Source organism: Cupressus sempervirens, chromosome 4 (assembly GCF_028749045.1).
Source record: "Cupressus sempervirens isolate cs-2001-9-10 chromosome 4, ASM2874904v1, whole genome shotgun sequence".
In the NCBI taxonomy this organism is placed as follows: Eukaryota; Viridiplantae; Streptophyta; class Pinopsida; order Cupressales; family Cupressaceae; genus Cupressus; species Cupressus sempervirens.
Window position 1 is genome coordinate 574,367,682 of NC_143121.1, and position 72,089 is coordinate 574,439,770.

Genomic DNA, 72,089 nt, shown 5'->3' on the forward strand with positions numbered 1-72,089 from the left:
GTCCAAATGAATTTCATATTTTCTGTCCACCTCAATGAAATGCTTTATTTTGATATATAAGCTAGGGTGTGTCTTTTTTCTGCCCCTCTTCATTCCTACATTGTAGATATTACTTGTTCATTGAAAGTGATTTAAGATATTGCTTTGAAAAAATAAGGAGAGAGGGTTAAGAAAGAAACATGATCTTCATCCAGAACTCATCATATCATTAACAAAAAATAAAATAATTATAAAATACTGAATGTACACAACTAAATCTAAAACTAATCTCATAATGATACTTGATGAAGTGAAGAATTCACAGAACTTAATGATTCCTTAGTGCCCCTAGAAGACTGAAGTATAAATGTCTTCTTTTTGCATCATCGATGTTAGTTTACACTAGCTTGTGCTCTCCCTCAGATGTCCCTGATTTGAACAAAATTCAACCTTTTTAAGAGAAACAAATGTATGGATAAAGAGAACAGACCATACTATACTTTTCTATTTTAAAGATAGGTTCTAGATTATACCATTGTGATAAATTTGGTGAGAGGAAGAATAGAAAGGATGGGAGAAGTGTCTCCATCTCCAATGCATTGATTGTGATTTTGACTATTGTGCAAGGATAGCATAAATTTCAATGATATTAATCTGCATTTGAAAATGGCCTGCAAATTGACCGATAGAAAAGCATGAAATATCATAAGATATTAAATTGAAAAGGTGAAATTGGAATTTGGAAACAATAACTGAAATATTCATGTCTAAATTATAATTTAACCAAAGTATTTTAAAAGTAAAATTCAAAATTCAAAACAATAGATATCATATATAAACCTAGCTAGAGATGTAGCCAATGAAGTTTGACTTTTGCACATTGTAATTTGCAACAAGGATTATAAATTGTGAAATTATAAATGTTACCTTCTATCTCCATTAAGTGTTGCATGCCATATAGACTATACAATCCTCTACTTCCTTCCTATAATAGTATTCAACATATCACCACACTCAAAAGAAACAATCAAAATAGTTCATGAATCGGTGCATACTTTAGAATGATATAATATCATCTATTTCCACTATTTAAATTATTCTTCATGTCTCTCAATTTACAAAAAAAGTTATCAAATGCAATCAAACATGATTGCCAATAAATAGAAACAATAGAATACCTTGGAGAGGAATAATTTGAGACAATCCCATAGAAAGCCATTCTTTCAAATACTTCATAGACTACAACTAAATTTCATAAATAAATAAGTTTGACTATGATATCCTTCTGCATTGCCTAAAACCAAGAGATTCACACAATTACTTGTCATGCAATCATAGGTTAATGTTGAGTTTCACTTGGTTTCGAGGATAGTTTAATATTCTCTACTAATCAGGGCCAACCACATGAAGGTGGAAGCTCATTTGGCCCCACACCCCCCCTAACATCTACATTCCCCATTAACATCTAAAATTTATTCATTCTATTGATAAAATGTAACATTCATGAATTATCACCTAATCAAAATCATTAAAACATTAGTTTCACTAGAACATTCACATTAACATTGAAACATAAGATTCATTGGACCATTCACATGAACATTCAATGGAACATAAATAAAAAATCTATATATAAACATCAGTCATTATCAAATAAATTCACATGAATCATTTCTTTTTGTCTTTTTTTATTTGTTTGTTCTATTAATCTCATATTGGTTTTGACATATGAGTGACAATATACTTAAGTCATTTACTTAGCTCATGCTAAACAAGTAATACATGTCAATCATAAGTTATCAGATAGTATATGCCAAGCGAGAGATATTTAGTATGTGTTGAGTAACTAGTAAGTGTTGAGTCACTCAAGTGCCAAGCAGATAGTATGTGCCAAGTTATTCAAATGCCGAGTGATCAATGGATGCCAAGTCATTCAAAGGCCAAGTTACAGTATTGAAGTTGTAGTTGATGTTGATCATTAGGGACTTCAAGTGTCGACTTATACAGTTTTGACATAGTTGTTTGTAATGGCACAAATTTCTATGTAAACCATTTTTGGGACAACTTAAGGATTGTTTTGTGATCATAGATGATAAGGATGAATATTAATTATGAATCCCTTTGCATTACATGTAGCCAATCAAAAAAAGGGAAGGATTAAGTGACAATATGGGTGAATCACAATCATTGATTCATACCTAACCCTAACTCACCTAGGTCTTCTTAGGGAGGACAAACCCTAAAAAATTTATGAATGTTGTAAGGAGAAAAGAGAGAAGTTTGCATGCACAAACAGAGCATTCATGGTGACTAAGGAGTTGTGATTTGAGATACATAGAAGAATCAGTTAGAGGAGAATAGAGGAAAGGAATTAGAAGACTGCAGAGATACATTTGAGCATAAAGGATCAAGTACACATTAGGAAAGAGGTGATCTATCATCAAGAAATAGAGTGCTAACCAAAAGATTTTTGCCAAGACATTCTAATAGGTGAATTAGTTAAATCTCTTAACAAAGTAGTCTTGACAGGCTGTTGTAAATTCTTTAATAGGGTGCTTACTTCATTATAAGTTAAAGTCCTTTTATCACACACACTTCTAATAGGGTGTTGAAATCATTTAATAGGATAAGATATAACAATCTTGTAAACCTTTAATAGAGAAGACCTTCACTAGGTAGATCATGTTTCATCATTAAAACATTTTAACCTTTATTAGATACACTTTATTATTGCAGTAGTGGAGATTTTTGGGTTTCATCCCCACCCCAATTTTACCTTCTCCTTGAAGAGTTTCTAGGTAACCAAATATCTTTGTCATACATGTGTTGAATGTTTTACTTTCATACTATGGATATATATGCTTAATTTGGTATTTCAGTTTATATGCATAGATTCTTGACATGTATGTGTGGTGAATGATTTTGAGGTTGAAAGTTTTGAGTGATAATTCACCCTTTCCACTCCCCACCCACCCCCCCTCCCTCTTAGAGTTTACTTCCCTATTATATTTCCAACAACTGGTATTAGAGCTTAGTTGTCTGAAAGTAAAGCTTTGTAGCTTTGAGGAAAGATATTGGAGATGGAAGTCTACAAGCTGGCAAAGACTATTGAGAACCAGAAGATTGAAATACAACTTGCCCTACATCAACTGAATGAAGCAAGAAATGAGTTAAAGCTATCACTAAAGAGAAGAAAGGAAATATCCATAGAAGAAAATGACACACAATACCAAGAGATTGACTCTACTAAATTGTTTGTAGATAGAAACATAAATGAATTTGATGCAGTAGTTGTAGATTTGATAGAAAAGAATGGAACCTTAACTGAAGAGGTTAGAAATCTCATGAGAGAACAATAAGTCCAATTAGTATTGCTATGTGAGGTGACTGAGAAGAAAAAGAAAGCTAAAGAGGAAAAAGTCATGATTGAAGATGACAAAAGGATTTTGACAAATAGACTAGAAGAGAAAACATTAGAGGTAAATAAGATTGCTACCATGCAATTGGAAACATTGAGTCAAATGATGATTGCAAATCATGAACTGAATGCAAATTATATCGAGATCACAACATTGAAGTTGCAAAATGAAAAACTAAGAAATGATCTGAGAAGAGAAAAAGAGTTTGCTGAAAGTTTCAACAAACCTGGTGAAGCCATCAAGTATTTTCAAAAATTGATGGGATCTCCTAGATCCAATAGTCATAATTTTGGATTGGGTTACACTAGTACTAAAGAAGGAGAATCATCCAAAAGTGGTGAAGAAAGAATTAAAAAAGGTAAGAAATTCAAACCTACTTGTCATAATTGAAGTAAGATAGGTTATACTGCCAATGTTTACAGGAGCAAGACAATAAATTAGAATCCTAAGCAGAAGTTCATGGGTCATTGCCACAAATGCAACAAACAAGGACATCATGCACATGAATGCAAAACCAAGACCATAAGATCACAAATATTTAAAGAATGTTTCTATAACTGTCAAAAGTATGGACATAGAGCATATGAGTGCAAATCCAAGCCTAAATGATCACCAAACAAGCAGACAAAGGCAAGGCATAATAGAAACTTTTATAATTGGGATTATAATACTAGGTATAGTTGTCACTATTGTCAAGAGTATGGACATGTTTTTTAAAATTGCATAACAACACACTTTAGAAATGACTACAAAAGATGGTTGAGTCAAACTATATGTTTTAGCTATTTAAAGACTAGTCATGTAAGCAGGAATTATCCAACAAGGTCAAAGGCACTGAGTAGTGAGTTCAACAAAGGAAAAGGAAAGGTAGATGTTGAAAATGTCAAAGATGGGATGAACAAGGCATGGAAGAGAAATGAAGATTGCAGCACATCAAGTTTAGATGGGATCACTTCACCCAATGGGTCATGTGATCACACCACATCCAATTAAGAAATCACGAGGTATGTGTGGGATTGATATTTAAAAGACATACTATACATCAGTTTCAAGGATTTAGTTCTATAAAGAAAGATTATATATGCATGAAGAAAGATGCAAGGTGTTGATTATAACCTAGAAGAAATCTTTAAGTTTTGTTAGTTTTCATGTTACTATCGAGCATGAAAAGTTTCACTATGGTTGCCCAATGAAATATAGTTAATGCCAAACTATCACAATTGACGGTGTTGATTGAGCACATAGTGGTTACCAAGCATAAATGAAACTTCATGGAAGCTGAGTGAGTTGAAATTTCTATTGAAACTAAGCTTATAACTATGTAAGCACCAAGCATTAAATGTGAGGTTTTAAGGTCTATATAATCAATTTATACTTGTTTGACATCATTCAAATTTGAACAGGGACACAAAGAGCTAAAGGTGAATTGAAGAGATCATTCCAAGAATTTGCAAATAAGATTCAATAGTTTCTTGACACCATCTCAATAGATTTACAATGGTATTTATCATGTGCCGAGATATGTAGTTTGAATATTTGCAAACCCTAGGTTTTCATAATGGCATCTAGTTCTTCAGCTCCTAAGGTTAAAGAGGGTAAGGAACTTTTGAATGTATAGTTGATAAGAAATAAGATCAAACAACCAAATTTTATAGTTATTCGTAAAATTGCTTACAAGAAAGATCCATCTGGTGCATTATCAATGATACCACCACAAGTTTTAATGATTCAAGATGTGAGATGTTCCTACACATGTAAGGTGGGTAGCATAGGTGACATGGAGATTAGATAAACCTATAGGAAATTATGTGAAAATGTAGTATTGAAAGATGAATTCAAAATTGTAGAGAGAAAATTGTCAACCCATGCCCTAGATTTCCCCAACATCTTCAAAACAAAATGGATAAAGATAGTTCTAAGCATAATTCATGATATTTCTACATGGTTGGATAATGGACCGGTGAAAATCATAAAGAAGATTGTACACAAAGTAACAGGGTATTTGTTAGACATCTGATTGAAATGATCATTAAAAGAAGAAGATTGATTGCAAAGAAGGAGATTGCTGATAGAAAATGTTTTCAATCATTGTTTTGTCATTGATATAAAACCTATTATTTGCTAGAATGATAATTACTTATAAGATCTCAACACTATCACTTAGTTGATTAATGAAGAGGATTTAACCAATAAGATGTAACAAAAGTACCTATGGGAAGGTTGAGTTATGGTTTTGTAATGAAATGCAAGGATCAGTTAAGACAATGATAAAATGATGTATTGACAATATACTTGAAGATACAGAGGTTAGCCACACTTAGAAACTTTAGAAGTATAAGTTGTAACAAGGTTGACTGCAAAGCTTAACTAAGTTCATCAGTGAGTGTCAAGCAAGCTAGTTGGAGCCAAGCAAACTTTCAATTGGAGCCAAGCAAGTAAAATATAGTGTGTCGAGTAAAATAGAAGGAGCTGAGTAAAGATTAGATGCCAAGTAAGAAGTAGATGCTAAGTAAGTAACAAGTGTCGATTTCCAGTAAAACTTAGTGAATGCCGAGTGAGTTCACAATGGATGCCAAGTAACACAATATGTGTTGAGCATCAATTTTTCAATAGTGTCGAGCTACTACATCATTGAAAAGACAAAGATTCACCGAATCTAATCCGACATGGTTGTTACCTAGAATTTTGTGAATAAGATGGAGGATAAGGATGATGAACTGGAGGCACATAACTTTATGTAAACTATTTTAAGGCGAATTCAAGAGGATTCTTCAAGATGTTTCTAGAAGGAACAAAATGTAGGTTAGATTCAATGAATCCTACCTAATCCATGCAAATTGAAATTAAAGGAGGGAAGAATTGAGTGGGAAAGAGGACTCTAGATTTCTATTTAAGGAATCATAGGCCAAGGATTTAGCTTTGCTGGAGTGCCAAATTTCAAAGTGGTTGAAAGGTTTCAAGGAGAAGGAAGAACAGAGTATAGAGACTCTGCTTTGACAAGTGGTCAGAGAGAGATGATTGCACTAGTATATTCAGCATGATGACTCAAGGAGACAAAGCTTGAAGAGGAGGACAAGCTGTCAAAACTATAGAGATTGAAAGTCACGAAAATTGTTAGGAACTAAAAAGTGATCTGAAATCTACAAGATAAGTTATGAATTATAATCAGGTCAAATCCCATTATTGTTACTCTCTAGAAATTGTATCATTTAGGGTTAAATCCTATGACTTAGGTTGGTTTAAAAACCATTTGTAAATCCTTTAATAGGATGATATTCCAAGTGAATTTTTTAAAGTCCTTTGACCAGGCCCACTTCTAACAGGGTTGTTAAATCCTCTAACTAGGTCACATTTAATAGTGTGTTGTAGCCTTTCACAGGGCATCACTTCATAAGAGTGAGAATTGAGTAGCATGTTACTGGTGGTTTTTCCTAAATTGGGTTTCCACGTAAATCACTATGTTATGTGTTGATTCTTAATGTGTTATGCTTGCATGTTGATTTACAATAACTTGCTAAGTAGGACAAGTTTATGCTTAGATGAATGAACAGTTTAATGGGCACACTTTATTTGATAGAAAATTTTGATTGGACATTTAGACCTTGAATAATTGATTCACCCCTCCTCTCAATTATTCTAAAGAATTTCTAACAATTGGTATTAGAGCCATCTGCTGACTTAGTTTGAAGGTACTAGAAGTAGGAAGATCAAGATGTCCAAAAGAAAAGTTCCCAAGCTTAACAGAGATAACTTCGCTACATAGAAAAGTTTAATGAAGTTGCACCTTGGATCAATAGGAGACTATGCAAAAACCTCAATTGGAGTGGAACATGTGGATCCAGCTGGACCCCTCTTTGTAGATGACTTAAGAAAAAGAAAGGAGCATAATCAGGCAATACTAGAGATTGCCTCTACACTCAACTATGCTGAATTTGATGACATCAAGGGATGTGACACTACATTCAAGATGTGGAGAGTCCTATCAGATATCTATGGAGGAGATCACAATTTTCAAAGAGCAAAAAGACAAATCCTCAGAGGAAAGTTCGATGACATGAAAATGGAGGACGGTGAAAATGCTGCTAAATATGCTACTATAATAAAAGAAGTGGTAAATGCTATAAGAAGTTTAAGTGGTCAATTGGAAGATGAAACTATTAAAAAAAATACTTAAGAACCCTACTCCCTATCTATTCTATTAGAGTTTTAACCATCCAGGAGTTGAGATGTGTACTAGGAAATGCACTAACTTTTGAAGGAATAGTAGGAAGACTCACTGCATTTGAACTATCCAATTTTGACAACTACAGACCTAGGAATATTGAATCTGCTTTCAAGGCCAAGCTAACATTGAAAGACACTGAGGAGGAAAAAACAAAGAAGAAGAAGAAAGGAAAACATGCATCCAATGACAACAACATAGATGAGGAAGAATTGGAAGCATTATTGGCTAGAATATTTCATAGAGGCAAAGGTAAATTCAAAGGTAAGTTGTCTATCATTTGTTTTAATTGCAATGAAGTAGGTCATATTCCTTCAAGGTGTACACAAAAGAAGAGCTAAAAAGAAGGAAAGAGGTACAAGAACAAAAGAGAAGATGATAGCAAAGATTACAAGGACAAAGGCAAAAGATGCTACATTGTTGAAGAGGATTCTGATGAGAATGATGATGAAATAGTCTATGTAGCCATGAAGGATGAATTACATGAAGATGAAGCAACAACACTAGCAACCTGTGTGAACAAAAATGACAAGTGGATCATAGACAATGGATGCTCACATCACATGATAGGAGATAAAAGTAAGTTTATTACCTTTACTCAGTATAATGGAAATAGTGTTAGATTTGGTAATGATGCTCCATGTCAAATCAAAGGAAAAGGTTCTATTAAACTCATAGATAAAATATCATGTGATAATGCATACTATGTTGAAGGATTGAATTACAATTTTTTGATTGTATCATAGTTAGGTAATGTAGGTTGCAAAGTAGAATTTGGAAACAAAACTGCCAAAATCTATGACACTGATGGAAATCTAATAGGAAAAGGTGAACAAACTAGGAATAATATGTTTTACCTAGATATGGAAGATGCAACCTATCTTATTTTTAAACTTGATGATGTGTGGATATGGCATAAAAGGTTGTGTCATGTTAACTTTGATAATCTGATTAGTATCAACAAAATAAAGAAAGTCAGGGGATTGCCAAAATTGAAGAAGCTTGAAAACACAATGTGCAAACAATATCAACTAAGAAAGATGACTAGGTCAAGTTTCAAAAGCAAAACCTACACTTCCAAAGAAGTACTAGAACTAGTCCATACAAACTTATGTGATCCAATAGAAGTTCAAAGCTACCAAGGAAATAGATATATAATGTTGTTTGTAGACGACTATTCTAGGATGATGATTTCTATGTTCTTGAAATATAAATTTGATGCATTTCAAATGTTTAAGTGGTATTTGGCTAGAGTGGAGAAAGAAACAAGAAAGACTCTAAAGTGCCTAAGATCAGACAGAGGAGGAGAATTCACATCAAAAGAATTTGAGATATTTTGCAATGATAGAGTTATTAAAAGACAAACATTAGCACCATGAACTCCACCACAAAATTTCATTTCTAAGAGAAGGAATAGATCAATGATAGACTATGTAAGAACTTTAATGATGGAGAAAAATGTTGCTCTAAACTACTAGAGAGAAGCTATAAGTACTACTATTTACACCTTGAATCGAGTCCAAGTCAAGAAAGGTACAAATGCAACACCTTTTAAACTATGGTATGGTCACTCACCTAATGTAAAAAATTTCAAAGTATTTTGTTGTAAATACTATATTCTTAAAAATACTAGAAATGTCAAGTTTGATGCAAAGAGTGATGAAGGCATATTCCTTGGATACACCACTAGAAGAAAAGCATATAAGTGTTTGAATACTAACACTAACAAGATTTTGGAGAGCGCAAATGTAAATTTTGATGAGCATGTAGAAGTACAATTTGATGAATCTAAGAAACTAGAAGAGTATAGATCCTTTGTATACTTCTATAAAGGAATGCCTATTGAAGGTGATGTTGCCAATCAAGTTGGGAATCAACAAAAAATTTATATATCAGCTAAGTCACAACCAGTGAATGTTGAGCTACATTCAAAAGTTGAGTTGCAGAATGAAAATAATGCTCATTCTGACTCTAATAATAGTACGCATGGAAGAGGTGGTGAAATACTTGGAGATGATGTGCATAATGATTCTAAAGCTAAAGGACCAAACATGGAAAGAATGATAGAACCAGGACTATCCAAATATGTGAAAAGACATCACCCTACTAAGAAAATCATTGGTGACAAGGATGCCAGATCAATGAAAAGGAATAGATTAAGAAATGAATCATTTCTAATGAGCAAGATTAAACCTAAGACATTGATAGATACACTACAAGATGATGACTGGTATAAAGCTATGAAAGAAGAGATAGATCAAATTGAGAAGAGCAAAACCTAGACCCTAGTTCCTAGACCAGCTGATAAGAATGTAATTGGTACAAAGTGGGTGTTTAGGAATAAACTTGATGAGAATGGTGAGATCACAAGAAATAAGGCTAGATTAGTCTACAAAGGTCATGCACAAGAAGAAGGATTGGATTATGGGGAAACATTTGCCCCTGTTGCAAGAATGGAAGGAGTAAGAACACTACTTGCATATGCTACCTACAAAGGTTTCAAAGTCTACCAGATGGATGTAAAGTTTTCTTTTTTGAATGGTATACTAGAGGAGGAAGTCTACATTGACCAACCAGAGGAATTTGTTGATAACAACATCAAGGATATGGTTTGCAAATTGCATAAAGCTCTCTATGGTTTGAAGCAAGCACCTAGAGCATGGTATGAGAGACTTCATAAGTATCTTGTGAAGATAGGATTTGAAAAATAGATGACAACAACAACTTGTGTATCAAGGAAGAAAAAGGTAAAGATATTCTGATATCTGAGATCTTTGTTGATGATACAATATTTGGAGGAAAAGAGATTCTTTGCAAAGGTTTTGCTGACAAGATGAAACATGAGTTTGAGATGACAATGTTTGGATAAATTAAATTCTTTGTTAGATTGCAAGTACATCAACTTAAGCATGGAATATTTGTGACCCAATCAAAATATATCAAGGAGATACTCAAGATATTTGGGTTAGAAGATTCAAAGCCTATCAACACACTAATGGTAATAGGACACAAGTTATCCAAGAATGATGAATCTACTGAAGTGAATCAAATGTTATATAGATCAATGATTGGAAAGTTGTAGTATGTTGTGCATAGTAGACCAGACATTGCATTATATATTGAAATAGTGGCAAGATTTTCTACAAATCCAAAAGAAAATCATTTGATGGTAGCAAAAAGAATATTGAGATACTTAAAAGGAACTGATGACTTTGGCTTATATTACAAAAGAAGTGAAAAGTTTGAGTTGAGAGCCTACATTGATGTTGACTGGGGAGAAAATATTGATAATAGAAAAAACACCAATGGAGGAGCACTTTTCTTAGGGAAAAGATTGAATACTTGTACCAAAAAAAGAAAAGTTGTACCTATCAGTCCATAGCAGAAGTTGAGTATGTTGTAGCTACTATCAATTGCACCAATATTGTATGGATCAAATATTTTTTGCAAGGTATGAAGGAAAAGGTAACTGGGCCTATGACAGTCTATTGTGATATCACAAGTGCTATCAACATATCAAAGAACCCTATGATGCATGCTAAAATGAAACATATTGCAATTAAGTATCACTATGTAAGATAATTCGTGGAAGGTAAGCAAGTGAAAATGGAATATGTAAGTTCAAAGGAACAAATTGTTGACATTTTCACAAAGGCACTACTTAAAGATGCATTTGAATATCTTAGAGGTAAGCTAGGGGTGATACCCCTAGCCACAACTACTTAAGTATTAGAAAGGATTGCCCTACATCAAATGAGTTGATTGCTGACCTATTATATTGATGTAGAGGATACTTACTTTAGGATTTTTGCCTAAATTAATCAATGTATAGAAGTTACAAATTACTCACAAGTAAGGTGATAGAGGGAGAAATTGAAGTACCTATAAATGCTATACTTGCATGTTAAGATGATGAGATAATATTTCTTTGGCATTGTTGTCAAAGAGGGAGATAAATAGCTAGAAATTGATTGTATTTGTTGATTGCATTTGAAGAGATTTGAGGGAGAATGAGTAAGAGCTAGAAATAGAGTCTAATCAACAGCATTTGAGGAGAAAGAGCAAAGAGAAAAAGGAAAGAGGGAGAAAGAGCCAGGCCAAAGTTGGAAACAGAGTTGAGAAAGAAAACAATAGCTAAGAGGGAGAAGTTAACATATTTCTTTTTGGTATTTGACTTACTGTTCTAATCATGGTTGAATAGTTTGGTCTAATGGTTAATCAATTTGATTTGCCATCAATTCCATGGAGGGAGATTGTTAGAAATCTGATTGAAAAGATCATTGAAAGAAGAAGATTGATTACAAAGAAGTAGATGGTTGATAGAGAATGTTTTCAATCATTGTTTTGTCATTGTTGTCAAACTTGTTATTTGCTGGAATGACAATTGCTTATAAGATCCAAGCACTATCACTTAGTTGATTAATAAAGAGGATTTAATCAATAAGATGTAAGAAAAGTACCTAAGGGAAGGTTGAGTTATGGTAATGTAATGAAATGCAAGGATCAATTAAGACAATGATAAAATGATGTATTGACAATATACTTGAAGATACAGAGGTTGGCCAAACTTAGAAACTTTAGAAGTATAAGTTGTAACAAGGTTGACTGCAAAGCTTAACTAAGTTCATTAGTGAGTGCCAAGCAAGCTAGTTGGAGCTGAGAAAATTTTTAGTTAGAGTTGAGCAAGTAAAATCAAGTGTGTGCTGAGTAAAATAGAAGGAGTCGAGTAAGAAGTAGATATTGAGTATGTAGCAAGTGCCAAGTGCCAGTAAAACTTAGTGAATGCTGAGTGAATTCATAGTGGATGTCAAGTAACATAGTATGTGCCAAGCACCAATTTTTCAATAGTGCTGAGCTATTGTATTATTGGAAAAGTTGAAGATTCACTAAATCTAAGCTGACATGGTTGTTACCTAGAATTTTTGAATAAGATGGAGGATAAGGATGATGAGCTGGAGGCTCAAAACTTTATGTAAACCATTTTAAGGTGAATCCAAGAGGATTCTTCAAGATGTTTCTAGAAGGAACAAAATGTGGGTTAGATTGAATGTATCCTACTTAATCCATGTGAACTAAAATTAAAAGAGGGAAGAATCGAGCGGGAAAGAGGACTCTGGATTTCTATTTAAGGAATCAAAGGCCAAGAAGTTAGATTTGTTGGAGTGCCAAATTGTGAAGTGGTTGAAAGGTTTCAAGGAGAATGAAGAATAGAGTATAGAAACTCTGGTTCAACAAGTGGTCAGAGAGAGATGATTGCACTAGTATATTGAGCATGATGACTCAAGGAGAAAAAGCTTGAAGAGGAGGACAAGCTATCAGAACTATAGAGACTGAAAGCTAGGAAAATTGTTTGAAACTAAAAAGTGATCTGAAATCTGCAAGATAAGTTGTGAATTGTAATCAGGTCAAACCCCCTTATTGTTACTCTCTAGCAATTGTATTAGTTAGGGTTAAATCCTATGGACTTAGATTGGTTTAACAACCATTTGTAAATCCTTTAATAAGGTGACATTCCAAGTGAATGTTCTAAAGTTGTTTGACCAGGCCCACTTCTAGTAGGGTGGTTAAATCCTCTAACCAAGTCACATTTAATAGTGTGTTGTAGCCTCTAATAGGGTAGGCCTTTCATAGGGCATCAATTTAGAAGAGTGAGAATTGAGTAGCATGTTACTAGTGGTTTTTTCCAAATTTGGTTTCCACATAAATCACTATGTTATGTGTTGATTCTTCATGTGTTATGCTTGCATGTTGATTTACAGTAACTTGCTAAATAGGAAAAGTTTATGCTTGGATGAATGAACAATTTAATGGGCGCACTTTATTTCATATAAAAGTTTGATTGGACATTTAGACCTTGAATAACTTATTCAACCCCCCTCCTAGTTCTTCTAAAGCATTTCTAATAGTATCCAATCCTAGACCAACCTAAAACTATGAGGAGTGAAGCAAAATAAGTTATTGAGAAGAACAAAGGGGCAGTGTAGAACAAAAGAGGAAAGACAATTGACACTATCTCATATCCCCTAATTTATTTTGCAGTAAGGATTATAGTACACAAATTCTATCAATCTAGTAGGCTCAACAGTGTACTTTGTATTTTTGTTGACATGGGCTATAAGATAGTTAACAAGAATCATATACTTATGACCTTATCGAGTTGCAGATGCAACAATTGTTAGAAAATTTGAGAGCAATAAGGAAGACCAAGAATGAAAAATGAAAATTTGGTTCAATTCTTCTATGTATATTCTTCTATGTATAGAATACATTCCATACTTTTGGTAAAGTTTCATGGAAAACAAACAAATCTATTGCAGTGCAAGTAGGTGAATTTATTGAGAAACTTGGAGAGAATTTTGAGTTTGCAATGACTAGCTAATTTGAAGATTTTAAGTAGACAATGAAGAAAAGGATGAGGATACTAGTTTCACTAGTTGATAAATATTTCAATGATGTTTTCTTTCTAGTTGATACTAATTTCACATATGTACAGGTTGCAGTCCCAAGAGTGGGATGGTTAAGACCACTAGGCTATGAGATTAATGTGGATGAAGCCTCTGCAACTATTACAAGATTACTTGTAGAAGAAATAGATAATAAATAGAAATTATGATGTAGATAAATCTAAAATTACTATGGATTTAAAGACTACCTCAGTCATAAGAAAGAAGAATAAATTGGTCAAGAAACTCAAGAAGAAATTTGATGAGGGGGTAGAAGGAGAAGATGATGAAGAAGAAGATGAAGATGTACCTGCCCAAGCACCATTGGTCATTACTCAAGGTCAAGGTGAAGACCAAGAAGAAGAGATAGAAACTAAAGAAGGAGCTGAGGGAGAAGAAGCTCGTGAAGCACCTACAAGCATTGAGAAGAAGAAGAAGAGAAAAGTTAAGACTCTAGCAATGAGCAAGCAAAAGAAGGTTGTAAAAATCACACAACCTAAGCCTACAATTCTTACTACTAGAGAAAGCACAAGAGCTACTACTAAAAGGCTCAAGATGTAGAAAATCCAAAAGAGAAGAGGGTTAGATTAGCTAGTAAAGAAGAAGAGTCTAAGAAGAGATTGAAGAGAAAGTATATAGCTCTAGCTAAATCTGATGACAACAACCAATTCAAAGTGGTAAGTCACCATCCTTCCTTAGATTTAGATAATATATGTGAGAACATAAAGAATAATGTTGATTTATCTAGTCTCACACATATTTAGTTTGATACAATTGGAAAAATTGAGATGAACCAAGTAGAGGAGTCAATATATGTCATGATGGAAACATTCAAACAAAGTCCAATTGAGATTGCCAACTCATTCCCAAAAGATCTATATAATAGAGTTGAGAAAAAGTGGCAATATAGTCTCGATATAGAAAAAAAAATCAGAGAGACTACACTTGCACAAGTGATGCTAGAATTGGATAAGGAAACAATGAAGAAGGCAATAAAGAAGCACATAGGGAAATTTGCACCTGAATATAGGAAATTTAGCATACTATAGAATAATGTTGTATAGAAGAACACCCAGTTGTGGAAGTCATTATATGGTTTGACAAAACCCAAGGCAATAGAATAGACAACTATTGAGGTAGGTGAAGACAAAGATGAAGAACAACAAGTAACTGAGGTTACCAAAGAAGGCACTAAAAAAGATATAGTTGTGGAAGGCACTAAAATGAACATAGACACATAGGCACCATCTGAGGTTGAGCAATAGATAGAACAGAGTGTACTAGATAAACTAGTGTCGAGTGCTAGTTCTCAACATGAGTTGAATATAGATACTGATATTGTAAAGATTAAGGATGTTTCAGATACTATCACTTAGAACATCAACCCCCTTACAGAGGAAGACTTGAAGAAGATACTGGTAAAATCCACTACCTAGGTAAAACTTTGTGAAAGTCTTATAATTGCATTAACCATATATTTAATCCTTGCACAATAATGGACTATAGTCTTACATTCTTTCATTCTCATTTCATCAAATTGTACTCTAAGAGTTTTATCTTTGGCTCTCAAAACATTCTTATCTCCTCTATAGATCTTTTATAGGGCATCCCACATCTTCTTAGTAGAATCACATCCTTTGATGTCATCAAAATTTGAGCAGATTAGGGTAGATGCAATCTCCAACATTGCATGATTGTGTTCGTTCTTCTATTTCAATTGTTTAGTAATTGAGGCTCCAGTTGGATCAAAATTCTCAGTGGTGATAGTTGACTATGCATAATCTTCAAGACCTCCTAGATGTAGCTTCATCAAATTTTTCCATGTAGGAAATATTTCCTTGTTTAACTTGGGCACCTCCTTTCTGCACATCTTGATCTTTAGCTTTAAGTACCTTCAAACTTTCTCTCAAGAACTTGGTGCTCTTATACCAATTTTTGGAATACTTTAGAATAACTGAGAGCAGGGGTGAATCAGTTATCCAAGGTCCAAATGTGAAAATAAAAATTTTTAGTACCCCAACTTATACATATGCATTCATTGATCATTCAATATCTTAAATATATGCATGTTGTTGTCCTAGGTAAACATAACTTTGTAGAAATGTAAACATTGAATACAATAAAATCAATCACACATTTTGACACAAAGATTTTATGTGGAAACCCAATTTGGGAAAAAACACCAGTAACATGCTACTAATTTTCACTCTTCTGAAGTGAGTCCTATGAGGAGCCAACCCTATAAATGGTTATAATGCAAATTATTAAATGCAACCTAGCTAAAGGATTTCAATCACCCTATTAGGAGTGAACCTTCTTAAAGGAATTTAGAACATTCCATTAGAATGTCACCCTATTAAAGGATTTAATAATGACTGTTAGGTCAACCTTAGTCCAAATGATTTATCCAAATTGATACAATTGTTAGAGAGTAATAGTAGGACTTGGTCTGATAATAATAACAACTCTCTTGTAGATTACAGATCTCATATTTAGTCCTTTATTCTATTTTGCATTCATTCTCTTTGTTTCTAATAGCTTGTTCACCCTTCAAGAACTCATCACCTTAAGCCTTCTTGCTTTGTATGCCAATTACAAACTCTTTCATTTGGCTACTATATGAAGCAACAACCTAGACTTCTTGTCTTTCTTAGGTTCTTGCACATGACACTAGTTGATTCTAGCCTTCTATCTCCTTATATAGAGAATTCAAGTCTTTTTCCACTTAACTACAATCGTCTATTCTAGTGTTAGGTCATATTTCCATTTTTTTCCCTTCTAGAAGCTTTCTCTTCAATCAACTTTGAATTCACCTCAAAATGCTTTATCTTGAATTATGTTCCACTAGCTCATCATAGTTATCTTCCACATGCTTTACATAATTCAAGAAATCAACTTTTCTGTCTTAGATTCATTAAATCTTTGATCAATCACATTTTAATACCACTCAACTATAACACTCTATTTTCTTGGTAAACCCTATCTTTTGATGCTCAACCAACACTGGGTTGCTTGACATCCATTAAGTCTTTACTAGTGCTTGACACTTACTTTCTTCACTTGGCACCAACTAGACTTCTCTTGCTCGACACATATCGGACTTACTACTTGACTTTAACTAATTTCCTGCTTGGCTTGCAGTGTTTTCTTGGTCAGGCTTGGTAGACAAATTTTTTTACTTAGCCTTAAGAAGATAAACAATACACTATATCATCAAAGTTTTTCTTGATCCTAGTGTAGGACCAGAAAATGGGTTAAAATGCATAACATACTATGAGCAAATCACAAAACTCAATCAACATACATTAGCACCCACTAATCTACCATGAAAGCCAAACTAATAAAGAAAGCAATAGAAACCCCCTTTTTCATTTGTAGCTCCCATGTCCTTCTTTCTTCTCCAAATGATTGTAGCTCCAAAGTTTCCTAAAGGCTTCCAAGACTTCAAGAAGAAAAGCACACAAGATTAAAGCAAAAGCCTATGATAGGGATAAAGCCATGAGAATACTTGAAGTTGTGATTTGAATGTGAGAGATGGAGTGAGAGGTCTAAAATAAATTAGCACCTAAAGGCTTCCAAGACTTCAAGAAGACTTCCAGAAGACCCCAAATGAGAGAAAGAGTGTCCATTTTATAATCAACACTCAAAGTGAGGGCATTGGATTTGTCACCCATAGATATGCAATGTGGCAAGAGATTCCTTTGAGAATCCATGACACATATGAAAAAATATGCCATTTGTGAGATTCTATGACACATGCAAGTCAAACTTGGCTAAATGTGGAAGAGAATCTATCACGCATCATAAGACACCTCAACCCACTTAAAGCCAAGAATCTATGACAAAGAAGCCAAATAGAGACATGCGTAAGAGAATAAGAATATTTGATTATGAGAAGTCTTAGCCAAGTGTTGAAGGAGAATCCACAAGGTGTCATATCCAAGTGTCATGAGGATGCAATATTTTATGGAATATTTGAATTAAAAATCCTCTTAATCCACAAAATAAGAATTAGTAGAAAATGGAATTAATGATGGAAAATGGAACTTAGGAAATTAAGAATTTCCATGGTTTGCAGATAATGAATAAATTAATTAATAAAATCAATTAATTGAGGATGATAATTAGGAAGAATAATTAGAAATAATAGGATTAAATTATGGGTTATTTAATCCTATAGAGAAAATTAGCAGATGATTGGCCAAATTGATTAAATGAATGCGATAGTATCATTTGATGAAAAATGTAATGATGATGGATATGGAATAAGATGATGACTAGTAGATCAAAGACATAATCAAATTGATTGATTGAAGTTGATAACATGCCAAGGACACATGACATGAATTGGTTGATATGTAACATTTAACCGACATTGTAAATGCTACAGGATTGAAATTGATTGATAAGGTTTGATCATAATAACACTGACGAATATTGTCAATGTTATTAAAATGGTTAATGATGTCATGATTTGACATTGAAAGCCTCAACACTGTCAAAGATTGAATGACATGAATGATATTTTGACCTAGCACTGAGAGCCACGACAGTACTAAGGTCAGATTGATAAGATTGATAGGTTGATAGATTTCCAAGGCATTGAAAGCCACAACAATACAACAGAGTTGGACAAATGATGATTGATTTGGGATGTTTGATATGTTTTAGGTTGATTAGGACTGATTTTGAATGATTCCAAGCTGATTTGGGGTGATTCCGAGTTGATTTGATATGGTTCCGAGTTGATATAAAATTGACGTGAAAGCAGATACAAATGATGAAATATGGTCAATCTAGCCAAAATATTAGAGTTAGTAGAATGAAAAAAATGGGACAAATTAGTATGAAGAAGTGATGAATTCATAGATGTGAACCATTTTTGAGCATCTACATTTTTCCCCTCCTTGGTACAATGTGATTTAGAGCATTGTATCAAAGAATAATTGATGAGAAAGCTACAACATGCCCTAGTAGGGATGATACATGGGTGCCCCCTTGAGAAATTGACTAAGATGAGCATATGATATGTCAATTTATTGACAACAAGAAGACAAAACCATAGCAATTGACGGATAAAAAATCAGAGCTAAGATGTGAAAGTTATGAGGTCTAGAGTGCAAAATAGGGTCAATCAGGAGCTCAAGAGTGATTGCATGGGTTACCACTCAAGAAAAACACAAAATTATGAAAATTATATTTCATTTTGTCCACAAAAAATATAAAAATCCAACGCAATTGAAGGATTGCAATTTTGAGTTAAAATGCAAAAGTTATGGGCTCCGGAGTGCAACATAGGGGCTCTGGGAGAAGTTCTGGGTATCCTAGGTCCCCAATTGTGCCCAAAACTCAACCAAGTGTGTCATTGACATCAATGATGCACTTGGGAAGCCCAAGTGGTCTCAGAAAGTGCCAAATGTGCCCGAGAAGGCTTCAGGGGCCAAAATCAACATGACGAGGGGTAACTACGAGCCCAAGAGTAATTGCAATGATTAACACTTCATAAAATGACAAAATAATGAAAATTATAGCTCATTTTGTTCACAAGGAAGATATGAGTCCAATGAAACTGACGGTTTGTAAATTGGAGTTGAAATGCAAAAGTTATGGCCTTCAGAGTGCAACCTAGGGGTTCTGGGAGCAATTCGGGATAACCTAGGTCCCCAAGTGCGCCCAAACTCTACCAAGTGCATCAATGATGTAGTTGGCATGACAAAGTGTTTCAATGATGTAGTTGGGAACCCTAACTATGCCTTGAAAATGTAGATTGCACCCTAAAAGGCTCCAGGGCCCAGAAATAGCCCGATTGGACTTGGAATGACCAAAAACTGTGCGTGTATGCCCAAAATGATGGAAAGATCTCATAACATGAGAGAAATCATCAAAAATGATCATAGTTGGTCAAATATTATGAGACAAATGTCAGACTGAGGTTGAACCAGGTGGAAAGCCACAAAAAGTTGATTGATAGTGTAGGATGATGCAAGAATGCATGAATGCAAGATGAAGATGATTTGGTGAATCAGAAGACATGATGATGGTGATAGAGCATGAGATGAAGAAGAAAGATGAGATGAGGAGATGTTAGTATGAGGGAAAGAATTTTGCTTCTAGAAAGTGCAATATATGTCAAATGGAGCTTTATTTTGATATGGCAAATGGAATGCAACGCATCATGGCATAAAGGGTCAGAGCGCAAATGCAAGCCTTTTGCATAAACAAGCACGATGCAAACAGAGAATGACCTTGTCCTTTCTGAGGCATATGTACATGCCCCAGACTCTCAAAGGTACATTATAACAGACAAAAATGGAAAAAGATGACCATGAACCATCCTGGCCAGTCTCATAGATTAGTTTAATATCATCGAGTGGCATAGGAACATGATCAAAGAAAAACAAAGCAAAAAAAATAAATCACTCACTAAACAGCATGAGCCAATAGCTATCCTTGTCAATTATTACTTGTTTTTTAGTGTGTTAGGTGTTTAGATGGTGTTCAACAGGTTGATAATGTGATAGCACTATTTGTGGATTCAGTTGATAGGTTTGTAGTGACATGTTGAATTGATTGTTGGTTTACGTTGCTCAGATAGTGTGATTGTCTTGAAAGTGTAGTGCTTTGAGTTTCAATTTGCAAAGTGCAAGTGTGAACGCAAAAGGGATGGTTATCCATAGTGAATATGTACAAGGTTTATTGCAAATTTTGATGAGTTTTGTGATTTTTAGGGTTTTTTGGGGATATTTGATTTTTTTGTGTGACTAATTTCTTCAAGACATTTTATGATTTTTAGGGTTTTTTCAGGACATTTTATGATTTTTAGTGATTTTTTCAAGATCATATTTGAATGTTTAGGATTTTTTCAAGACATTATGTGATTTTTAGTTATTTTTTCAGGACATTTTATGATTTTAAAGGATTTTTTTAAGATCGTATAAGCATATACAATTGTTAGCTCCAATCCATTATGTGATAGGTCTAATGGATAAAAAGCACTTAGGGATATGCCCCTAGTTCAAATTCAAACTCATGAACCATCTAAGTAATATGCCCCCAGACAATACACAAACTATGTACAAAGGCCAATAATAGACTGTGTGTGCAGACTTGCGATGCTTAAGCAAGGTAACAAAGGACATTAACCAGTTCATGAGCCATGATCAAGGGACCAAGGATGTCTTGAAATATGAAGGGTATGATCAAGGAATGATGGAGGGGGAAAAGACCAGATGGAATCTTGATAGATGGAGGAGCAACACTGATTACACATGGCGCCTGTTTGCCAGGTTTTCACCATGGTACTTGCCCAAAGTGCCTATTTGCTAGGTTTTCACTTTTGGAAAGAATTTTTCTCTTGACTCAAATTTTTGTGCCAAGATGCCTGTTATCTAGGTTTTCATCAAGGCATCCATTTTTTCATGACTTTTTTCACTTTTTTCTTCGCTTTTTTCATGACTTTTTGCTATTTTTTTGATATTTTTCAGGACTTTTAGATGAAATCTAGAATGTCACTAAAAAATGTTGAGAAGATATCTGTTGTTGGTGCTGCTAGCTGATGAGCTCTAGAATCATGACTGACCATAACTATGGAGGATTTGTTCTGAGTCTATAGCTAAAGTCAAACCACTAGAAAGGCCTCGAGAGATACCATCGTGGACCGTATGTAAGACAATGTCTATCTCTTGTGAATCAAGGCATCTAAGGATAATTGGGTCAATAGAAATGTCACATGAGATGTCACTAATGATGACATATGCAAAGGCTTGTTGGATAAACAACTTATTTTGGTTATAGGACAAATTAGGTAGCTGGATTGGGGAATAAACAAAGAGATCTAAGGGAGGGTTGGGAGGGTTGAGACCAATGACCTTCCACATGAATGTTAATTGAGAGAGCTCCAAAAGACTTTGTGGCATGTTGAACACTGGAACACTGATATTCATGGCATCATATTTTTCATTTTGTATCAGTGGGAGCTGCTTAGCTTTTGATTTTTTATAGTCTAATGGCGCCTTTAGATTTTCACCAAGAGACCTATGCTTGCTATCTTTTTCTCTTTTTTCTTTGTAACTAGAAAGTGGAGTGGACTCACCAAAATATGCCAATGTGTTCTCTTTAGGAGAAAATGCTTCTTTATGATCTTCAGTCATAATGCCTTCAAATTCTATTATAAGAGTGTCATCATTATCGAATCGATCAAAAATTGGTGGTCCACGTTGGTCCCAATCCAAAGGTTTAGGATAACTTGAGGAGATGTCATCATCAGTGTTGAATGGGCTTTGGTTGAAGGTAGATATATGGGTAACTGATTCAACTGGGTCATTGGGGTTATGCTCAGAGGCTAGGGGATTGTTGGTTTCAAGTGGGAATTCCTCAGATGCCTTTTCATCATTTGAAAAATCCATAGTCTTACATGTAGGTACTGTGGTACTAGGAGGACCTATTCATAATGGTTTAAAACCAAGCCCCAAACTAGGAGGTTGTCCTTCTGTAGTGATAGGTTCAATGATTCCTTGTTTCTGAGATCCAAGACCACTATAGCCATCATAGCCTTGTTTTTGCATGATGGTAAACCCAAGTCCATACTTGCTAGGAGATATCAAAGTGGATTCTCATTCTGCTTTTTCTTTCTCAATACATACGGATGTATTCTCATTGATAGAAGTATCATTCTTTGTACTAATGGGGGAAAGTGGTGACTCCCTAATGTGAGATACTTGAGACATAAAGTACTCTCCACACCCATTGTCTTCAATCTTCATCTTTTCCTTGGCTTTACTGAGCAGTACATCAGCATCCACATACTTAGAGGGATTTGTGGGTTGTGCTTTATTGTTTGTTGGGATTTGGAATGCAGTAGCATCTCTTAGATTAGCACAAAATTGGAAAGGATTTGGATCGCCGGGATGGTAACCTCTATGTTGTGATAGGAAAACTTCAAACATTGATGATATGTAGAAGGGACTTCTTTCATAGCATGAATCCAAGGGTTTCCTAGTATCATGTTGCAATTCATTTCAATGTCTAGGACATGGAACAATGTGTCTTCAGTAGCTGGACCAACTCTGATAGGTAATGTGATGATGCCCCTAGAGAAGCGTTCACCATCATCATAAGCTTTTATTGTGATTCTTCGAGAGGGATCCACATCATCTTCAGAATAACCCAAATTGTTGACAACCTTAAGAGTACAAATGTTTAGTCCTGCTACTCCATCTATTAAGACACATCTGACTTTGAGATTATGGATGAAGACTTCAAGATAAAGGGGATCATTATGGTTAGGTTTGTCCTTAGGAATATCTCGGGGTGAAAAAGTGATATGTTGTGATGCGGATAGGTTCCCAACCATGGCTTGGAACTGGGCAACATCAATGTTATCTGGGACTACTGACTCTTTAAGGGCTTGCTCCAAGATCTTATGGTGTTGGGGGGATGCACGCAACAGGTCCAAAATGGATATTTGTGTAGGGTTTTTTCCAAGTTGTTCAAAAAGGCTATAATTAGATGAAGTAGGAGCAGTAGGTCTACTTGGGGGTGCAGGTCTAGTAGAAGTAGTAGGTCTAGATGGGGCTCCAGGTAGGGTGATCTTGCTACAATGTGTAGTGATAGCACAACAAGAGTCTCCAGCCTTCAATATGAATGTGGATATGCGGAAGTCAGACTCATTAAAGCAATTGATGGTGTAGTCATAGCTGGTATGTGTGTAATTCACATTACCTTGCAAGTTTGAGTTTGAACTTGAGGGTTTCTCTTTGTCATGATTACCCAAAGGATCTTTGAAAATAGTGTGATCAGAGTTGGATGCTAATAGTGATGGATCAACTGTGATGACACCATCATCAATAAGGTCTTGTATTGCATGTTTTAGTTGGAAGCATGATGAAGGCTTGTGTCCTTTGGTGTGATGGTAATCACAATACTTTTTGTCATCCCACCAATCAACTTTAATCAATGGTTCATCTTTGATTGGGGGTAGCTGCAGGAAGTTATTACTCAGTAACTATTGTAATGCAGTCTCAAGTGGTATTCCCAATGGTGTAAATTTTCTATCCTTGGTTCTAGGATGTCTTTTGTCTTGCGTGGAAGTATCAGTTTTCTATTGTTGAGGTGTTGCTTGATTAGGAGTTTGTGAATCTGTAGGGTTTACACCTTTCAAAGTCAATTGAGGTTGTGTTGTGCTAATTTTTCGAGCATCCACAATGCCATCATTAGTCATGTTCTTATTTTTGGAGAAAATTTTTGGCTTGTCATTAGACGAGTTGGTATTTGTGTTTTCTTTGTTTATCTTGAGGATTCCCTTACAGATAAGAGCATCTTCAATACTAGCCCCTTTTTTCATCATTTTAGAAATGGTGCTTGGACTCTTGATTTTGAGTTCATACATTAAGTCCGAGACTAAGTTTTCAATGCACAAGTTTACTTGTTGTTCTTTAGGAATTTCTAGTGAGCATTGACTAACTAGGCTTCTCCAACGCAGTAAGAATGTAATGAATGATTCTCTCGTCTTCTGTTTAGTTGAGCACAAATCAGAAAGTGTCACCTCATTTGTAATCTTAAAGGCAAAGTGGGAGATAAAATTTTCTGCTAGCTCTGACCAAGATTTGATATTACCAGGAAGTTTGGAGTACCATTCAAGTGCAGGCCCACCTAGAGAACGAGGGAACAATCTCATAAGGTAAGTGGGCTCATCACTGAGTTCAGTACATGAAGCACAAAATTCTCGGATGTGATCAATAGGGTTTCCTTTTCCTCGGTATTTTTCAAATCTTGGAGCTTCAAAGTGTTTTGGGAATGGAGGCATATACGGACTTTTATCGAATGGATTAGGACATAGGTCCCTCTCTGTATATAGAGCCTATTTCTTTTGGACTCCCAACGCCTCAACTTGTTTGAAAATTTATTTGAATTGTTGTAATAGTTCTTCATTAGGGTTTTTCATGATGGTCTTTCCTTCAAGTCTTTTGTGTTTGTGAGTAGACCGTTTGCTATGGAGATATCTATGTCTACTTGGTTCTGACATTTCTATGTCTGATGAGTCTGATGAAGTGTCACTAGGTGGTGGAGGTATGTTAGAACCTCGAAGATAGAAAGGTCCTTGTTGTTGGGGTACTTGTTGTGGTATTTGATGTGGCACTTGTTGTGGGATTGACTGTGATTGGAATTTTTGCTGAAATTTTTGTTGATAAATTGTGTGTAAGTAAAGTGGGTTCACATGGGATTTCATATTAGGAATGTTGGATGTTTTCCCCACTTGCAGTTGTTGTCGTTGTGGTTGATGTTGATGTTGATGTGTGGGATGTGTTTCAAGCAGATGTAGACTTGGTTGTGCCTTGGAAGTGTTGAGTCCTTGTACCATTGTAGGTTGTTGTTGTTGTGTGGGTTGACTAAGTCCTTGAGAATTGAACGTCATGTTTGGATTGTGGTTTTGGTACCTTTGTGTGTTAGATGTTCCTGTTTGTGACATCAAATTGACTTGACTATGAGATGTGTCCCTATTGCGAATGGGCATAATGTCAATAAGACTTTTCCTTTGTGTGTCCATAGGGATGGTTGCACTTGATGTTTCACATGTTGTATTTATGAGAGGCTCTATAGTGTTTGATGTCATAGCACTAGGTAAAATTAGGAGCAAAGGTGTACTTTGTTGATTTGCCTCCAATGAATGTATGTTTGGCATTCCTAGAGTACAAGTCCCTTTAGGTGAATCTTGTTGTTGCATCATGTGACTAAAATCAAGTCTTAATGTCCTTTTGGGGCATTTAGGGATTGGTGGTATTTCGTCAAACAAGGGGTTAACATTGATGAGTTCAAATGTACTTTGGAGGATTTCGATAGTTGACTCTTGATGGGACCTTATAGGTGCCGTTATTGTGTTTGAAAACTCCAAAGGTTGTTTTCCCTTGTCTAAGTCCAAATTTATCATGGGTTGTATGTTTTCAATAGTTGTTTTGGTTTGATGATTGGACTTAGGACCTTCCAAGTTTGGGTTAAATTTGACAATTTCTTGGGCTGCCAAACGTTTGAAGTTCTTACGAAATTTTTTGTCTTGACATGCCCTAGCCATTTCTTCATCAGTGATGCCATAATCAGTGTTAGAGTCATCACTTAGGTGTATAGTACCTTGTTGTATGTTTGATGTGTTAGGTTGGTTGAATTCAAAGGAATGTGATTGTTCATCTTCAGGTGTGGTTGGCACACTTCCTCCTCCTAGTGGTATTGGCACGAATATAGGTTCAAAGTTAGGACTCCTTTGAACCATACCATGTGTGGGGGAAGTTTTTGGAGGAAATCTCATGTTAGGTGCATTTTTCAAGGTTTTTTGTGCCATAGCTTGATTATGAGGATCTTGCAGATACATATTCAAGGGGTCCGCTAGTAATCGTTGTGATGCCTCAATTTGGTCTTCGTCAAAGGTTTGTTGGATTTTCTTGCTCTTTTTTTGTCTTGGACGAGGTTTTGGTTGTGCTTGTGCCTTAGAAAACAAAGGTTGATAGAGTTCCTCCAGTATTTGAGCTGATTGTGTCCTAGTAAGTGCTGGCATGATACCTAAGAGTGCAAATGCAATGGAATTTTTGAGTGTTTTGGGTAATTTAGAGTGGTGGGTATGCAAGACATGAGTGTTTTTTTGGATTTTTAAGTGTTTAGGAATGTTATGCAATGTGAAAAAATGCTAGATGAATTATGGTTTTGATGTGCAAAGTGCAAATGTCCTAGGGATGTTATACAAATGCAAATGCAAGATGATGTTTTGAAGTTTGACTAGAGGGGATGAAAATGACTCTAAGGTATGCAAAATAACAATTAGGGTTATGTTTTGGACTTGGTAATGATACTAAAGGTAGATGTACACAAGGTATATCATGCAAAGGATTCTTTTCAAGGGTTCTTAATGACATTTGGGACATGCAAAATGAGGGTAAATGCTCAAGAAGGTAAATTGGTTGATGGACAATTTGATAGGGTTTGGTAGTGAAAATGATGCTAAGGATTTTGATCAATGCAATATGAAGGGGATATACCACTAGGGTAAGTCAAAATGATGTTTGGGGATGCTAGGGATATGATTATGCTATGACAAGGGTATATGGAAAGTTTTGAACTTAGGTAAAATCTTTTACAAAGTATTTTGTCTAGGAGTTTAACCTTGTGATAAAGGACTTTGGATCTTGACCAAAAAAAATGATAAAAGATAAAAAGATCAAATTGATAAAATATGAAAAGGTCAAATCTATCAAGACATAGATAGATTTTAACCAAAGAAAATGATAAGAAAAGATAAAAAGACTAGTCAAGATCCATTATCCGTCAACACTAGGAGATACTCTAAGACTCATACTTTGTTTAGATTTTCGACTAAATTGAAAGGTTTTGGGGGTTCAACATGATGTTTTGAGGACTCAAAATGGTGGTGATTCTGAGTGGATATGTGATATGGACAATTACTATGATGCAAAAGGGGATTTTGGGTGCAAGACATGGTTTTGGGTCAAGTGCAAAATGGGGAGGTGTAGAGGCTCCTAGATGCAGTTTTGGGGTCCTAAAGTGCAGTTTGAAGGCCCAAAATGGTCATGTAGGTACCCAAGTGTGCCCTAATAGTTCCAAGTGCACCCTAACAGTACTAACTATGTCATTGATGCACTTGGAGCCAGTTTGGGCACTGTTGGTAGTTTCTGGGCGCAGTTGGTAAGCTAGGAAGAATGTTTGTTGATTCTGAAGGGTATGGTTACCAAACTGACATGCCAGGAAGCTAAGATGTTGGGATTGTTTTTAGGATAGGTTGGGAGATGAAAAATGAATGTTATCATGTATATAATTATGTCTTAATTGAAGGTGATGAAGATTAGGTGCTGCAGAATGCAAAGCTAGGCAAGCTGGTGCAAGGGGAGCTAACCAAGTACCTAAGGACATTGTTGAAGCCCCAAAATGTTACCTAGAACCCAAAACTAGATCTTAGGACCACCAAGTGTGCCTAGATAGTTAAAACTACATCAATGATGTAGTTGGGGCCCAGTTGGGCGCAGTTGGTACTTTCTGGGTGCAGTTGGTAAACTAGGCTGAAATTGAGGCAATTCTGGGAGCTATTGTTTTAGGATTGATATCACAGAGAGCTAAATAGTAGAGGATAGTTTTAGAGCTAGTATGAATACTCAAAATTATGGTTAGGACACTTAGAATGATGGATAAAGTGGTCAAGATGATGAATAGGTATGCAAAGATGCAAGGTAGTGAATGTAAAGTGTTGATTTTGAGATGGGAATGCAAAAACTAAGGAAAGTAAACTGAACCTAAATGGATGCAATATGAAAGGTAATAGATACTAAATGAGAACTAAAAGGTGCAATATGAAGTCTATATGATGCATGAATGAGGCCTATACTAGGGTGAATGCGAGTGAAGTCTATGCAAGTGTGAGATCTACGTTTTGCCAAGCACATTTAAGAGCACAAGTCACCATGTTTTCCAAGGTTTGAGTGTGTTGAAACAAAGTTTGCAAAGTTTGATAAAGGTTGAAATGTTTTGGCAATGTGTGATGTTTTGACAAGTTCAAATGATATCCAAGGTGTAAATTTAAAAGTTTGGCTTTTATCTTGATTATGTTTTACACACACGCAAGGCACATTAAGACAAGAATAATTATTGTAAAAAGTTAACAAACACACCACAACCTAGGCTTTTAGGACTGTATTCACTAAATTCCTACTTGAACCGAAGTTCAGCCATGCTTATCTAGAGCGGAAAACCTAGGATCTTGGCACCACAAGCTCCCCCTTATAGCGCACTCACTTCTCAAGGCTACCAAGATCCGCTTCCCAAGGGGCATGACTTCCCAAGGGACTGTTGCCTCTACTAAGGACCACGAGAATGTAGGATGTCTTCACGGGCATGGGTGACCCCTTGAGCTAGTGGATAGAAAGGATTTTGGCCACTAAAACATAGTTTTTAGTAAGGGCATTCCGTTCGGCAAGTGAATGATAAACTTCTGCAGAAGGTCTCCCAGCCCTGAGAATCGAGGTTTGACGCACCACAAGGGTACTGGAGGAGAGCTATCATACAGCAATACCATTGACACGGCTTTCATCGTAATCCAAAAAATGGGCTAAAATGCATAACATACTATGAGCAAATCACAAAACTCAATCAACATACGTTAGCACCCACTAGTCTACCATGAAAGCCAAACTAATAAACAAAGAAATAGAAACCCCCTTTTTCGTTTGTAGCTCCCATGTCCTTCTTTCTTCTCCAAATGATTGTAGCTCCAAAGTTGCCTAAAGGCTTCCAAGATTTCAAGAAGACAAGCACACAAGATTGAAGCAAAAGCCTATGATAGGGATAAAGCCATGAGAATACTTGAAGTTGTGATTTGAATGTGAGAGATGGAGTGAGAAGTCTAAAAGAAATTAGCACCTAAAGGCTTCCAAGACTTCAAGAAGGCATCCAGAAGACCCCAAATGAGAGAAAGAGTGTTCATTTTATAATCAACACTCAAAGTGAGGGCATTGGATTTGTCACCCATAGATATGCGATGTGGCAAGAGATTCCTTTGAGAATCCATGACACATATGAAAAAATATGCTAATTGTGAGATTCTATGACACATGCAAGTCAAACTTGGCTAAATGTGGAAGAGAATCTATGATGTGTCATAAGACACCTCAACCCACTTAAAGCTAAGAATCTATGACAAAGAAGCCAAATAGAGACATGCGTAAGAGAATAAGAATATTTGATTATGAGAAGTCTTAGCCAAGTGTTGAAGGAGAATCCACGAGGTTTCATATCCAAGTGTCATGTGGATCCAATATTTTATGGAATATTTGAATTAAAAATCATCTTATTCCACAAAATAAGAATTAGTAGAAAATGGAATTAATGATGAAAAATGGAACTTAGGAAATTAAGAATTTCCATGGTTTGCAGATAATGAATCAATTAATTAATAAAATTAATTAATTAAGGATGATAATTAGGAAGAATAATTAGAAAGAATAGGATTAAATTATGGGTTATTTAATCCTATAGAGAAAATTAGCAGATGATTGGCCAAATTGATTAAATGAATGCGATAGTATCCTTTGATGAAAAATGTAATGATGATGGATATGGAATAAGATGATGACTAGTAGATCAATACCATGATCAGATTGATTGATTGAAGTTGATAACATGCCAAGGACACATGACATGAATTGGTTGATATGTAACATTTAACCGATTGTAAATGCTATAGGATTGAAATTGATTGATAAGGTTTGATCATAATAACACCGATGAATATTGTCAATGTTATTAAAATGGTTGATGATGCCATGATTTGACATTGAAAGCCTCAACAATGTCAAATATTGAATGACATGAATGATAGTTTGACCTAGCACTGAGAGCCACGATAGTACTAAGGTCAGATTGATAAGATTGATAGGTTGATAGATTTCCAAGGCACTGAAAGCCACAACAATACCTAGGAGTTGGACAAATGATGATTGATTTGGGATGTTTGATATGTTTTGGGTTGATCAGGACTGACTTTGAATGATTCTGAGCTGATTTGGGGTGATTTTGAGTTGATTTGATATGATTTCGAGTTGATATGAAATTGATGTGAAAGGGGATACAAATGACAAAATATGGTCAATCTGGCCAAAAGATCAGAGTTAGTAGAATGAAAAAAATGGGACAAATTAGTATGAAGAAGTGATGAATTCATAGATGTGAACCATTTTTTAGCGTCTACACCTAGTACTCTTTTTATACACCATATAACTCAACCTTTCTCTAAGTTCTCTTGTTATTGTTTCTTTTCAAATCCTCTTCATCAATCAAACAAATGATAAAATTCAGACCAAAGTAAGCAATTAGAATATTTTCTTATAAAATAGGAGCTCTAACTTTTTATCCCTCTCAATTTGAGTGGGTGAAAATGGGGTGGGGTTGGAAATAACCCCAACACCTTAGAGGATTTTTGTGCCACATGTCAAAAATCTATTAACTATTTTAAAATTTTGATTATGGTAGTGATAAAAAAGTGACATCATAAATTTAAATTCTTTAAGTGATATTTATGGGACCATTAGCTTTTTTAAAATCAGGAACTAAAATTTTTAAGTTGAAACAAATTTTAAAAAATTCATTAGACAATTTCCCTTCAAATATTCCTAAAATCTCTCAATAACCACCCACTCTATTTTTAAGGAAGTCGTCCTCCATGGGATCCCAACCTTAGAAAGATAAAAAATAAAAAAATAATTTCAAAAAACTAAATGGATTTATAGCTCTATTCAGTGTTTCACAAAAGGATAAAACACTAAATTGGTAAAATAGTGAATGAATCACTAATACACAAAGATGGTGAAAATAAGCTCACAAAAAAGTGAATACACAAAAAAATAGGTTTAAAGTTCATATTTCCTATTTAGGGCTACACTGGAAGGATGATCTTGTCAAGAAGCACCAGGGAATCAACATCTCCCATACACTTACCAATGCCCTTTACATTCAACACGTATGCATCCAATCAACAATCACAATACTGGACGATAATAAAGGGAGTAGTCTTTTGAGATTTCTTCATTTGTAAAGTTTGGCTTGTCAGATCATTGTGAGGATACTCTCATTGGGTTTTTAGTGGTAATCTCCTTCTTTGATAAGTGTTTCATCACGTTCAATGATTTAATCATTTCATGGTTGCAATCCTAAGATTTGGACATTTTGTGTGAGATAGGGCTTTCACATTTTTTAATGTTTGAATCCATTTAAGCTACCATACTTTTATTTCTTTTTGGTTAGAGGTTGAGAACTATTATTCCCCTCCATTTTCACACATTAATTCAACCTCGTTGGATGGGAACAAACATTTTGTAGTTTATATATTTTTAATTTGAAAGTTTTTATGGAGTTATGGTATGAAAATTTGCATACATGAGCTTGTAGCTCAAAATTTAATTTGACTTTTGGATAGTTTTCTCGTCACCTCATTTTAAGTGTCATCCATCTTTTGTGGGAGTTTCGTGGCAAGTTTTTGATTCATGGAAATGGAATGTATGCCAGGTTTCCAATATTTCCACAGTTTTACTTTTTGGTCATTAGGGTTCATGTCAAATTTGTACTCTCAACAAGATGTCAGATTGAGTGAGTTATTTACTCTTGGTTGTATTATTGTATTTATCATAAATACAACTCTTGCATTGGTTTTTCTTGATTATTTTGTGGAGTTTTTTGTGCCCACCCATGAGTATGTGTGTGTATGTCAAGATATTTCAAGACCCAAACTCTTAGATTTAGGCTAATTGAGTGATTGCATATTTGGAGGTTGGGTTGGGAATTGCATTGTCTACAAGCATTCATCATGTGGAGACCATGGGTATGTAGGATAGATAAGTGAAGTAGCTTCTCTCATGTACCCTAACCTAGAAGTGGTTGACCAGGTAACTTGAAGAGATTTAATAAAGCGCAACCAAATTAAATATGGGATGATAAAACTTAATGAAAAGATAAGAGAATACATGTGCATTCTTTGAGTGTCCCAAGGGAGTCAATACAAGGGTGAGGTGTCTATACATTCTCCAATATTTTATTGAAGTTAGTGAAAGGGCATGACATTGGGCCTCTTGAGGGAGTGAGTTACCATATAAGTGTTAGCAATATGGCTAGTTAAGATGAGTTAGGGTTGTCATTTATGGTAACATATATTTTAGGATGTAATGACAAAATATACTACTAAGGATTCTATAGTCAGAGATAGAAAATTGTCCAAGTGTTAGATAGTTTCACTGGCAGTACAAAGTTACTTATGTTTACAGGGATGAAATCCTAGATGTTTACCCTAAGTCAATGTAACGTGTTCTCATCAAGCCAACTATAGAAGAGTTTTGTGAAAAAAATTAGTATAAGTAATGCATTACTTTATGTGAAGTATAGTGGTGTTCGATATGTGATATATCTAAGAATGTGAAGTATATGATTCATATTCAAACTATGTATATGACATGCAAAGTTATATGAGAGATCTATGATGTTAGATCATGCTATGCAAAGTAAGATAGTCAATGATAAATATGTTTTTGTATCTATCTCTTTTGTGTAAAGGAACTATATTGTATAATTGCAAGTTAGGGAAGTGGGGTATAGTTGTAATTGTAATACCAACTCCTAAGTGGTTGAAGAAAATCATAACAAGGTTGAGGATTTTAATAGGGCCTAGTCCTCTAACAAGGGCTGAGACACTATATGTAATTCATAGACTCCTAATGTGGTCAATATCCTTAACATGATTCTTTTTTTTAGTGGATCATTATGTCGATGCCATCCCCACCGAGGTTTTCCCTTTCCTAGGATTTCTTGAGTTAACAAATAATGGTGTTATGTATTCTCTTTGTGTATGGTTTTATTTACTATTCAACATTATTGATTTACTTTCATATGCATGTTGTAAAGTAATTAATAATAACTAATTGTGGAAAAAAGTTTGTAGAATACTGATTCACCCCCCCTCTTAGTATTATCTATTTCTAACAATTGGTATCAGAGCTTAGTTTCTCATAAGAGGCTTTAACAACTTGAGTAAGATCCCTATGGATATAGAATAGTTGAAGATAAATATTAAAGAAGCCCTTGATAAAATCAATCTTCTTACAAAAGAAAGAGAAAACCTAAAAGATAAGTATGAAGATGAAAAAGATTACATTGGTAAACCAAAAGATAAAATTGACCACCTAAAATATAGAAAGGAATCAAAAGAGAATATTAGTGATAGTGATGAAGTAGGAACCCTCAAGAAAGAAAATGAGATATTGAAACATGAATTGAAAATTGTTGAACTTAAGTTGATTCTTAAGAAGGATGATAGTAGGATTGAATCGATCTAAAATCTAAGTGTGTAGATCTAAGATTCCATTTTGAATCAAGTACCTTCTAAATTAGATTCTATAAGAACAAAGCATGCATAATTAGAAAAGTAAAATACCATTGTGAAAGGAGAATTAACACAAGCTAAACAAAATTTAGAGAAGCTTTGTTCCAATAGTGATAAAATTGATGAACAACTATTTTTTTAGAGATCTTCTTATGATAAGATAGGTCTTGAATATCTTATTGGAGATAAATCAACCAAGAAAATTGAATTTAGAAAGGAACCAAATCTAGTTGTTCGAAACCCCTAATCCTAAAGAAACTGATCAAAGTAGGATTGAATCAAGCATATCTACCAAAGTATGTGAAGAAGTTAAGCAAGTTGATCTATCTGAGAAACATGATGAACCTAATTAAACATAGCAAGTTGAATCACCTAAGGAGGCTAGAGATGAATTCAGAGGTAGATGTTTTATATGTAATGAGGTTGGTCATATGAAGAGAGATTGCATAGGTAAGTGTTTTAGACCTATTACTAATTTATATTTTTATAATTGTCATGGTTTTGGACATAAAGTGATATATTATAAGAACCTTAGTTTGATAGTAATAATGGAAATAGTAGAATGTTTCGGAATACTAATCCTACAAGTAAAGAAACAAGGAGATCACAAAGTAGATCCAATGACGGAGAAAGACCTAATGGAGTAAGGAACTAGATTGTATGCTACAAATGTAACAATCTTGGATACATTACAAGGAATCGTAGAGCACCTGATAGTCAGAATAGAACCAATCAAAGAAGGAATGCACCTATATATTAGTTATGCAATAAATTTGGACACACAATGATATTTTACAGAATGGATAGAAGAAATTTAAACAAGAATCCTAATTATAGAAGGAACAATAATAGAAATGAAAAACCAAATGATAATGCTGGCAATATTAGTTAGAAGGAAGCACTCAAAGAGCATGTTGAATAATTCAAGGAAGTATTTGTGAGAGAAAATGATCCAAAAATTTGACATACAATTTTAGAAGAACAATATTTTGATGCACTTGATGATAGATTGAAGTCAGAAATTATGTATACCTCATCACATTTGAATTAAGCACCTTTTATCAAATGTAGAGCATTAGAAAGATGAAATAGGAGTTAGAAGTGGAATTAAGAGTTGCATAGTTCAAAAAAGATATTAAAGACCCTATGGAAGTTCTAGTTAAGAGCACAAGTCATTTGGCAATCAAATCAAGGAGAACAAAGTCAAACAAGTTTACTAGTTAACAAAGTAGTAGTTTCATGAATTTTGGTAGATGCACAATCAATGTGAAGTTTGATTTGAAATATTTAAAGGATGTGAATAGGATTTTGAGTATCATTAAATCATGTGAATAGTTAAAGAGCAATTCAAAGTGATTTGACAATGAGTAAAGGTGAATTTGAAGCATTAAAATTGTAAAGTTTGAAGTGCCCTAGTTTTGTGAAATTTAGGCATTTTGTGAAGTTTTCAAAGAATTTGAATCAATTAAAAAGGTGAATCCTACTTTTTGTGATGTAAGTGTGAGGCCAAGATATGTATTCAAGAAACATCCATTCATTCCCCAAGTGGATGATCCGTTTGAAGCATTTCTGTAAGTTCTATAAAATGTTCTTCATATAGAGGATGTTAGGTCATATATCCATTGTAAATTTGAGACATTGGAGAAAATGATATACATAAGGACCTTTACCTAGTGTGCCAGGGTGATTTTTCATTGAAACAAGAGTTTGCGTGCTTAAAATAGCTGAATATTGTGAACCACATGTTCTTTATAGACTTCAACAACCATGAATGAAGCAGAATTATTCTAATTCACATTCATGAAGGAATGTTTTTGGTTGGAGAAGTACTTATCATGATTGAAAATGATATGATTCATAGGTTAACTGGTTTGTGCAATGAGGGAAGAAACCTAGTTAATTAAAAGAATGTAAAGAAGATGGTAGAGACAAATCTGAAGACCAAACTAGATGGTAGAAAAATGAGGATTGACATTATTAAGGAGATAGATGTGAGAGTGATCAGCAAGATCATAGGCTACAAGATGAGTCACAGTTCGAGATTGAACTTTGTACCTACTAGTTTTCTACATCCAGTTTACATGATGACAATTGAAAGGGAAAAGGTCAACATGTGTGACATATTGAGATACCAGTTGCTGGATAACATTGAGAAGCTTAAGAAGACTAGAAGTATAGTATTTAGGTTTGAGCCATTATTAATATGCCTATTCTTCCTAGTGATGAGATGATTCCCTAGTATGCCTGATAGGGAATGGGATAACATAAATTAGTGCACCATGATCTTGGTGACACACCATTATAGAAAGCAATTAGAGGAAAAGATTGTGGAAGATATTAGCACAATGATGAGAGAGTTCCAATCTATGATGAAGAAGAGGTATAGAATACCACCCTCACTAGTAGAAACATACGAGGAAATATGTTTCATGGTTGAAACATATATGACTTGCATGGAAGAAAATGTACCAATAGTGAGGAAATCATGGGTTATGAATTGAGTGAGGAAATCATTGAAGGGTATGCAAATATCATACTCAAATCTAAGGAGGACAAGGACACTCCTAGATGGGGGACTTGTGTGGAGAAGATCAAAGAAGTGGAGAGTAAGCTCTATAACAAAGAGATCAAGAAGAATTTTGAAAAGAAGATAAAATTAATTCTCAAGGAATTGGGAATGATAAGATAGGAATTCAATGATATCAAGGGTATAGCCTTGGAAAATGAAGGCTAGTAGAAAATTTGAGGTATTGGCAGCTACTACTATTTCCATAGAAACACCTTTGGAGGGAGTGACGTCAGTTGTAGGATCTACTTCATAAATACCACTACTCCCTATGTCATAGTTACTCAAGTACAACCTATTATTGTACAACCCTTAAAGAAAACTAATGAAGAAGAGGTACAAATTGTTGAAGACAAATCATCCACTCCTCTAGCTAAGAGAAAGTTAGAGAGACTAACCAAGGTGAAACTAGAGGCTGAATCACCTAGTAATAAAAGGACCAAGAAGCTATCTAGTGGCCCTAGGAAGAGGAGAAAGACACTGCAAATGGTTGAATACGATGAATCTGATAAATTTGATGAAGCAGAAAAACCTATTGAATACGTAGTTGGTGAAGCAAGGACAATCACATGAAAGAAGCCTTGGAAGCCAAAGGTAGAGAACTTGAACATGCAAATCATATATTATAATAATTTCATTTAGTTGAATAAGTTTTATGGCATGTGTAGTAATATGGATAGAATCCAATTAGAAAATGTAGTACTAAGGAATATGATTCTTAAGAATAAAAGGTTTGAAGATGTTCAAAGACACATTCAAGAGGATTTATATAATAGATTGATTAACATAAGAAGAAGAGTTATTGGTGAAGATAAAAAAAAAAGAGAAAACATGATCAAGGAACTTTTTTGAAGATAATAATGATGAAGACTTACAAGATATTGAATGGAATTGAGCCCTTGTCGAGGAATAATAGAAGATACATTCTTCTGATGGGAGCAAACTATGAATAAGCAAATAGTGAGAATGGAGAAGCCATAATCATATATATGACTTATGTACCGAAGGGAGTGAACACAAAGTCAAGGGGAGAAATCCACGTATCTGTTGAACAAAGTACTCCACCATCAATAGAAGTGCAAGCCAAGGACACTCAAATGGTAGATCTATCTTCACATGTCTCCATTAGAAAAGAGATAATGTAAATTGGCACTGCAAGTGTAACAGTAAATGTTGCAAAAGATTCTTTCAAGGATTTTGGGCCAAAAATTGTTGGTAATATCACAAATTACTCCAAGTTAGATGAGGAGGAAGAGAAGAAAAAGATCAAGGATGAAGAAAAGAAGAGAAAAGAAGATGAAAGGAGAGAAGAAGAAAAGAAAAGGAAGCAAATAATTGAAGATGAAAAGAAACAAAAAGAAGAGGAGAAAAAGAAGAAAGAAGAAGAGATGAAAAAGAAGGTAGAAGAAGATGAGAAGAAGAAAGAGGATGAGGAATAGAGGAAGAAGAAGGAAGAAAAGGATGAGAAGTCAAGTGCACGTAGCACATATCTCACTCTAGCTACTCTTACAGGTTCAGATTATGGTGATCAATCTGAATTGATGTCATCCCTCAACACAATAATCAATAAGAACAAACAAGTAAAGAGATTACAAAAAACTCTTGTGGAAGTTACTGAAAAGTTGTAGAGAGTTGTGATAGTAAAATTACTTGATCCTAATCCTAAGGAAAGAGAAAAATCTATCATTCAAGCATTTAATGCTGAATTCACAATTTTTTTAGAGGTTGCAATAGTGCAAGCTCAAGCCAAGCATGATGCACATATGTTTGACATTGTTTGTCAGAACATCAAAAATGACTTACTGACTCTTGGTACTTGTATCAAGTCATTAAGGAAGTGTGGTCTTGAAGGAAAAGCTTTGTATGTGATGTCTTTTAAAAAAAGACATTGGAAGTGAGCTTAAGGTCAAATGTGCATAAGTGGAAGCATTGGAAAATAATCTTAGCCAACTTGGTGTGTAGATCGAAGAAATTGAAGCATAGGTTAGCAAGGTCCATGATGAGATAAGTCTCATTGAAGATAGGAAATCAAGGATAGCCAAGAGGTTCTCACTTCTAAGAGAATACTTATATATGAAATAAAGCAAAATTGAGCATCAATTAGAGGAATGTATGTCAGTTAAGACATCCTTTTTACAATTTTGTGTACTCATATCTGAATGCAATAGAGATGGCATCTTATGGTCTATGTGCTCTTCTCAACATTTCAGGAGGAGTCAAGGAATCATGGGAAAAGAATATGAAGAGTCTTGTAGTTAGTTTTGGTGACTGTAGGTCTCACTTATCAGCCTAAGAAGAGGTAATGGAACACATTTTTGACATCTAAATAGATTTTGACACCTTTGTCATTGATGTTAAAGGGGTAGAAAAATGTAAGAAAATTGTATACATATGTAAGGGGCAGCTTACCTATGTGTATAGGAAATAATTGTAAAAGGAGAGATAAGTAATGATGGAAATATGATATGTAATGATCCAAATATGTAATGATCCATCAAAACATGAATACAATTTTGGGTTTTGAAGGCCAATTTTTAAGAAGTTTCTTTTTGTGTTTATTGTTGTTTTATATAACATTTTTTTGGGACTTAGCCAATTTTTCCATATGTTTCCATGAATGCCAAAGGGGGAGATTTTTGGAAATATGGCTAGGTAAGATGAGTTAGGGTTTTCATTTTTACAACATATATTTCAGGATGTAATGACAAAATATACTAGTGAAGATTCAATAGTTAGAGATAGAAAATTGTCTAAGTGTTAAACAATTTCACTGGCACCATAGAGGTTATTTTTGGTATAGAGAAGGCTATAGAGATATTTGGCATGTATGAAGTTAGGTATATCAGAGTGTCATGATGGCATACCTAAGTGTCTAGGTCAGTACACACAAAGTTACGGGCTAAATACTAGTAAAGGCAGTGTGCATAGTAGAACATAGTACATCAACAAAAGAGGTAGAAAGCATTAAGGAATTATTTAAATAATTAATTATGTTTATAGGGATGACTGATCTAGATTATATAGAAGATCTAATATATTTAAAACCATTTTTCATAATTTTTATAGTTTTTCTATATCTTTTTGTTTGGCCTTTTCGGAGGTCTTCTTCTTAAAATTTCAAGTTGAACCTGTAATTGGTCCCTAAAACTACGCAGCCATAGGCTTGCTGTTTTAGGGTCTGAATCAAATTTTTATTTCTTCTTTCCAATGGCATAAGCAGTTTTGAATTCCAAGCTATGAGTCAAAAGTTATGACTCTAACAAATTGGGGTAATTAGACACCTAGTTTTGAATAGTTTAGTTTAATTTGTTGTTTTTTTAAATTTTAGCCACATAAACATTTTGAATTCATGACTCTAGTGGCTATTGATATTCCATCATTGTATATATTCTTTCAATCTCAATGAATAAGATAGCTTTTGGTTTGCATACAACTCTTTCGAGTTTTGCAAGAATTTTCAGAATTTGAACGTTGATATTGCAGGTAATCAATTCACCAGATATCGTGTTTGCAACCCAATTCATCAATTCAAATTAATGGCATCCTAGATGTTTACCCTAAGTAAGTGTGAAGTGTTTTTGTATCAAGCCAACTACACAAGAGTTTTGTGAAAAGAAATGATATAAGTAAAGAGTTACTTTATGTGAAGTAGAGTGGTGTGTGATATGTGTTATATCTAAGAATGTGAAGTATATGATGCATATGTGAACTATGCATATGACATGAAAATTTATATAAGATATTTTTGATGCAAATTCTAATGTCAGATTAGGCTATGTGAAGTATGATAGTCAACGATAAAGAGGTTTTTGTATCTATCTATTTTGTATAAAGGAACTATATTGTATAATTGCATGTTAGGGTAGTGGGCTCTTCTTGCATATAGTTGTAATTGTAATACCAACTCCTAACAGGGTTGAAGCAACTCCTAATAGGGTTGAGGCTTTTAATAGGGTCTAGTCCTCTAACAAGGACCGAGACACTATATGTAATTCACAAACTCCTTACAGGGTCAATATCTTTAACATGATGCTTTTGTTTAGTGGATCATTTTGTGGGTGCCATCCCTATTGGGGATTTTCCTTGGCTAGGATTTCCCTTATTAACAAATAATGGTGTTATGAGTTCTCTCTATGTATAGTTTTATTTATTGTTCAACATTATTGGTTTACTTTCGTATGCATATTGTAAAGTAATTAATAATATCCAGTTCTAGGTAAAAGTTTGTAGAATACTGATTCACCCCACTCTTAGTATTATCTATTTCTAACAACAAGCTATTGGGCCTCCCAAGGGAGTACGTTACCATACTAGTTATAGCTTGGGATAGTTGATGACAAGTGATTACACTCCACTAGATTCCCTACATAATTATCCTATAATGTGTTTGGCTAGTGATCTATTGTACTACATTTTCTTTGTGATCATGTTGTTGTCATGCATTGATTGGCATGTGTGTAAGCCTTGTATGTTTTGTCTTATATGACTATGTTCAGGATGCTATCTCCACGAGAAAAATGGGGTGGGCCTAAGGGTTCCATGTGGTTGGGAGACATTTCTACATATATCACTACTAGAGATTAGAGTACAAAGAGGATCTTCCTCCATCTTTGGGATTGAAGCTTGATGCTTACTTGGATCCTTCAGTGTTGTTCTAGAGTACGTTACTTGTGATTTATGCTTTTAATTGATGCATATGTTATATCATAATGTTTTATTATCATTATAATCCATAATAGAGTTTTAATTGGTAGAATAACATTTTAAATCTATTTTTTATGTTACTTTGATGTATTCATGATATCTTGTGCTTATTCCTTGAGATGCATTATCTATTACTCCCTGGTGTGGAGTTTTAATTTGTATTATGTTTTAGTTTAGCATCTTGCATGCAATATGAGTGCTTAGTCATACCTCGTATACTTTAAAAATAATATTATGAAATGATACTTTATGTTTTATCGCACGTAGTTGGGAGTTGTATTGTGCGACTCTTGGAGTTGTATCGTGCGATATAGAAAGTCATTGCTCCCAATTTAGAGTTTTATTGTCCAAGTAAAAAGAGTCATTCAATAGTTTATCACAAGCCTCTTGAAGTTTTATCATACAATGCTAATAGGTAATTATCTTGCCTAAAATAATGGGCATTTCTTTCCTTGTTCAAAGGATATGCCCTAATGATTCATGTACCTTTTTGGGAGTTGCTTCTTCCCATTTTAGTACTTGGATGTTTCAATGTCATTTTTACCTGTTATTGTATTCCTTCTATGTTTTGGACTAGAAAATAAACTTGTATGGCTTAATCACTTAAGAACTTGTATTTGGGATCTAAAACAAATATCATATCAAACATTAGTATGACTAATGGAATGAACATTCTTTGGTTAATTCACCTAGATAGAAAGTATGCATTGGTAAGTAGTGAATGCTTGGGAATTTTTGATTGGTTGGTTTATGTCTTCCATTATGATCTTATAATTTTTTTATGTTTTTTGTTGTTTTTTTCTTTAAAATAATATGTTACTCTATGTTTATCCTTGTTTACAAGGATCTTCGGTGGAGCATTACATACGCTATAATTTCACCTTCATTTTTTCCCCTTAGATTAATAATTGTTATAGCCAAAACAAAATTTTGAAAAATATTTAAAATTAAATCCTTTTGCAATATTGGGAGCCTCATTTTATGGTGTATGAGAAAGAAAAAAGGCCCAGTTATAAGTGATAATTAATTGCACCTTTATTGATTAAAATAATTTAATAATAGTTTTTTATTTAGCTTTTCACAAAGTAACTCATTAAAGAAAATTGTGTCTATCTTTGTGTTTCTAATTACTATCAAAGAGTGAATTGAATTCTAAAATAATATTTTTTTATTAATTATTAAATAGTGATAATTTTTCATCTAATTTTTTAGTTTTAGTTCAACTTGTTACTTTCTACTTTTTTCTATATTCTTCACACATTTCTTCAAACTTGTTCATCTATAACATTCAACCAATTCAATCTAAATTTATAGTCTTAAAAATTTCTTTATGAATGCTCTAGATATTAATTTATATCCATCAACTCTTTTTGATAATTCGAAAATGTAAATAGATTTTCTCATTCTATATTCTTTTGGACACATCCCTTTATTATGTCAAGCACAAAAGTTTTAAATTTTTTACATAATGTATTATTCTTTCTCTTGCTATCATCTTATGTATACTAATTATTCTTGGAAATGGATTATTTAATTTATTAAAGATGCAAAATGAAAGGGATAATATAGAAGGCCCTAGAAAATAGAAGTATGTTATGATAAGATGTTGTATGGTGTAATGCCCCACCCAAAGATCCTTGGAAACAAGGATTCAAATCAAGCCAAGATATTTTTTTTTTTACAAGTATGAATGCACAAGACAACATCATACAGGGATCACCAAGATCGCAACAGAAGACTTCAACACAATCCCGGCAACCAAAAAATCTCCGAATGCCACTACCCAACTGACACACCCAAACAAAAGCCAACAACCACCACAACAAGATGAGGGCACAAGAAATGACCACTCATCAACAAAACACCAAACTGGGGTAAAATGCAGAATCCTAAAATCTGGCTAAGCCTGAAATCTTGAAGCCCTAAAAACTGGCTAAGTTTAGATTTTTGAAGCCCTGAAATTTCCTAGAATCCATAACTTATCTCCAAGAGGTCTGATACCTATCTCAAACGATTTGTCGCATATATTAAAATATGTCTTAAGTATAAGGAAAACCCCAAGAGACTAAACTAGACTAAAACAATATATCTTAAGTATCAACTTATACTTAAACGATATATTTTAAACCCCAAGAGACTAAACTAGAAACACGAAAACTCAATTTCAAGAGAAATCGACAGAATTCAAAATGTAACAGCATAGGGTCGAAGAATGCCCAAAAGGGTATCCAAAACCACTCTCACAAAAATCGGATCACGAAGAAAAGTGCTCGCTGATGGCATGCACAGGTTTTTCACAAAAACTGTGCGACACTTTTTACTAAGGGAGGGCGATACTTCTCCTTAAGGCGTGCGACACTCTTCCAGTGTCATACGACATTTCTCAAGAAGGTATGCGACACTTTTTAGCATCATACGACATTTCTCAAGAAGGCGTGTGAAACTCTTCCAGTGTCGTACGACATTTCTCAAGAAGGCGTGCGATACTTTACAGTGTCGTACGACATAGTTTGCATGGGCGTGTGATACTTTTTAAAGTGTTGCACCATGCTAAAAAAATGTTGCCCATAGAAACACGAAAACACTCCCAGAAGCAAAAAGGACCAAAATTAGAGCAAAGAACCTCCACACCAAGGAGTACCAGATCCACAAAGGCTCAAGGAATGAACACTCGAGTGCAAAAACAACACAGAAAGAAGAACATCAAACCATCTAAACTATAGTAGCAAAGAACACGATGAATATAAACATCGCAAAGATCAAAGCAACATTGCAATGTACAGAAATACATCTCAGGAACAAAACAACCAAACTAAGTACGCGGTTCCTCCCAACCGTCAATAGCATCATAAGACCATCGTGGGTCCTAGCCATCCCCCGCATGTAACATCCCAAGCCACCGACCAAATCGTCGGTACTGTCGTAATAGGGATGTCACTACTAAAACATGCAACAATATAAGCATAAAGAAATCTAACATGCTAGTAGTAAAGCATAAAGATAATCCTACAGTAGATAACATCACCTATCACATGCTAAACAGTAGTAAGCAACAGATATACTACTAAATCTAATAACCTCATATAATCATATGCTAAACATCATGATAAGGGAATGCGTCAAGTAAACTAACATCATCTAAACATGATATACAAGAATCCCAATGAAAGCATAAATCACAAGAAAGCATAAATCACAAGAAAGCATACTTCGAAATCCGAAGTACCAAGTGAAAACATTCAGCAACGGTCGCACTAGGATAAGAGACCGTCTTTATACACCAGTCCCTAGTAGTGGTAAAGGTAGCTATGCCTCCCAACCATGTGGCACCCATAGGTCCACACTTGCCGTGCTGATGGAGATAATGATCCAACCACAAACACACAAAAGCACAACATCCAAGGCTAACACTCACGCCAGACAGTATGATGGCTGAACTAAGAACCTAAGACAATGCAAGGAGTAAAGGTCATGGTCAGACACTCAAAAGGCTACTAAGTAGGGGCTGACATCATGGAGAGTCGCTTGGCATCGACAAGCCCAAGCTCGGATCTGTGTAGCTCAACTCCCTCAACGGAAGACCAATACACTGTGTAGCTCAACTCCCTCAATGGAAGGCCAATACACAAAAGTACCATTTTATTATCTTAAGTTTTATTACCAGTCACACATTTTATTTAGTTATCACTTATATAAAACTTCCTCTGCCAACCGGGAAGTAGTCACCAGGTTACAAGATAGAAGCCCCCTCCATATGCTACCCTACCCTACCCATGCTCATCCTACGACAAGTGCCTGTGGGCATGCATACTCCCATTCCAACCCTAATGATCATAAGTTTTGGCAAATCCATGGAAGATCGGGCCTCGCAAGTCACCCAACAAATGTACGCGCACATACTTGTGTGTGGCGCACCACCATCACGAAGATCATAACACAAGGACAGGAATGAGAACATAATGCAAAGAAAACACCCAACCGAAAGCAACACAGAAAGGACATATTCTACACGAATCCCAAAGCCAATAAAATTGTACATCATAAAATCACTCAACCGGCCTCAATCCGAGAGTATGGATTCTACACGAATCTCAATGATGTAACAAGACCAAAAGTCATGAACTTACTCAACTGACCTCAATCCGAGAGTATGGATTCTACACGAATCCTAGCATTCACGAAACAAAAGCAAAGGTCCAAAAGAAACCATAACAGGTGTAAAATCACTCAACCGAACACAACGTTGGGAGTACGGATGCAACACGCATCCCAATGCAACATAAAAGTGCAAAAGTGGTCTAACTAATATCCAAATGGATCATTAACGTCCACGACCCACATTGTGCCAAGAAAACCTGAGAAAATAAGGTGGCACGCAAAACGATGTAAAAACTTCAAAAATTTAGAAAACTTCAAAATTAAAACCCATTTGGCCTTTGGGTTCAAAAACCCCAAAAATCTAAAAATAAATGAAATCGGACACCGTATGCAAAAACAGCCAACATAACGGCGTAAAATCCCAAACCCTCATCTCAAAAAATAGAGAAATGTTCATACCCGCCCAACCGGGTAGAACTAGCATACAGAAATGGAGGGGAACACTAGTTCTCAGCCTCCAAACAAACGGCTACCAAAAATAGAAGCAGAAACGGAGCAGAAACAATAAAATGGGAAAGCCCTACCTCACAGCCAAAAGGGCAAAACAGGAATCTGAACCATAAAATAAATATCCCAGAAGTAGTCAAAAATCGCAGCAATCCAAGGTTTCTCCGAGCTGGATCCAACGAGCCCAACCTCGCAATGATCCCACACCCGTAGCTTCCACAACGAACAAAACAGTAAATCCTCATGAAGAGGATTTTGGGTTTTACTCTCCAACTTTCCTATTTGAAAGTGAGAAGTGAGGAATTAAATTCCTCTTTGGATACTTATTCACTTTTCGGGTGAATAATCGATTAGGGCATTTAACCAGCCAATCTAGTTAAACCTCGAATCGACCCAAACGAAAACAGGCTATTCCTATAAATAGGAATTCATCTATGGCAAAGCTGCCAGAAATATAAAATAAATCAATTAAAAGCCCGAAAACCCAAAAACACAAAAATCACCTTAACAACTTTCGCGACAATGCGAACCTCTAAATGCACAGACATGCTTACTGGTCTAATCACATAATGCAAATGAGTTCGGATTTAATAATCATCAAAAGGTTTAATTTAAACATTTAATTAAGGATACGTCGATCATACAAGGACGACATTGGTAAAATATGAACGGCTGAATCACTAACTCCATGTGCCACTGCCAGGGATATAAATCCTACACACTAAACAACACGATCAAGTGCAATTGCATATAATAACATAGCCGAAGCAATAAATGTATTAAATCACCTAATTTAACCATTTATTTAATTATATTAAAATAATCTATTTACATCACTCACATTCGCAAAAGGCATAGCAACGCAGGAATGAAGTAAATAACCATAGCATTAAATCCATCACATAACAAAATTAGAGGTATGTCCAAATACCAGATAACCAAATAACATCGTAAAACACACTGTCATCTCAAAATGGCATCATCATGCAATATGATTAATTGAACAGCATAGTAGTCTAAAATCCATGATACTGGAATCAAAGTGTAGCATCTGACCCTCGGGTCCTCTCAAATGTAAACATAACATGAGTAACAAATATCTCTCTAATCAGAAATATAACAAGGTAAATGTCCGCAGCACATAGCCAAAGAATCCAACAAGAATAATCCATTTCTAATCATTAATGCATTTAATAAGGCACTTAAAACACATAAGCGACCATAGTCATAAACATGACTAACCACTGCTACAGGAACCTAGTCCAGTGTAGCATGGTAATGGTACACAGTGCAATCTCTGCACACATCTTAGGGTAATCACGGAACAACCTCATGATACCACATCGATCTCGGTAACCACTGGCACAAACCTCAGTGAACCAAAAATCACATCATAATCTCATAGATCAGTCAAAAGCATAAATAAAGCAACTGATACAAAAATATAAATCCAAACACCTCGACGGTGTAGACCACTCAGTGTCACAATCATGATCCATCACAACAAAAGATCAACAAGGTTGCATCCATCAGGATGACTTACATAAGTCAAATGGGAGAGGCACTACATATGGTTTTATAATGTTAGGGAATATAAGAAAATGGTTAAAAATGAGTGTTAAAGTTGAGATATCTATAGAGGTGAGGGTTAGACGAGAGCTGTGTATCATAGAGTAGGTTGACTAAATCTTTTGCTCAAAAGGATGTAAGATCAATCCATTCATGCTACACTTTTGAAACATGGAACCTATTTATGATTTGGTTTATGCTTCATATGGTCATTACTTAAATAATTGCTCCACTTTATGCAAGCATAAGATCTGAAATTTTATCTCAATAGATATTTTCAAAATGTCACTAAGAGCAATAATTGATAAATAGTGACTAGTATGAATTGAGTTGAGTTAACTCATTTTTAAATTTAAATTCTAAATCAAGTTAAATTCAAGCATCATGACATTCACTCCAATCATGCTTTTAATTTAAAACATAAAAATAAAATAAAAAATTAACAATTATTAAAGAACAAAAAATAAATTAATCACATTCACTCCAAATAAAGAAGTTCTAAATTTAAAACACAAAATTATACAAATATGATAAATATGAAATTAATATAGTAAAAAATCTCTTTTTACAAAGCCATATGTATTCTACCAAACAATTGTTGGAACATACTAATATTTGAACTTAAGCACAATCTAGGAGCTTATACCGAGTGTTCTATAACACAACAATTATGGTGTGTACTCAACACTTACTTTTCAACATTCAAATGCATTTAACATTAAATAAATAAATAATTGTCCTTCCAAATTACACATAAAATTGGTGTTTTGGACCCTTGTAATTCATGAATAATAATCAACACATGGTTTGTCTCTTCTCATGTGCCCATATAATTCACATCACAAGGTTGATATCATTATACTTGTATTGAATATTGTTGAAAATGCATGATCAGTCGAGTTGAAGATAAATTGACATTTTGTTCTTTAATATTGAAGAAGGTTTGTATTTGATATCGTTTAGATATTTGAAGTAATGACTTTGTCATTATGCATTTATATTAAAATGATGGTTCAATTAATCAAAAGAAAATAATTTGCTAAATAAGAATCTTTTAAATTTAGAGTTATTATTTTGAAAAAGTTCTAATGTACTCTAATAATCTCTTTATTTGAATGCAATTATATGTAATGATGGGACAATGGATCAAATGATGGGGTAATGGATCAAAAAGCACATCTTCACGTGACATGCATAAACCTTAATTTACAAGGTTTTTGGATAACTTCTAAAATAGACTTTCAAATTAATTAAAGATGACTATTTCATTCTTAAAAGTTCAAGGTTTAAAATGTTAATAAAGATTGGATTTAACTTTAAACATGTTTATCTTTCATCATATAAGAATGAAAGATACATTTTATACAAAATATATCTATAAATGGTACTACAAAAGTGAAGCATTTGAACTTCAAAGCTAATTAAAACTACTTTCTAACAAGAGATGTGATGTGTCATAGTTCCTGCCTAACGCATAATGGTTGTAGAGGTGTAGATGAGTGAGAATAAGGTTAAATAGTTCTAAATTAACATTGTGAATGCATTATTTTTTGCCTAGAAATGCACTTGTGATATGATAGAATGACTCATATTTTGTTATTAAGTTCTCGTGTTATATTATTATATATTTGGGTATTTAAGCCCAAGAATAAGAGGCCAAAGTACCAAATATGGCACTAAGTACCTAATATCATACTACGATCAATACATATGCTTTAGACAAATTTGCACCTTCTACATTGACAACTTAAAATATGTGCAACGAGGAAAGTTATCCATATCAATATCTGAATTATAGAACTTGAAGAAGTGATGAAGCATTTGGAGTATCACATTATATGTTTAAACATGTTATGCATGCTACTAGAGAACCATAAGTAGTTGGAAAAACTCCCTCAATGATTAATACATATAAATTTGATGTTGATGAATAAATATGATGTAATAAATAAGAAATAGAATATAACTATTTAATTTTAATACATAGTTTATAAAAACTTAATAATAATTTACATATCTTTTAAAATTGAATTATTTCGTTTTTGTGATTATTTCCTTTAGTATTTTTTTGATGTAAAATATAATTATTAATTTAATATTAAAATATATATTTAAGTTTTAAATATATTTAAACTAAATCATAAATTGTTTAAATATAAAATATTAATAATAATAAATAATATAATTTACAAATTGTAACACTTATCAATTATACATATTACAAACACTATTATAAAATATAATTAAAAAATAATATTGCTTAATTTATTTTTAAAAATTAAAATAATAGTAATAATTTAACTACATTTATTAAAAAATCAAAGTTTTAAAAAAATTAGAAATTCAAATACAAAGATATAACATATTGAAATTATATTGTGAGTGAGAATTAATATTGATTAGACATATTGTGTGATGTTGTGTGAGGTGGAAGATAAAATGATTGGAACAAAAATCTTATCAACAAATGTGAAGATAAAGTTCTAATTAATGCCTTCATTAATGCAAGAGGAAGTTAGAAAATATTTGTATTTTTGTGGAAGAAAATTAATTTTCTCCCCCACCAAAAATAGTATGGACCAATAGAATGGATGAAAAATGAGACTTATAAAATAATGAAAAATTGGAAAATGATATAAACATTTGAAATTTCATATAATGTTTTAAATTCTTTGATTTGATTGACCAGTGTTAATGTCATATTAGAATGACATGAATGCATACGTATAAGTATTCTAGGGCATCTGTATATTCCAACTCAGTACTATAGCTGTCTATTATTGCAACTCAGAAAAACATAGTGGATTGAGTGGATTGAATTGTGAATGGCCCGCAGCTCTACCTACCGTTTATGATTTTTCAGGTCTTTGAGAAAACGAAATAAATATGTTTGGCATTTATTCGGTACAACCAAAGAAAATCAAAGAATGGTGGGGCCTACTCACACTTAAGTCATCGGTGTTGATGCGCTAGAAGAGTAATCGGTGTTCGAGTCAATCAGCGAATTTTCTATGGGGGGACTCGAATATGTCTCATTCACTGCATTTGTTAATTAGAATAAATTCAGAAAATAAGTTATTTTTAATGAGTTGAGAAGTATGTTAACTGTATATTTTGATAATTATATAGAAGTAGTTGTTAATGACGGAGAGTGAGATAATTATATAGAAGTGGTTCTCACTGAGGGAGCGTAAGAAATTATAGAAGTGGCTGTCAATGAGGGAGGTTGAACAATTTTTAAATAAATAAAATAATATGGTCTAATTATATATTTTCATTCCTTTTAAAGATAAGAAGGGAGTAAATTTTAATTAATTAAAAGACAACCATAATTTGAACTCTTATATAGAAGTTTTTTTTAGTGGGGAGCAATAAATTCTTTTTTAATTAATTAAAATTATGATAAATTGTATATTTTGATATTTTCCATAGAAGTCACTTCTAATGAGGGAGAGTGAAGCACATGGGCGAAGGACCCCACAAAACTGACATCAGACAATATAGAACATGTAGTAGAAATAATATGCTTCTGACACTTAATGCATATGTCGAGGCTCTACAAGCTTTGTTTAAGGGTGCTCCTCCTTCTCCCTCCATCAGTACAAGATTTGCTAGAATGGGACATCGAAAAGATGTTGGATCCTTTATGGAGGTGTCTATTGTTGTTGGTAACACAAGGAAAGACACTCTTCTAGGCCACATGACCACACTTAAGAGAAAAGACAAGGTTATTAATTTGGTGGATAGTATAGTCAATAAGGTTAGGAGTATTAGTGATTATCTTATTAGAAATAATGTAGAGTTAGTCAATTCTTTGTAGGTTATTTGGGTTTTTTCCCCCTACTCTAGCACTTTTGCACGTCATTTGGTTGGCATCTTATGTGTTGTTGGATATTGTGGATTTGGGGTTTCTAGTCCATGTAAAACCAGTTTACCTTTAATCAAAACCATTATATATATAGTCTCAAATACAAAATATTGTAGATATTATTATATTGACACAAAATTCTATCTTGGATCAAAATAATCATGGAACAAAGTTCAATCATGGGAGGCACCACACCATTTGGACATCATGTATTTTCTTTTTTCAATGGGAATATTTAACATGTAAATTTTTTGATCCATATGAGTTGTAGATGGTGTGTAGAGAACCTAGGGATGGTTGGTTTGAGGAGTCTCACTCTCTAATATGGTGTTTAGAAAACCTTAAAAGTGTTATACATATTTGAGATACATATAACATCCATATGATTATGATTCTTATGATATTTGACAAAATACTTATTGGAATTGATCAATAATGAGGTGAAATTTAAAGGCTCATCAAAATAGGGGGTCCTAATAAAAAATATGAAGCCTCAAAGAAATGAAGAAAGTAGGGGAAAACACTAAAAGTTTATTGAGATGAAAATAATAGACAACTAATTCTTGAAATAATTTCATCCATTACAAAGTTATTGTCTACTATATTTATATAGAAGATTTTTAAGGATGTCATTTTTAGAAAAGATACACAAAACCCCTCCATTGTTTTGGGATAAATAGTTTTTGAGGAAGTCAAATATTACAATAATATGAGACATCAATTTGTAGGTGAAATTTTCTTTTGGAAAAAATAACTTATTTAGTATAAGTTAAGATCCTAGATACATTTTGTGACACCAAAGAGGTTCTCTCTTGAAGTATTTTTCATAGAGACAACAAATGCTAATTAGTTTCCCCACTTTATCATTGATGAAAACACACCTCTATTACAAATGTGCTCTAACTTTATTCCTTCCAATTTCTTTGAAAAGCCAACTCAACTCTAACTTAATTCATTACAATTTCCTTGACAAGCCAACTCATCTATATAATCTCTCCCACTTTAACATGGAAAATAGGAATAATATCTCTAACAACCCATGAATATTATAATGCCCTGCCAAGGGACCCAAAAGAAACTAACCTAAAATTCACTAAGTTTGCCATACATTTTTTTTTGATAGATAATATATAACAACAGTTATAAAATAGCAGAAGCAATAACATACACTCATACATAAGCAACATATAAACATATTACATCTCTTAAGGATCCCATGACATTGAATCACATTTAAGATTAATTAATACTAAATCCAATATACAAAAATTCAAGATAATAGAATAACTCCAAATTTGAAACCATTTAAATAATATACAATTATCTCAAATACTACTTGGCAATAATCAGAATACACAATCATCCACTGTACAAGCCATAGTGTATAAAAGGTTGAAAGAATATACATCATAAAGTAGATTACATCAACTCATGAGATCTATAAAATCAAACACAGAATAATAGAGTATAACCATCCATCATAGTACAAAAGAACAAAATGAAAGAAGATACAGAATAAGGAACTCCAATCATGACATCAAAATATCAGATCTCAATGGTAAAAGTAAAAAAGCACTACCACTCGACCTCATGAAACCTAAATGGTCCACTCCCACTACACTGAGGAGATAGTCTCAAATCCCAAATAGGATAACAAACTCAAAAGTCAAATACAACAATCTAAATCAAGGAAATCCTGGAAGAAATCTAACTCAAAGGTACAAAGACACAGATGACATCTAAACCCAGAGGAAACAATGACACATAGGAAATCTACTATGTAAGTGGGCAAGTGTCATCGCATAAGCCAACTCTAAGGTTACCAAGGTAGCCTAATTGGACTCCAGACCCCTAGTGACTCTATGTGGCACTAGTATCCTTTTGTATTGAGAAGGCATACTAACGAAGCAAGGTCACAACCAAGCATCTTCCTTACTCCCATCCTAGCTTGTACTAGCACTAGAGGCATAGATGAGGAAAAAAAATGACTCTTATTAATTCATTTCACTCTAATTTAATGTAGTGTTATCACTTATTAAAACAACCTACAATGAGTTACCCGACAACCTCTTTAGGGCCTCAGCCTCTATTGCAAGCCACTTCCCAACATGACATACAAATAACCTACCCTAAGATTAATAAAAGAAGGTCTCATATGACCATAAAATGCACATTAGTTCTTAAAGAAGCAACTAAAAAGCATTGGAATATCATTGATAAAAAATCATAGGTTTCACCAATATGATCATCCTAACATGACTGATCTAACACCAAGTACACATAAATCAAAATCCATGACATCACATGACATCACCAAAAATAATAACTCAATATCACCTTAGTCCTATACAAGCAACTAGGAAGCAATCCAAAGATAATTGATCGAAGGCTCAAAGGTTATATCAGACAAGATGCAACATTCACCTCAGTTCTACACAAGAGAAATTGAAAGCAATAACAAAACATCTGATCAACTCAGCATAGATAACACATGACACATCACCATAGTTGGGTATAAAAGATTGTAACCAAAATAAGCCATAACATCATCACAAAACAAAACTCCCAAGCCTTTGGTAAACATCCTAATTTGGTCAAAGCTAAGTCAAAACCCAAACCCCAAATCATATAATACAACAACATCACAAAGTACAAAATCATGTAACTTCCATAATTCATTCAGTTTTGAAAATACATAAGTTCAAATTTCACTATAAGTTTTCAAGTTTACATTTTTAAGTATTATGGTTTAAAGAGTTTTCGATTACAATCAAGGTTAATGTTTTCATTTTAAGTCGTAAACTTACAAAAGTTGACAAATTTTGCCTTAACAAATAAATGGTTATTTAATTAAATCAGTTAATAGATTTAAAAATAAATAATCCAAATATATCTGATTGATAACAAACAATCCAAATTCTATTATTCGAAAACTTGCAATAACTAACATAATAAACTAATGCTTGTTATTAAATATTATAAAGCAATTTAAATAATAATTTTTAAATTAATTAAAATAATAATTATGAAATTATTAATAAACTTTGCAAATTTATTAATAACCATAATTATTAAAATAATATAATAAAAATTAGTTTAAAATTATTAATAATATTTAATATTAATTAAATTAAATAACAATAATTAAAACTATATTAATTAATTTAACTAATAAGAATTTAAAATTATATTTAACAATATTAACAAATTAATAATTAAATATTTAATAAAATATATATATATTTTTAAAAATTTATAAAAGAAACATTTTTTAAGGCCCGTTAGCCTACAGTGCATGGTTGTTGTGGCAGCTCTGCTATGGTCGCAGTACAGTACTCTTGCATTAGTAGACCTACTATGTACACAATAGCACTGCTGCACAGAGGTAGCAAGGAGGATGGTGGGTGTGTTGGAATTATAGATGGAGAAACTGAGAGGGCGGGGGGGGGGGGGGGGGGGGGGGTGAATCAACTACTCACAAAAATTAATCCATAGATCCCTTAGATGTCTTAAAGATCTAGTTACTGCTGATACTTAGTAAAAAAATGTTGTAACTCTGTAAATTAAATTATTACTTATCCTTAAGCATTCATGCATGCAACTGAAAACAAAGTGAACACAAGAGACACCAGATTTAACGTGAAAACCCAATATGGGAAAAACCACCAAGTAACTAGCTACCAATTTTTCGCTCTTCTAAAGTGAGCCCTATTAGGAGCCAACCCTGTTAAAGGTTACAATACACACTGTAAGGTGTGACCCTCTTAAAGGATTTAATCACCCTATTAGGAGTGGCCTTGCTTGAGGTCTTTTAGAACAATTCAACTGAACTATCACCTTGTTAGAGGATTTACAAAATGGCTGTTAAACCAACTCTATTAAGAGATTTGAAATCACTGCTACAATGGTTAGAAAGCAACAATGAATTGACCTGAACAAGATGCAACTGAACTTGCTGGATACAAGTCTTTGTTCAACAGCATTAGATCCTCCTTGACCAAATATGGCTCTATTGTTCCTCAATGATCTCTGATCATCCTTCAAATTCGCTTTCACAATAATCAGTCTTCATATCACATTAACTTCTCATACTTCATACTCCATACATCTTTAAATTCGCAACTTGACCTCTTACTTATACCATTCAAATGGTCAAGTCGGCCCATTTAAATGTTTTATTTACCAATAAATCATACATCAGTCAGCTACAGATGTTACTCTTAAACAAATAAACATTATTTCATAAGATAATGAAATCCTTTACTGGTTGACCTTGCTCGATAAATACTGCTTCTAGGAATTTCCAGAGTTAACCTTCTTGACTTGGTTAACATTACAATATCCTTAAAATCCTTTGCCTGCTAAGTTTACTCGATAAGAACTGCTTCTACCAAATTCCCTTTGATGACCGAGTGAGCTCGGTAAGAACTAAATTTCTTTGGTTACCTTGAGAGCTCGGTAAGAACTGCATCTTCCAAATTACCTTTGATGATCGAGTGAACTTGGTAAGAAATGCTTCTTCTACATTACCTTTGATGACCGAGTGAACTCGGTAAGAACTGCTTCTTTGCTTTGCTGACCTTGTGAGCTCGGTAGACACTATTCTTTCTCTTGCTGACCTTTTGAGCTCAGTAAAATTTGTCCTTTGCCTTGTTGACCTTCTGAGCTCGGTAGATTCTATCCTTTGCCTTGCTGACCTTCTGAGCTCAGTAAACTTTGTCTGATTACTAATATGACATTTGTGTGACATCAAAGACAACACACAATTGAACAATTGTATCCAACAATCTCCCTCTTTGGCATTGATGGCAACACAACATGTCATAGCAAGATGAAAATACAAAACTCCCTCTTTTATAATAATCTTTTTGCAAATTTTAGAAAGATATGACAATATATTCTCCCTGTTTGACAACACATGCCAAAGACAACTCAAAACAACTGAATAGTATTGTACCTGATGTACTGATTCATATGCAATGTCTTCATTGATTTGTTGCATCAACTGATAGATTTTCAATTCTGTTCCTGTTGATGCATCACTAAAACTATATTTTAGTGAGCTTCAGATAGGGGAATGACCCCTAACTTACCTCTTAGATACGAGAATGCATCCTTAGGTAAAGGTTTTGTGAATATATTAGCAATTTGTTCCTTTGTATGCACATATTCCAATCTTATTTCCTTTTCTTGCACCAATTCTCTAACAAAGTGATATTTTATGGCAATATGCTTGGTTTTTGAATGCATCATTGGATTCTTGGCGATGTTAATTGCACTTATGTTATCACAAAACATAACAACAGGTTCTTTGATTTCTTGCTTCATACCTTCCAATAATTGTTTAAACCACACAATGTTTCAGCAATTTACTACTACTGCAACATATTCAGCCTCTACTGTGGATTGAGATGTACAATTATGCTTTTTACTTGTCCAAGAAACTAACCTTTTTCCAAGAAAGAAAGCTCCTCCACTTGTGCTCTTTCTATCATCAATATTTCCTGCCCAATCTGCATCAGTGAACACCTTTAAATCCAATTTTCCTCCAAGTTTATACCATAATCCATAATCTTCAGTTCCTTTTAAGTATCTCATGATCCTTTTGATTGCCATCATGTGATTTTCTTTTGGTTTGGCTGAGAATCTTGCTACAATCCCTGCTGCAAGGGCAATGTCTAGTCTTATGTGCACTACATATTGCAACTTTTCAATCATAGATCTATACAATGTCTGATCCACTTCCTTTGATTCATCATCCTTGGTAAGTTTTAATCTAGTACACATAGGAGTCCCAACTGGTTTGCAGTCTTCCATACCAAAATTTTTCAGTATCTCCTCGATGTATTTAGATTGAGTGATGTAGATGCCATTCTTACTTTATTGAATTTGAAGACCAACATAGAATTTGATCTCACCAAACATTGACATTTCAAATTTCTTGTTCATTTGTTCTGAAATTTTTTTGCAAAGACCATCATTTCCTGTGAACAAAGTATCATCTACAAATATTTCTGCCAAAACAATCTTATTATTTGGTCCTTCTTTTATGTACAAACTACTGTTATCATTAGTCCTTTGAAAACCAATCTAAATAAGATAGTTATGCAATATTTCATACCATGCTCTAGGGGCTTGTTTTAGACCATATAATGCTTTATGCAATTTGCAGACCATGTCCTTCTTGTCTAGATCAACAAAACCTTTATGTTGTTCAATGTAAACCTCTTCATCCAATATGCCATTGAGAAATTCTGACTTGACATCCATCTGATAAACTTTCTATCCTTTGAATGCAACATATGCAAGTAAGGTTCTGACACCTTCCAATCTTGCAACAAGAGAAAAAGTTTCTCCATAGTCTACACCTTCTTCTTGAGAGTATCCTTTGCATACTAGTCTAGTTTTGTTCCTTGATACCTTACCATCTTCATTTAGTTTGTTTCTGAATACCCACTTTGTTCTAATCACATTTTTGTCTTTGGGTCTTGGTACAAGAGACCATGTCTTGTTTTTCTCTATCTGTTTTATCTCTTCATTCATAGCCTCAATCCAACTTTCATTGTCTAGTGTATCTTTGACATTTCTAGGTTCAAAATCAGCAAGTAAACAAGTGCCTTTCAACTTACTTCTTGTCATTGTTCCTTATGATTTATCACCAATGATCTGATCTGGTGCATGATGCTTTCTGACATACTTGGGTAGCACGGGCTCCTTGTCTTTTGAATGACTTGCATTGTTGTCCTTTTGTATCTCAACTTTTGGTTCTGATTCTGGTTGCTCGAGCTCGGTAGATGCTAACTCGGTAGCTTCAGTTTGCAACTCGGGTTCTTGTAGCTTGGTAGATGCTGACTCGGTTTGAACTTCTTGTGACTCAGTTAATGAAGACTCTGGAGTTGAGGATTCCTGATTAATAGGTATACTTGGCATTGTATCTGGTTCAATGTAAATAAATCTTCTATAGTCTTCAGGTTCCTTTTTGCTTTCTTTTTTTGTTCTTTCTACAAACTCATCAACTTTCACATGTGCACTTTCTATGACTTTGTAAGTAGATAAGTTCAAACATCTATATGCTTTGATTTTGCAAAAGTATCCCAAAAATATTCCTTCATCACTTTTTACATCAAATTTTTCTTTTCTAGATTCTTTCAAAATGTAACATTTACTTCCAAATACTTTTAGATAACTTACATTCGGTTTGTAGCCATACTACAACTCATAGGGTGTTTTGAATGAGTCCTTCTTTAGCTGTACTCAGTTCAAGGTATGAACTGAGTGCTGATGGCTTCCTTCCAGTATTTGACAACAATGCCTTTCTCAATCATTAAGGTTCTTGCACAATCCATGATAGATCTGTTCCTTCTTTCTACTATTCCATTTTGTTTAGGAGTTCTAGGTGTTGAAACCTGTCTTTTGATTCCTATTTCAATGAAAAAGTTATTGAATTCATGTGAAATGAATTCACCACCTCTGTTAGACCTTAAGCATTTCAATCTTTTGCCTATTTCCTTTTCTATTTTAGCCAAATATCATTTGAACTTTTCAAATGCTTATGATTTCTCTCTTAGGTACATGACAATCATCATTCTTGAATAATCATCAACAAATAGAATGAAATTTTTTTCACCAGTATAACTTTCAATGCCAATGGGTCCACATAAATCAGTATGCACAATTTCTAGAACTTCTTCAGTCTGATAGTTCTTGCTTTTAAAACTAATCTTTTCCATTTTACCAATTTGACAATTCTTGCATAGACCAACCTCAGGTTTCTTTATGTCAGGAATACCTCTTACTTTTCTTAATTTACTGATCTTTATTAAGTTGTCAAAGTTTACATGACACAACCTCCTATGCCATAACCAACTTTCTTCAATTTGAGCAATAAAACATGAACATTCACCAAGTTTAAGATAAAATAAATTACCTTTTGTTTGAGTGCTTGATCCAATCAGCTTTCCTTTGTCATCCAACAATCTTGCTTTTCCATGCATAAATTCTACTTTGAATCCATTATTGAGTAGTTGTGCCACACTTAACAAATTGTGCTTTAGTCCTTCTACCCAATATGTATTATCACATATAAGTTCCTTGGTTAGTGAGATTCTTCTTTTTCCTTTTATACAAAAAGGTTCATTGTTACCAAATCTTACACTGCCACCATCATAGTCTTCAAAGTATTCAAACTTAGTTTTATCACTAGTCATGTGGTAAGAACAACCACTATCTATAATCCATGTATCATTTCTGCTCATATGAGAAATAAGTGCCATTTCCTCATCATTATCAAACTCATCTTTCATAGCAATGTAAACAATTTCATCTTCTTCTTCATCATCAGAATCATTAGAATCTTTAGCTATAAAACATGTTTTCTTACCTTTATCCTTGAATGATTTGAAGTCTCTCTTTCCATTGTACTTGTGACCTTTCTTCTCATCCGCATTTTGCTTATTTGGGCACCTAGTAGCAATATGTCCAATTTCTTCACAAGAAAAATAGATTAGAGGAACCTTACCTTTGTATTTTCCTTTGCCTCTAGAATATTTCCTTGCTCGCAGAGCTTCAAACACTTCAAGATCACTATGTGAACTCTGTTTTGATTCTTCATCACTGTTTGATTATAGATCCTTCATCTTTTTCCCTTTTTCTTTGAGTGAAAGCTTGGCTTCAAATGTTGATTCAACGTTTTTGGCAGCTAGAACATAATTGTCAAAGTTGTCTAGCTCAAATGCAATCAATCTTCCGACTATGGCTTCTAGATTTATCTTATGATTTACTTCACATCTTCTTTCTTGAATTGTAGAGACTCTGATTGCATAAATGGGAAGTAGAGTTCTAAGAACTTTACTTATAACTGTCTCCTCCTTGATATCTCCTCCAGATGCTTTCATTGCACTAACACATGTTTTGACTCTTTCAACATATTTTGCAATGTTTTCATCCTCTCTCATCCTCATTTGATCAAATTGTCCTCTCAGACTTTCTGCTTTGGCTCTTCTTACATTATCATCTCCTCCATAGATTTCTTTCAGCTTTTCCCACATTTCAAAGGCAGTTTTGCAATCTTTGATGTCATCAAATTCTTCATAACTCAGAGCAGATGCTATATCTATCATCATGTTGTTGTGAGTCTTCTTTTCAGCAATATCATTGACAAATAATGTACCAGCAGGTTTTGCATATTTTTCATCAAAGTACTTCAGTCCTATATCTCCAATAGAAGCTAGATGAAGTCTCATCAATCCTTGCCATGTTGAAAAGTTGTCTTTGTTAAGTCTTGGAATTTCTCTCTTATAAGACAGCTTGACCTTTGGCTTAGATCCTTGAAATCTTTTCCTACAAGCACCAATAGCTCTGATACCAATTGTTGGAATTATAGATGGAGTAACTGAGAGGGGGGGGTGAATTGGTTACTCACAAAAATTAATCCACAGATCCCTTAGATGTCTTAAAGATCTAGTTACTACTAATACTCGATAAACAAATGTTGTAACTCAGTAAATTAAATTATTACTTATCCTTAAGCATTCATGCATGCAATTGAAAACAAAGTGAACACAAGAGACACCAGATTTAACATGGAAACCAATTATGGGGAAAACCACCAAGTAACTAGCTACCAATTTTTCACTCTTTTGAAGTGAGCCCTATTAGGAGCCAACCCTGTTAAAGGTTACAATACACACTATTAGGTGTGACCCTGTTAAAGGATTTAATCACCCTGTTAGGAGTGGCCTTGCTAGAGGTCTTTTAGAACAATTCAACTGAACTGTCACCTTGTTAGAGGATTTACAAAATGGTTGTTAAACCAACTCTGTTAAGAGATTTGAAATCACTGCTACAATGGTTAGAAAGCAACAATGAATTGACTTGAACAAGATGCAACTGAACTTGCTGGATACTGGTCTCTATTTAGCATCATTAGATCCTCCTTGATCAGATATGGTTCTGTTGTTCTTCAATGTTCTCTGATCATCCTTCAAATTTGGTTTCACAATAATCAGTCTTCATATCACATTAAATTCTCATACTTCATACTCCATACATCTTTAAATTCGCAACTTGACCTCTTACTTATACCATTCAGATGGTCAAGTTGGCCCATTTACATGTTATATTTACTAATAGATCATACATCAGTCAGCTACAGATGTTACTCTTAAATAAATAAACATTATTTCATAAGACAATGAAATCTTTTACTAGCCAACCTTGCTCGGTAAATACTACTTCCAAGAATTTCCAGAGTTAACCTTCTTGACTCAGTTAACATTACAATATCCTTAAAATCCTTTGCCTGCCGAGTTTATTTGGTAAGAACTGCTTTTGCCAAATTCCCTTTGATGACCGAGTGAGCTTGGTAAGAACTAAATTTCTTTGATTACCTTGAGAGCTCAATAAGAACTGCATCTTCCAAATTACCTTTGATGACCAAGTGAACTTGGTAAGAACTGCGTCTTCTACATTAGCTTTGATGACTGAGTGAACTCGGTAAGAACTGCTTCTTTGTTTTTTTGACCTTCTGAGCTTGGTAGACACTGTTCTTTGTCTTGCTGACCTTCTCAGCTCGGTAAACTCTGTCCTTTGCCTTTCTGACCTTCTGAGCTTGGTAGATTCTATCCTTTGCCTTGTTGACCTTATGAGCTCGATAAACTCTGTCTGATAACTGATATGACATTTGTGTGACATCAAAGACAACACACAATTGAACAATTGTATCTAACAGGGTGGGGGGTTGGTGGCCCCGCCCACCATTATAAATTTTATTATTAGTTATATTTATTTAAACAACCAAACAATTCACCCTCCTCACAATTAAATTTCAATCTCACGATTTTTGAGAATATGATATATGTGATAAAATTATCATAGTAAATATTTTACTGTGGTAATTTTTATTACCATATTTTATTTTTTATTTACAATATTTTTTTATAAAAGTACGAATTAGATCTTATAGGGAAAATCGAAATAATTAATCAAATTTTGTATTTTATAAATCAATTTCTTTCCCAAAACCCTACCTAATTAAAATATCCATCTATTAAATTCACAGAATGAGGGTTCCAAATCTTAATTTCTAAAATACAGACAATTTTGAAATGAAGAACAATGAAAATATATGACAAGGGTTTAAATTTAATTAATTTGTTCATAGATGAAATCAAGAACAAAAACCATTAAATTTCAATACAAGGATTTCAACTAAATCTAAAATTTTGAGAACAGATTTATCCAGACACAAAGAAGACGTGAAATTTAAGAAAGGAAATCTATTGCACAAATTAACCACAAGATTCTACTTGAATGTGATGCTAATTTGACAATGCATGGAGCATGCAAGTATTTTCCCTTCTTTTTGAAAACCTCCTTCTCTAAAATTGCTCATCCAAAACCCATGTGATTGAAGAATGAACTCTAGATCCCTAATAAAGAGTTTTCCCCTAATTTTAGGGCTTTGATTGTGTAATCACATCAAGTCTCATTGTCCTTTAACTTTTATTATTTTATTATATTTTATTATTCATGCACAACATTTTTGCCATTTAATTAAAATATCTTTATTAAATATTTTTTAAAAAAAATTTAATTAATTCTTGAGACATTTTTGATAAAAGTATTTGTTAACTTAAGTAATAATAATAGTTACCATTTATTTACAAATGAACTCCTAAATTTTTTTAAAAATTTTATTTTATTTTTTTAATCAGTAAATGATCAAAGCCATGAATTATATTAATGAAAAATAAGAATGTATAATAATCTTCGTTCTCACAGGCACTAGTAGGAAAGAATGGAGAGGAAAACCTCCAGTCTAGCCTGGGACAAGTCCTATATTATACAGAAATAAAAGGGGCATACCCCAGTGAGAATCTTAACAAAATTACATAATTTTCTCTGTATATAAAGAATCTGAATTACAAGAAGGTGACCCTTCCAAATTTCGATGTGTAAATTTGAGCTTAATGAATGAAATCCTGTGAACAAAAGGGGGAAACCCCATAAACTAGCCACACCAATAAGTTACTAGTTAATCCAAACAAGGAGGGGGAAGGCCAAAACTGAATGATAAAATGAGATAGATGCCCTAAGCTGAAATTAAGTAAATTGATATTTCTTAAGTTTTAAAATTACAAATGTACTACTCAACTATTTTAGTAGATATTAGAAAAGTCAATCTCCTACCGCTAACTTAAATGTAATTACTTCATATAAAAAATTAATCTACCATCCATGAAAGAAAAGGTTACCTTAACAACCCCTACCTAGCTAAACTCGGAGAGACTATAGATATTACTTTGATCCAAAAAAATAGGGCATAAATTTACCAAGATATCAAATAAAAAATACATGAAATTAATCTAATATGTCCACAACCATAATAAACATTTCAGAAATCCTTAGGAAAATATATCAAAATGATGTCTATAATTAATTTGAACTATAAAACGATTGATTATCGAGAAGGAAAACTAAGAAATCCTTAATATTATTCTAGAAATGAAAAGGAACCAAAAGGGACAAGAGAAACCCAAACCATGATATTATTTTGGGAGATAATAATAGGCTTAAGTAGAATCTTAATATAGAGATCAACTCATAGATAACCATGAAAATAACCAGTCCATGATATCAAGAAGAAAAAACTTAAGGTATTCACTTTTATCATAAAAGGAAGAGATGTAGCTCAAAATCTAATAGATAACCATAAGTTTTGAAATTGATGCATATATGAAATTCCTACCTATCCAAAAATAGGAAACTATTGCAAGCCTACCAAAATTAGTTTGCATCCACCCAATGAACCAAATCTAGATGGATATGACATCTTTAATTATAACAAAAAACAAAAAGAAGGGGGATGGGCCATGAAGACCTCCAATGCCAGAGCATCCATAAGAAAAGTAAATATAACAAAGTTTGTTGCCATTAGCTGTATTAGAGGAGAGAAGCATGTATACAAAATAAAGGATGCATCCAAGAACCTCCATGTGACCATAACTAGTAAGAGTGACGAACAAGGAAGACCCAGAAATACAGAACTACTACCAAAATGCAACGGGCAACTATAAACAAATGAACATTACGTAGGCCCATAGCAGGGCACATCATTGAATTACCATACCATTAGACATAGCCCTAATACTAAAAGTAGCCTATTTAACTTCCTAGGATTAAAAGAAAACTACCCAACCAAACACCAGAGGGCTGCTTACTTCCAATAAACCATAATGACTTCAGAAATATCATTTTGATTCTCCAAATGAAAGTTGGGTGGGAATTTAAAATCAAACTTTACCTTGCTAGTTTTCTCTGTATTTGGAGTGCAGAAGTTTAGGGCTTCCAGATTGTCAAAGACCAACCTTGGCTAAATATATGATTTGAACACATCAAGGTAGTTGGTTAGCCATGTTCTGTTCTCCTCCTTGACTATTCCCCTTAACTGGAGGAGGAATTGAATATAGCCTCCATCTTGGGCCATTCCTGGTAAAAGGCTAAATTTTCAAGGATTACAAGTGAGGGTTGATGAAAGGCTACCTCCAAGTCTAGAGACCCCAAAGGGAGATCGATATGCTTCTTCGAAAGAGGAATACACAACTTATCATCTATGCTTCTGATGGCTTGTTTGAGACTCCAAGTTGGGTAAAAGATGTTGTAGCAGAGTCTGATAATGGGCCACGGGTCCACCCTAGCTCTTGCCATGCAACCAATGAATGTACCTACTATATCACTATTCATCCTCCAAGTATACTTATAGTCGAAAACCCCTTCTCCAATGGCTCTACTAATAAAAATCCTTGTCATGTTGTCCTCTGGTTTAAGGATTTTGTTCCATCTCTCTAGTTTGACATTACCCCAGAATGCCATGGTTTGAATTTCCAAAGTATGAAATACATTGATATTGGTATCCATCTCCAAGGAAAGATTGTGCACAACGATAAAGAGAGATAGAAATAGCCAGAGAATATAAGGCAAGATCAAGTGAAGGACCTAGAAGCTCTATCTACCATGACATCATAAAAATGATGACACCAACTAGAGTTGAAACATGGGCAGGATTTGAAGGAGGAATGATGGTAAATCTAGAGGAGTTAAATGCCACACTCATTAAAAGGAGAAGTAGAAGCAAAATAGAAGTGATGCCACATAGCTAGAGGATATGAAAACGAAAAGGGGGAAAATGAAAAAAACAAAACAAATAATGATAAAAGTAAATAATAATAAAGAGGAAGAAACAAAAGAAAGAGGAAACCACTACAAGGATAATAAAAGATCTGGTTCTAACTAATCTAAAAATAAGGTTAGGAAGAGATTTATCCCATACTATATATAATATTTAATTATATTTAAAAGGCCTAGGTATTAGATAATAAGATAGAAGTTTTTAAGATACATCTTTGATAACCAAGGAGTTAACACTATTAGCTCCCTTGTTTGCTAAATAATCTGCCTTCTAATTATGTTCTCAAAAAATGTGACATATCTGAGTTTCTGCATATCGATCTAAAAGTCCAAGAACTACTTATAGCATAGAGTTAAGGACCCAGTTGGGAGTCACATGTTTCCTAATCACATTAAAAATAATCTGTGAGTCACCCTAAATGATGATTCTTGATAGACCTAACTTATGACAAAGTTGCAACCCTTTATCTAGGGCTTCTAAATCTGCTAGGTTGTTGGAAGTTGGCTAAATAGACATGGCACTTTTAGCAATCCATTTTCCTATATCATCATTAATGATACAACCAATACCTATCATTCCTGGGTTGCCTTTAGCTGTGCCATCAAAATTAAGTTTAGCCCATTCTTTTGGGGGGGGGGGGGGGGGGGGGGGGGGGGCAGGGCGGGGGGGTGTAGTAGACCATTTGCATCTTTCCCTAGCCTCCTTGCTTTTCTTAAAATAGACAAGAGGAGGATTAATCAAGTTTATCCAATTCTTTTTCATTTGTCCATCCCAGATCCCAGATAGAGAAGGAACCTTCTTCTTTCATGGAGTTTCTTAGATGGGAATTAGCTATTTTAACTATGCTAGCTTCAATTTCTAATATTAACTCTTCTTGTTTCAATTCTGAGTTACAAAAAATATGTCCATTCCTTTCTTTCCAAATTTCCCATACTAAGATGGAAGGACTGATGTTCTAGAGTTTATTATAAATTCGCTTAACTAGGTTGGTGGGTCAACCTTTGAGGAGGTCAATGAATGAATTTGGCAGAGATGTAGACCACCCTACCATATGTCTGAGCCATTCCCAACATACTTGGGTAAATGGACAACTATATAATAGGTGATTTGAATCCTCACTATTTTGTTTACATAACACACACCTTGATGGACCCTGAAAGCCTAGTTTACTAAATCTATCCGCTGTCAAGAATCTATTTTGGAATGCCAACCATAAAAAAATCCTACCTTTGGTAGACAGGCAGAGTCCCAAAAGAGATTAAGTGGAATTTCCACTTTATCCCATTTTTGTGAGTGTATTAGAGTTTTGTATCCATTTTTCACGCTATACTTCTCGTCATTTGATGCTGCCCAAATAAGTTCATCATTTCTCTCAAGTTACTTAACTTTCCTATCTAGCATTATCTTTTTATAAGACTTTTTAGTAGTTGGGTCCACTTCTACACCCTCCAGAGGTTTCCAAATCCATCTAGATATACCTTCTGAAGTAATCTTTATCCTGTACTTATTGACTTTACTTCCCCAAAAATTGACTCATTTTTATTTAAGATCCTTAGGGATGGAACTAGACTCTATTGGAGGATGCCCATCCCAAGAATCCTCCCAGAATAGGGCCTCATCACCCTTATCGACATCCCAGGTTAGATACTTGCTAACAAGGTGATGACACTTTATCATAAAATTCCAACTCTCTAACCTTCTAGGAAGGGTTTTCATTCTAAAAATTGATAGAAGATCATCCACATTAAGATACTTATTATAGAAAATCTTTGCCCACTTGTGTTCTCTTTCCTTGAAGAGATGCCATATGAATTTAGCACCTAAAGCTTCATTTTTCCATTGTAAATTCTTAACCCCTAGCCCTCCCATGTCCTTAGGTTTATAGATGTTCTCCCATTTTATAAGAGCCAATTTTTTATCTTCCTTGCAATCATTCCAAAGAAAATTCTTGAGTTTGGCCTTGAATTTGAGGATAAGTCACTTGGATAGAGGAAGATAGGAAAGAGGGAAGGCTATAATGGTGGATAAAATAGATTTGGTCTTGATACTCTTTCCAGCCTTTGAAAGCAATTTATCTTTCCAGCTACCTAACCTAGCGTTCACTTTCTCCAAAGTGTTGTCCCAAACCTTGACCTCAAGCTTTTCTCTAGAGAAATGCCCAAATACTTACATGGAAATAGACCTTTTTGTATCCCATGATATTACATATCTAATTTTCTACTGCAAGTTTTGTGTTCATAAAATAAATCTCAAATTTAAGTTCATTTACCTTCTATCTAGAGGCTTCCATATAAGATTCTATGATGGATTTTAGGCCAAGTGTCTCTTTAATTGCACTTTTGCCAGGCAAAATAGTATCATCTACATATTGTTGATGTGTGATGTTGGGCATGTTCCTTATGACAGTAATGCCTGAAATCTTCTTATTACTATAGGCATCAGTAATAGCCTTTCCAAAGGCCTCAACCATAATAATATAAAGGGAAGGAGATAACTAATCTCCTTGTCTAATACCTCTAGATGTTTCAAAAAAACCTTCTAATGTCATGTTAATAAGTTTTAAAATTTTGGGAGAAGATATAAATTTAAAAATGAGGTTAATCCATTCACAAGAAAAACCAAAAGCTTCAATAACCTTACAAAGGAACTGCCAATCAACCATGTCATAGGCTTTTTGAATGTCTAGTTTCATGAATATGCATGCCTCTTTGTTCTTGCAAGTTGAATGAATTGTTTCTTGGATGGTAAGAATGCCATCAAGAATGGATCTACCCAAAAAAAATCCTATCTATTCCTTAGGTATTATTTTTGGAAGGATACCTTTTAATATATTTTCTAGAATTTTAGAAAAAAAATTGTAAACTATATTACATAGAGCAATAGGTCTGAAGTCTCTTGGAGTTTTAGGCTTTGTCTTTTTGGGAATCAAAGTAAGAAAGGAATAGTTGATTTCTAATAATAAGGCTCCACCATTTCTTGAGGCTTCAATAGCTTTCCAAAGGTCTAGACATATAATATCCCAACATTTTTGGAAAAAAAGGCCTAGAAACCATCTAGACCTAGGGATTTATTATGGCTCATATTAAAGACTACCAATCTAACCTCTTCCAAAGTAATAAGTTTATTTAAAACCCTATTATCTTCAATTGTAATAATTTTAGGGATACTTTGAGTAACTTGGCTTGAGCTTCTTTGTTTGACCCTTCATAATTGTTTAAAATTATCTAGAAATGCTCCACAAAGACTTCTGCAATTTAACTTGGTTTATCAGTTAAGATTCCCAAGTGGTTTTTAATACTAGATATTTTTGTCTTAGTTCTATTATATAAGGTGGAATTGTGGAAGAATATCATATTTAGATCCCCCTCATCTAACCATCTCTCTCTTGATTTTTGTCTCCAAAAAAATTCCTCTTTGGATAATATATCCTCATGTTTAGCGAGTAATTTTTTTTCTAACAAATAGCTATCATTGTTCATACCCTTCCTAATTACTTCTAAGTTTGAATCCTTTGGTCTCTCTTCTACATCTATTTTTTCTTTAAAAATGTTATTGAAGTGTTCTTTATTCCAATAGAGAATCCACTCCTTAAGCATCTTCATTTTAGAAATGAAAACAAACATCTTGGAACCTTCAAAATTATCTTCTGCCCACCATACTTTAATATTATTGATAAAGTTGGGGTCTAGAAACCACATTTTTTCACATTTAAATAGATTCCTAGTAGGTTTATGAGGCTATAGAAATTCAAATCTAACTGGGTAATGATCAGATCTAGCAATCGATAGAATGGAAGATTGAATATTCAAAATTTTAATATCTAAATCACCTTTAATGAAAAACCTATCTAATTTTTCAGCAATGTAAAAAAAATCCTTCCTCTTATTATTCAATCTGAAGTTCCCATCAATGAATGGAATGTCAATCATATTATGACCGACACACCATTCTTTAAAATCTTTGGATGATTGGGAGATTTTATTAATTCCACCTACTTTTTCAGTTAAATTTAGAATAGTATTAAAATCTCCTCCTACTAAGAACAAACTATCCTTAAAATTGTTCATAAAAACACTGATTTCTTCCCAAACTGCTTTTTTCCCCAAATTACTTATTGGACCATAAACATTAATTAGAATAAACTTTACAATGATTTTAGACTCTGGACACTACCACTAATCCAATTATTATTAATGTAAAATATCTAAGGAAACCTTCCTAGGGTTCCAAAGGAGTCCTAAACCCCCTGAAGCACCTACTGACTCTTGAAGGACAGAGCTCCATAGACCTAGCATTTTATCTAATTTAATTCCTTCCATCTCATTGAATTTTGTTTCCTAAACTAAAATGATTTCAATGATTTAATTCCTTCTATCTTATTGAATTTAAGGTTTTGTTTTAGTAGCCTTTTTTGCTAAGGGCATTTAAACCCCTAGCATTCCATGTACTAATCTTCATCATTCCTTAGGAAGGCACTTCCCCTTCTTATTGTTAAGTAACTAATCTATCTTTTGATGTTCTCTATTGAGACCATCCACTTCCTTGAGTTCCTTCAAAGATCTTCTTCTTTTACCTTTCACTTTGCCGCATTTAGGTAAGTTTAGACCTTCCTGGCTCATCTAAATCCCAAGTTGCTCCAAGTTTTTTTCTACATTTTGAGCAGTAGACATCTTATTACAAACTTTTCCTTCTATATCCTCATTTTCTAGTTCTCCTAAGATATGATTTATTAGACTTGAATGATTTTCCATCTTTAGATTTGAACCTATTTTGCTATTGTAATCCACAACTTTATCCCTGTGCTCTATAAATATTCCATTTCCACTTATCTGAGATTGACTCTTGTCATCATCCTTAGCCTCAATATTCAACAAATCCCTTCTTAAATATTCACAATTATAGTTGTCTCCTCCTAATTTGAGTATTCTCTGAATTAAGTGTTCTTTCTGAGCATCAGTGCTTTTATCAACATTCTCAAAACTAAACACTTGAACTAATTCCTTAGTTAATAGATCAAGGCTATCTTCTTCTAATTTGGATGTGCTCAAGATCTCTAGTTTTGGTTCCAATATATTGTCCTTATTTAAGAAATCATGAAGTTCTCTTGAAAGATATTTTCCTGTACTCTTTGCACTAATGTTCTTTTCCTTGTGATTATTGATTGGGGTAAAAGGTGGGCTGATTGAAGCTGATGGAGTCTGCCAAAATTTGGATAACCTGTTGGCAACCTCTTTGAAAGGTGTTACACTCTTGTCCTCTGTTACATGTACCTGGTAATGTTCAATTTTAGTCTCTTCCACCAAGGTTTTGTATACCCCTTCATCTTTTGTATTTAACTTCAATAAAAATGAATTCTCTATGTCCTCTACATTACCCTTTTCACTATCTAGCAATGCATCTGTTTGCTCTATTGCTAAGATAACTTTATCTTTATCTTCTTTGCATGTAAGACTTACATTTTTGTCCATAGTATCTCTACTTTGAGCTATCTTTAGATCTTGATCCTTAGTAAAAATGGGTCTATTAGGTTATCCTTTTCCATTTCTTTAGATGTCAACTATCCATCAAAATGCTATCAATTTATACTCCAACTAGTTTCCATGACTTTGCCCTTTTCTACTATCTCACTCTATCTTTTATTTCCCTTTGAAGCTCTATGCTTTTCTTTATATCTCTATTTTCTAGTTGAGTTATCACCTTGTGTCAATCTTGGGCTTTTCTTATGATCAGCCACTATGGGTAAGTTAAGCTTTACTCTAACTGTTGATGTATCCCCCTTCCTTCTATTGTCTATCCTTTCTGTGTAGGTAGGTTCTGTATGAATCCAAATCTTCCCTTGAGAAAATGTAGGAGTCTTATGTTTTGGAATCCTTTTGCATGTTCTCTTTTTCTCGATTCTCATCATTGGGAACTTGTTCAAGTCTGAAGTAAGTGGCAATGTCTTAAATCTGATCTTTCTATTGTCATCTAATCTTATAATTTTTGATATTTTACCCTCAAATATATGCAGTTTTAAATCATATATTTCTATGTTTGTTATCACTTTCCTTTGCATCTGTACTGGTTGATTAATCTTGGTTTTGATGAGCATATTCACATTATTACAATACTAAAAGGATGAGTCAATACCTATTAGTTCTCCCATAGTAGTTCCTAATGACCTAAGAATCTCTATTTGGAGCAACTTTGGGGGTAGCACTTGTATACTAAACCAAGTTGATAACATGATATCTAACACTTCTTCTCTAAAATTTGGGAGCCATTCTATAAATTTAATAGCATAACCTTTAAAAAAGCATTCAGACATGAAAAAAATCATTTTAAACATATTCATCCATACAATGCAAATAAAGAATTATATCTAAGAAGTGAGAGATACTTACCTGCTCTTCATAGTTTTCCTTTAGCCAGTTAGAAAGATGGAGTAAATCTTTCTTGGGGCCATTCCAAACCGTGAAAACTCCAACCTTTTGGTAGTCAAGCCATATATCTTTGATTTATTCATTAAGGATAAAGATAGAATTATCTTCAAGTATTGGTGGAGTCTGAGAATTGCGATGCTTACTAGATTTTGATGGAGCAAGAGAATTCTCAACCACATGTCTATGATG